Source organism: Sciurus carolinensis, chromosome 13 (genome assembly GCF_902686445.1).
Source record: "Sciurus carolinensis chromosome 13, mSciCar1.2, whole genome shotgun sequence".
Lineage (NCBI taxonomy): Eukaryota > Metazoa > Chordata > Mammalia > Rodentia > Sciuridae > Sciurus > Sciurus carolinensis.
Genome location: NC_062225.1, coordinates 63,174,301 through 63,246,389, shown reverse-complemented (window position 1 = coordinate 63,246,389; position 72,089 = coordinate 63,174,301). Strand labels below are relative to the sequence as shown.

General features: G+C 40.9%; 1 protein-coding gene and 1 non-coding gene across 2 annotated transcripts; both read left to right on the top strand.

Annotated features, from left to right (window-relative positions):
• Positions 1–13,399: 13,399 nt before the first annotated feature.
• Positions 13,400–71,154, top strand: Galm (galactose mutarotase). Its single transcript, XM_047523295.1, has 7 exons — positions 13,400–13,684; positions 21,779–21,933; positions 26,090–26,296; positions 32,290–32,371; positions 67,583–67,724; positions 68,961–69,135; positions 70,153–71,154. The coding sequence occupies exons 1-7, from the start codon at positions 13,495–13,497 to the stop codon at positions 70,228–70,230; spliced, it is 1,029 nt and encodes a 342-aa protein (XP_047379251.1). The 5' UTR covers positions 13,400–13,494; the 3' UTR covers positions 70,231–71,154.
• Positions 27,486–27,558, top strand: Trnav-aac (transfer RNA valine (anticodon AAC)). The gene has a single exon. It is a non-coding gene; the product is annotated as a tRNA-Val (tRNA).
• Positions 71,155–72,089: the final 935 nt, after the last annotated feature.

Sequence of the window (72,089 nt, the reverse complement as noted above, 5' to 3'; positions counted from 1 at the left end):
AGATCACATGGCACATACATGTGCCTGCATACATATATAGTAGTCTTTGAATATATGAAAAACCTTCTTCCATAGCAGTAACTGATTCAGGCATGAATCTTTAATAAATGCTAAAATGATTGCCTGGTTTACGAAGTGACAGAAAGTGATATGACATACTGAACACCTAGGAGCTGTTCTAGAGTCAAAGGAGATCAAAACATCAAGAGAGTAAATCGTGGAGATCCAAGATGGTGGATTAGCGGGAGGCTGAGTTCCTTGTCGCTCCATAACTCGGGTTTCAAGCTGAGGATATCTGTTTCTTGGTGAGGCAGTTTTTGCAGCTTATCAATCCCCTGCTGTTTACCCCATTTGTCTACTGCGATCACCTGCAGTCTGCCAGTATATCGACTACTTTTTGAGTGCAGATTGCTCACTGGTACGCACCATCCACCATTTGCCTGCCACTTGCCTGTCCATCACCTGCCTTTCACCAACCCATCACCCACCGCCTGAGGTTCACCTCCCCGATCGTCCAACAGGAGTCAGCAGACTGACCACAGACTGCCAGCGGAGCACCAGCTGCCTGCTGTTGCCTGAAAGTTCACAGTAACAGTACCTGCAGGTTTGGTTACACGTGGCTGCCACCATTTTGAGAAAACAGCCAGGACTTGTAGGACCCCTGGCCAGACTGACTGAGACCCGTCTCCAGGATCCCCCAGCCTGACCTACCACTCCCTGCCACCAGGACCCCCAGACCGACTGACTGCGCCATACCACCAGTGTTAGGCAGATGTTAGGGGCAGTTTTGGTTCGTTGATAACTCCCAGAAAAACGCTCCGCAGACACAGGTCCCACACGAGGAACTTTATTTTATGCGGACAATTCACATCCGCTCAGGGGAAAGGGAAGAAGGAAAAGAAGAAGATGGCGCATGGTTTCTCCTCAGATATCGGAATTTCGCGGGCTGGGAGGAACCAATCGCGGAGGAGAATTATTACAGACTGACTGATGGACCAATGACATATTAGAACATAATGTGGGAGGCAGGAAGATTACGGCAACGTAAGCCGGAAATTCCTGTAATGGGAGAGGCGGGCATAACGCAGATTGACAGGTGGTTGGGAGGCCAGATTCCTTACAACCAGGACCCCCTGGACCAACTGATTGCACCCTTCCTCCAGGATCCCACAACCAGACCAACAACACCCCACCTCCAGGACCTACCCAACCACACCCCACCTCCAGGACCTCCAGCCGACCAACCCACACCCTGAGCTGCAGCTCCCCATTTGCCAACACATTTGGAAGCCAGAGCAGCCATCTTGGATAATCCTGGAAGCTGTATCTCCTATCTTTAGGTGGGGCAAATCCCATCCTGAGAGCCTGCTGGAGACTGGAAGTTCATTGTCAGATACCTCTCATACGTCAGGCTACTGAAGACTGGGAGGTTTGAATACTATATGACTGTTAGAGTGTAGATTTTCTTTTTTCTCCTTATTGAAAAATTTTAAGTTTTTATTTCTTTACTTTTCTCACTCTCTTTTCCTTTTGTTTACCTGTTCCCTCAGAGTCTCTTTCTCCCTTTTCCCATGCTAACAACTGACTTCTTTTGATTACACTCTCACTCTTTCTATGATCTAGAACTTTTATATATTCTTTTCTTATCCTGTTAACAGCTACAGCCTACACACCTCTGCATCCTCTTTGTCCTCCATCAGAAACTGTAGACCTTATTGCAAATATGTTTGTTATACTGAAGATAATAATTGAACTCATTCTGTTTATTATGACAATATTGTTAACATCCTCATAGGGGTTATTTGGTTTGGGGTTGCATACTGTCTGAACTGGGCGCCACTAATATTGATCTGCCCTTTAAAGAAAAGGTTTTGGAAAACTATAGAGTCACTATAAGACTATAGGAGAGAAACTGCCATACCCCAGATCTGCACTGCTAGAGGGGAAGATACATGAACAACATGAAAAAAAAAAGGGAAGAAAATGATCCTAACAAATCTAGATTCTATACTGATAGAATCCAGTGACAGTATGGTAGAAGAAATGTCAGAAAAGGACCTCAGATTATTCATGATTAAAATGATTCATGAAGCAAATGATTAGATAAGAGAGCAAATGCAGGCAATGAACAATCATACCAATAAGCAGTTGAAAGAGCAACTGCAGGAAGCAATTCAACAAAGAGATAGAGATTCTCAAAAAAAAAAAAAAAAGGAAATCCTTGAAATGAAGGAAACAATAAACCAAATAAAAAACTCAATGGAAAACATCACCAAATCAACAACAGACTAGACCACCTGGAAGACAGAACCTCAGACAATGAAGACAAAATATTTAATCTTGAAAATAAAGTTGCCCAAACAGAGAAGATGGTGAAAATCATAACAGAATCTTCAAGAACTATGGGACATCAGGAAAAGACCAAATTTAAGAATTATCGAGATTGAGGAAGGCACAGAGATATAAATCAAAGAAATGAACAACCTATTCAATGAAATAATATCAGAAAATTTCCCAAACCTGAAGAATAAAATGGAAAATCAAATACAAGAGGCTTACAAAACACCAAATGCACAAAATCGCAACAGATACACACCAAGGCACATTTATAATAAAAAGGCCTAACATACAAAATAAAAATAGGATTTTGAAGGTGAGAGAAAAGCATCAGATTACATATAGGGGAAACCAATATGGATAGCAGCAGATTTCTCAGCCCAGACTCTAAAAGCTAGAAGGGCCTGGAACAACATATTTCAAGCTCTGAAAGAACATGGTTGCCAACCAAGAATCCTACACCCAGCAAAACTAACCTTCAGATTTGAAGATGAAATAAAATCCTTCCATGATAAACAGAAGTTAAGAGAATTTACAAATAGAAATTTGTGCTACACAATATTCTCAACAATATATTCCATGAGGAGGAAATGAAAAACAACAATGTAGGTCAGCAAAGGGAGGAACTACCTTAAAGGAAAATCCATGCAAAGGAGAAACCAAATCAAGTTAAAAAACAAAAATAAGCCCAAATGACTGGGAATGCAAATCATGTCTCAATAATAACCCTGAACATTAGTGGCCTAAACTCCTCAATCAAAAGACATAGACTGGCAGAATGGATTAAAAAGAAAGACACAACAATATGCTGCCTTCAAGAGATTCATCTCATAAAAAAAGACATCCACAGACTAAAGGTGAAAGGATGGGAAAAAACCTACCACTCACACAGACTCAGTAAAGAAGAGGAAGTTTCCATCCTTATTTCAGATAAAGTGGACTTCAAGCCAAAGTTAGTCAGAGGGATAAAGAAGGACATTTCATACTGCTTAAGGGAACCATAAATCAGGAAGACATAGCAATCATAAATATTTATACCCCAAACAATGGTGCATCCATATACATCAAACAAATCCTTCTCAATTCCAGGAATCGAATAGTCCACAACACAATAATTCTGGGTAACTTTAACACACCACTGTCACCACTGGATAGATCTTCCAAACAAAAACTAAACAAAGAAACCATAGAACTCAATAACATAATCAATAACTTCAGACTTAACAGACATATATAGAATATTCCATCCATCAACGAGTGAATTCACTTTCTTCTCAGCAGCACATGGAACCTTCTCGAAAATAGACCATATGTTATGCCACAAAGCAGCCCTTAGGAAATGCAAAAAAATAGAGATACTGCCTTGTGTTCTATCAGATCATAATGGAATGAAATTAGAAATCAATGACAAAATAAAAAACGGAAATTACTCCAACACCTGGAAACTAAATGATATGCTATTGAATGAAGCATGGATAACAGAAAATATTGGGGAGGAGATAAAAAAAATTCTTAGAGGTAAATGAGAACAATGATACAACATATCAAAATCTCTGGGACACTATGAAAGCAGTACTAAGAGGAAAATTCATTGCAAGGAGCATATTCAAGAAAAGAATAGAAAGTCAACAACTAAATGACCTAGCATTACAGCTCAAAGCCCTAGAAAAAGAAGAACAGAATAACACCAAAAGTAGTAGAAGACAGGAAATAATTAAAATCAGGGTTGAACTCAATGAAATTGAAACAAAAGAAATAATTCAAAAAATTGACAAAACAAAAAGTTGGTTCTTTGAAAAAGTAAACAAAATAGACAAACCCTTAACCACACTAACGAAGAGAAGGACAGAGAAAACTCAAATTACTCAAATTTGTGATGAAAAAGGAAATATTACAACAGACACCACTGAAATACATAACATAATGAGAAGCTACTTTGAAGATCTATATTCCAACAAAATAGAAAATACCAAAGACATGGACAAATTTCTAGAGACATATGCTCCTCCCAAACTGAACAGGAGGACATACACAATTTAAAAAGATCAAGCTATGACATAGAAGACATCAAAAACCTACCAACCAAGAAAAGTCCAGGACCAGACGGATTCTGAGTTCTACAAGACCTTCAAAGAAGAACTCATTCCAATACTTCTCAAAGTATTCCAGGAAGTAGAAAAGGAGGGAACCCTACCACACTCATTCTATGAAGCTAATATCACCTCATACCCAAACCAGACAAAGACACATCAAGGAAAGAAAATTTTAGACCAATATCCTTAATGAATATAGATGCAAAGATCCTTAACAAAATACTGGCAAACCGTATCCAAAAACATATCAAGAAGATAGTGCACCACGATCAAGTGGGGTTCATCCCAGGAATGCAAGGTTGGTTCAACATCTGTAAATCAATAAATGTAATTCATCATGTCAATAGACTTAAGGATAAGAATCATATGGTTATTTCAATTGACACAAAAAAAGCGTTCGACAAAATACAACACCCCTTCATGCTCAAAACACTAGAAAAAATAGGGATAGTAGGAACACACCTGAACATTGTAAAGGCTATTTATGCTAAGCCCACAGCCAACATCATTTTTTTTTTTTTCCAACATCATTCTTAATGGAGAAAAACTGAAAGCATTCCCTTTAAAAACAGGAACAAGACAGGGATGCCCTCTTTTACCACTTCTATTCAACATTATCCTTGAAATACTAGCCAGAGCAATTAGACAGACTAAAGAAATTAAAGGGATATGAATGGGAAAAGAGGAAATTAAGCTGTCTCTATTTGCTGATGACATGATTCTATATTTAGAGGATCCAAAAGCCTCCTCCAGAAAACTTCTAGACCTCATCAATGAATTCAGCAAAATAGCAGGCTATATAAAATCAACACGCATAAATCCAAAGCATTTTTATATGCAAGCAACGAAACAGTTGAAAGCGAAATGAGGAAAACAACTCCATTTGCAATAGCCTCAAAAAAAAAAAATACTTGGGAATCAATCTAACCAAAGAGGTGAAAGATCTCTACAATGAAAACTGCAAAACATTGAAGAAAGAAATTGAGAAGGACCTTAGAAGATGGAAAGATCTCCCATGTTCTTGGATAGACAGAATTAATATTATCAAAATGGCCACGCTTCCAAAGGCGCTATACAGATTAAACGCAATTCCAATTAAAATCCATAGAAACAGAAAAAGCAATCATGAAATTCATCTGGAAGAACAAAAGACCCAGAATAGCGAAAGCAATCCTGGGCAGGAAGAGTGATGCAGGAGGTATGGCAATACCTTAAACTCTACTATAGAGCAATAGTAACAAAACGGCATGGTACCGGAACCAAAATATGTAGATCAATGTTACAGGATAGAAGACACGGAGACATAACCACATAAGTACAGTAACCTCATACTAGACAAAGTTGCCAAAAACCTATAATGGAGAAAAGATAGCCTCTTCAACAAATGGTGCTGGGAAAACTGGAAATCCTTATGCAGTAAAATGAAACTAAACTCCCTATCTCTCACCCTGTACAAAACTCAACTCAAAATGGATCAAGGATCTAGGAATTGGACCTGACACCCTTCACCAAATAGAAGAAAAAGTAGACCTGAATCTCCATCACATTGGCTTAGGACCAGACTTCCTTAACAAGACCCCAATAATGCAAGAAATAAAAGCAAGAATCAATAAATGAGATAGATTCAAACTAAAAAGTTTTTTCTCAGCACTGGAAACAATAATGTGAAAAGAGAGCCTATAGAGTGGGAGAAAATCTTTTCCATACACGCTTCAGACAGAGCACTCATCTCCAAAGTTTATCAAGAACTTAAAAATCTTTACACCCAAAATACAAAGAACCCAATCAATAAATGGGCTAAGGAACTGAGCAGACACTTCACAGAAGAAGATATACAGGTAATCAACAAATATATGAAAAAGTGCTCATCATCCCTAGTAATTAGAGAAATGCAAATTAAAACCTAGGATTTCATCTAACTCTAATTAGAATGGCTCTTATCAAGAACACAAGCAATAATAAGTGTTGGTATGGATGTGGGGAAAAAGGCACACTCATACATTGCTGGTGGAGTTGCAAATTGGTACAGCAACTCTAGGAAGCAGTATGGAGATTCCTCAGAAAACTTGGAATGGACCCACCATTTGACCCAGTTATCCCACTCCTCCGTCTATACCCAAAGGACTTAAAATCAGCATACTACAGTGATGCAGCCACATCAATATTCATAGCAGCTCAATTCACAATAGTAGATTGTGGAACCAACCTAGATGCCCTTCAATTAATGAATGGATAAAGAAACTGTGGTATATATACACAATGGAATATTACATAAAGAAGAATAAAATTATGGCATTTGCTGGTAAATGGATGAAGTTGGAAAATATCATGCTAAGTAAAATAGGCCACGCCCAAAAAACCAAAGGCCCAAAGTTTTCTCTGATAAGTGCATGACAATATATAACGAGGGGGGTGATGGGGGTAAGAGAAGAATGAAGAAACTTTGGATGGTGTAGAGGAAAATGGAGTGGGAGGGGGTGGGGATGGAGCAACAGTAGAATGAAAAGACAGTATTACCCTATGTATACGTATGATTATATGAATGGTATGAATCTACATTGTGTACAACCATAGACATGAAAAGTTGTACCCCATTTGTGTACAATGAATCAAAATGCGTCTGTAAAAATAAAAAATATTTTAATTTAAAAAAAAAGAGAGTAAATCGTAATGCACAAACCTGGATTGGATCCTTACCTACATAAAAAAGTCATTACAAAAGGCATTATTGAGGAGATTGACCAAACTTGAATATGTACTACATATTAGATGATTATATTTTTAATATTAGATTTCTAAAATTTGATAATCATACTGTGATTAGGCAAGAGAATACCCTTGTTCTTAGATGATAGATGCTTATATATTTAGGGGTGAAGGGTTATGACACCTACATATCCTTACATAGACATGATAATTTTCTGGGAATGACAAAGAAGCAGCAAGAGGAGGAGAATAGTCATATAATTAGCAAGAGGAAAGAATCCAAATTAATCTTAAATTTTGGTTAATATGTGTACAGAGTATATGTTGCTCATTCTTCCAATTTTTTGTAGGTTTGAAATTCTTCAAAATAAAAAAGTTGAAACAAATTTTAGCTTAAAATGAATGAATTCCAAATTCTTCCTTTGAGCCAGCAATTCTAGTAGGAATTCATTCTACCTTTATTCCTAACCACATAAAAGCATACATACTTGGGCATTCATGATCACATTTCTTATAATCCTGAACTCTGGTAACAACCTGAATGTCTATCAATAAAAAATGAATTGTGCTACATTTACCCAGTGGAATATTCTACAGTTATTATAAGGATCAAGTTAGTCTACAAAAAATGGTACAAAAAAAAATCCAAATTCCAAAGTCAGTTAACAAAAGAGTTAAGTATAATATGATTTTATTTTGTTTTCTTAGCAATCATATGTTATATTCAAATTTGGTTATTTTCCAGATTCTTTTCCTATAACAAGATTAATGCACACACATAATTGAAAAACAAGTAGTATTAAAAGAGTTACAATATACAACAGTAGTCTCTTCTGCCCTTACCCAGCTATTACTTTTGCTCATCTCAGACAGTTATTTTTGATTCTTTCAGCTGCTTATGTTTTCGAAGAGGCTATATGTGACCATGATATTCAAAATATTTGACAACTAGGAAAGTGTGGGCCTCTGTAAATCGTAACCCACTCTGGCTGGCTGGAGAGTACTTCCTGCTGCTGTGTGCCAGCTTACCGCAGTCCTGGAGGGGTGTGTGTATATGTGTATGTGTGTGTACATATGTGTATTTTTATGTGTGTGCTGTGCACATATCCTTGTATAGACATGATAATTTTCTGGGAATATTTGCAAGAATTCATTAATAATGATGGTAGGATAAACTGAGACCCTAAGAAATTCACGTAAGGGATCGTAATGATTGCATTTGGGCTAAGGAGAGGACTGCTGTGTTACTGAGTGGAAAATGCAAAGCAAGGTTCTGAAATGGTTTTTAGAAGAGATATTTATTAAACTGTGCAAATGAGTAGGGAACTTATGAGGTAGTTAGGGAGAGGAACTCTGGGAGAAACAAACATCCTTTCAAACTATTTTCAAGTTCTTGAATGCTGTGTGATTTTACTTCTTCCCTGCCTTCCCACAAACCTTAAGCAAACTCTCACACATTGCAGAGTTGGATCTATTTTCTAGGATCAGATGACTGGATATATGTGACCTCAAGCAGTGGCTTTCAGGGGGGAATCATGTTCCACTCTTTTCGAGCATCCATTCTCTTGTCAGGAGACATATCTTAGTCCATTTTGTGAAGTGATAACAAAACACCATAGACTGAATAGTTTTTCAACAATAGAAATTAATTTCTCATGTGTTGGAGACTGAGGAGTCCAAGATCAAGGGGTTGGCATCTGGTGAGTACCTTTCTGCTGCATCATCCCATGGTGGAAGGTGGAAGGGCTAGAGAAGGCAAGAGAGAGACAGCGATCAAACCCACAGCCTCAGGCCTTTTTATAATCAGCATGAATCCATTTGTGAAGGTTGAGCCCTCGTGACCTAAACACCTCCCGACACAGTCGTACAGGGGATTAAGTTTCCAACACAGCTTGTGGGAGGCACATTCAAACCACAGTACCTATGATAATAAATAAATGAATATGAAGTATGTCCAGAGGTGATGAGTGCCTTGTTTCTAGGACCTGTGGGTGCTAAGGACTAACTCTTCTCCTTGGACTCTTCTTTTCCTAAGTAAGTAAATGTAATAACCTCAAGAGCCCAACATGAATGAATTCAAGAAACCATGCTTGGTTCAGTGGCACTCACCTTAATTCCAGCAACTCTGGAAGCTGAGGCAGAAGGATCACAAGTTTGAGGTCAGCCTGGGCAACTAAGAGTCTGTCTCAAATTATAAAATAAAAATGACTGGGAATGTCACTAAATGGTAAAGCACTCTTGATTTTTCTGTGTGTTTCATTTTTAATTTTTTTCAGTGCTGGGAATTGAACCTAGGGGTGATTTACCACTGAGCTACATCCCCAGCCCTTTTATTTTTTTTTATTTTGAGACACACTCTCCCCAAATTGCAGAACTTGGTCTTGAGTTTGCCATCTTCCTCCTAAGTAGCCATCAGCCTCCTAAGTAGCTGGGATTACAGGCACGTGCCACTGTGCCAGGTGAGAAACCAATTTTTTAAAATTTGTAATTACCTTACAATTAGAAGGTGAACATTTTACATTATTGTAAAGTGCTAGAATAAACAAAGTGCTCTGGAATCCTTGTTCTCAGATGATCACAATATCAGGTAGCAGATAAGGAAATGGTTTAGTGCTCTTATCTCTGCAGTCAAGGTATCTAGGATCAAATCTTGGTTTCCAAACTTACTACTAATCATGTGACCTTGAACAACTTAACCTCTCTAAGTGTCAGTTTCTGTGTCAGATAATAGTGCCTAAGTCAGGGATGCTTACCACAGTGCCCAGTAAAATTTTAGTACTTTAGTTTACTACCATTCAATTAGAAATAATTGGGGGCTAGGGTTGTGGCTCAGTGGCAGAGCGCTTGCCTAGCATGTGCGAGGCACTGGGCTCAATTCTCAGCACCACATATAAATAAATAAATAAATAAATAAATAAATAAATAAAATAAAGGTCCATTGCCAACTAAAACTATTTTTTAAAAAAGAAATAATTGTACACAAATGGTATGCCTTTACGCCATGTACAGAGAAACAACATGTATCCCATTTGTTTACAATAAAAAAAAATAATAATAATTGGATGGATGAATCATGTGGTGGTATTCCCATTTTATAGATGAGGGACCTGAGATTCAGCGTGGTTGAGGTAATTACCAAGCCAGTAAGTGCTGGTGTCTCTTGAACTCAGGTCTTCTGACACCATAGCCAATTCTTCACAACATTATTTGTACATATTAATGTATTGTGTATTCATTCAATAGTTTTGTTTAGTAGTGCCTAGGATCGAACCCAGAGCCTCATGCATGCTAAACAAGTACTGTAACCATTGAGCTACACCCTGTCTTAATAATTATTTATCGAGCATCTAACATGTGACAGTCACTTTACTTGGTGCTAGGGAAATCTAAAATAATCCAAATTTGGCTTGTCATCTTTGAGCAGTCCTGATATTACAAAACCTGAAGCCAGGTCCAGCCCTTTGTTTCATCCAGCATTAGCTAATAATGAATTTTGAAGACTTTACTGAAGAATTTGTGGAGGATAAAGATGAGGATTAGATCACATCGAACTATAAGCTATTTGAATTCTAAAATCATGTTTTGGGCTGGGGATATGACTCAGTAGAGTGCTTGCCTTTCAAGTCCAAGTCCCTGGGTTCAATCCCCAGTACCGCAAAAAATAAATTAATTAATAAAATAAAATCATGTTTTACTTATTAAGGTATAACCAGCACTTAGCATAATGTCCAGCACATACTCACCGAATATTTGACAAATGAACAACATGCCATATAGCCAAACTGAATCCATCTTCCTAAATAACTTCTCACATGCCCCCCCATCATATATTCCCTGGCAGCTGCTCCAAAATTGTTGATGAATTGAATTGAATTCTACCTCCCATGAACTCGATGTAATTCTCCCAGGTATCCCTGTCTTCCTGATACAAGTAGTTTTCATCTAAAACCAAATATAATGGGTTACCAAAAAGTATATGTAAGTTAAAATATTGAGTCAAGAAGCCAAAAGTTGAGTAAACAACAAGAAGACCTTCTCATGGAAAGATAAGAAATGATTTCAGATGATGAACACTAAGTGCCCGTTGAGGAGAACTGACAATAAACACTATGCAGTTCAGAGGAATGAGAAAGAAAACAAGTGCACAGTAACATATCACCCTGACAGAAGACCTATTTCAGGTCTCTTGACAAACTGTAAGTTGGTTTTGTTATTGTATCTTAGAGAGTTTCCTCTATGTAGCTAGCAGCCTGTCAATAGCTTAGGGCTTCAGCAACATCTCTATGAATGCACCGGGCTAAGAGATCCCTGCAGTTTCTGTGTAGAATGAGGAGGTGGGACGGTGGGGAGGGGGGCGAGTCTTGGTTCACTTCAAAGTGAAAGAAAAATGAAATTAAGAAATCCTGGTATGTTTCATTTTCTACCAAGTCAAGCAACAAGACCTCCCCTAGTGATGCTCAGTGCTGGCCACTCAAATGAATTTCTTTCTGCAAAGCATGAGCTTTGCAGAATACTGAGAACAGGAGGCCAAGGGGAAAAAATGCAGTCTTCCTGCTCACAGAAGAGATGGTAAGACATACTTGCTCACACAGCATTACCAAAAGGGCTTGTGTATGAGTCAGGCACAAACGGTAAGTGGGCTGATGAGACTTGCAGGGTTTATGAGCATTTCTGATGAAGCAGCACGCAAGAGTGCCCATCCGTTATTGTGTGAGTGTGGTGCCTGTAATTTGACTTGTTTGGGTCTTTTTGTTATTATAGGTTGTGCTTCACTGAAGCCTGTTGAAGACTCTTTTTTCTTTTCTGTTTTTTTTTTTTTTTTTTTTTTTTTTTCTTTGCTATCAGAATTCTCGTTTCGTGATGAAGAATTGAGGTTTTGTGGCAAGAATGCTAAATACTCCTTCAAACTACACAGGCAGAAAAGGCTGCGAGACAGTTATTATGTTTTATTAGCATCTGATTACAGGAACATGATCCCAGTTCCCCTGATTTCCTGATCACAGATGCATTTCCGTGCTCACCACAGTCTAGTTGGACACTGTCTGAAGCACCCAGGAACCAGGCCAAAAACAGGGCCAAGTACAACGGATGGGTATGCAAATGGATTGAGCAAAGCACATATCCAGGCTCCCAGTATCCCCTTCCTTCCCAGGGCCAACACCCTTCTGGAGTTGCCACATTTAGCAAAGAAATACATGTATTTTATCTCCTATTTAGTCCTTTTAAGGTTTAGTCCTCTGCCATCAGAGCCTAATTTGGGAGAAAATATCTGAGTTAAGTTGTCAGACCTTAAAGCAATATTTCAAGTGTGGACCCAGATAATCTGCATTAGCATAACCTGAGGGTTGAGAAAAATGAGGATTCCTGAATCTTGAAATTGCAGGGGTGGGCCTAGGAATCTGCCTTAAATTCTGAGACCTGCTAAAGCAAGACAAGAATTTAAAGACCTCAGTGTCTTTTCCAGCTGTACATACTTAAGGACTTCATCCTATTTGTAAAGGAGACAACAAAGGTACAGTATTCGACATTTACAGGGACTACAATAAATATTTGTTCCCTTAATTCTTTCCTAAAGGAACTTTGTACTTCAGGAACAAGAAGGGTAAGATATTCATGACTCTGCCTCAGTCCCTTAAAAGAAAAGAAAGTCTGAGGCTATCTCTGATCATCCCCATATAAGGAGGTCCTGACCCCTCTACCCTAACCATGTCTAGGCTGCTACTGCCGGCTGGCAGTCCTGAGGAGGCTCCTGAGCAGTGACTCCATGTCCAGGGTTTCATCCTGTGTGAAATAAAGAATAAATCTTCAATCAGTGTGCTGAGAAGCCTGCAGTGATTTACCCTTTTCTAAACTACCTCTGTACTCTTATGCCCCGGATCATAGAGTTAACCAGCCCCCCCCCCCCCACACTCCAATGATCTGTCTCACTTTCCCTTATTCTGGTCTCTGTATTTTCCAGTACTTTGACAGCCAGCCACCAACATTAAGGACCTGATCATTGCACGCTGAGAAGGTGTGCAGAGGAAGCAAGTGGACCCAAAAGACGCAAGATTTGAGTTTTAAAAGACTACATGCCCCAAAATGCAATTTCACCTCCCAAGGACTACCATTCCCAACATGCAGTGCAGCCAGGGTCAGTAAACGCTCGGTCTGCCTTTCTGTCACCTCAAGCAAAGGAAGGATATGGAAAGGCCCCAGAGGATATTTTTGGCAGGAGTGGTCACTAGCTAAATCCAGGCGAGGAAGGGGAGGAGCCTGAGCCGAGTCCCGCCCCTTCTCCAGTTAACCTGAGTGCTCCTAAGCTTGGCTGCTGGAGTTTTAAGAGCAGGGAGTAGCTGCACGCGCCAAACTTTCCCCCATGGTTTCGGTGACCAGGACAGTGTTTGGCGAGCTGCCCTCGGGGGGAGGGACAGTGGAGAAGTTCCAGCTGCAGTCAGACCTGCTGAAAGTGGACATCATCTCCTGGGGCTGCACCATCACAGCTCTGGAGGTCAAAGACAGGCAGGGGAAAGCCTCCGACGTGGTTCTCGGCTTCGCCGAGTTGGAAGGTGGGTTACACCCTGCCCCGGTTGCTGGGTGGCCAGGCCCACCCTTCACGCACCCCAACCTTTCGGGCCGCCTGCGGGGCGAGGGACTGAGGTCAAAGTCCCTGAGTGAGCTTGGGACCGTCTAACTTGGGAGTGCGTGGATCGGGCTAACGGCTGTGTGGCGTTCCGAAGCATGGAAAAAAGAAAACTCAGAATGATTGCAAGTAGCTAAAGGACTTGGTTTCTTGGCTGCTGGTTATCCATTCAGGCTTTGCCTCAGTTAACGCAAAAAGTCAATTACTAGTAAGACAAAAATTCCAGCAGCCCTGGAGCGAACTTTGAACTGCAGGCAACATGGGGTGTGGCTCCTCCTTCTTCCTTTTATGCTCTTTTCAGAAGAAGGAAAAATCAAAGACTTGTGTCTCCTACTTCCTCTTTTCTTCATCGGATTCTCTTTGAGGACTGATTGTCCCAGAAATGCTCCGTATTCCAAGCTGCGTGTAAGCTCAGCAGAGAGCCTGGCTGTTAGGGTTATAATGCCCCAGCCCCTGCTCCTACCCTCCTCCCTTGCTGCTCAATAAGCAAGTACTGAACGAAAGGGAGAAAACCAACTCTAACTAGATGGACTTTCATCGCTTTGGGGTCCAAGGGTAATTAGAATCATGTGTTGATTCGTGCATTTTGAAACTCCGATAAGTCAAAGAACTCATTCAACCACACAGACAAGCCCCCACCGCATCCCCTTCACAGAACTTGCAGTTTAGCTAAGGAGATGGTTTTTAACCTAAGTAACTTCAGAAATATATAATTACAATTGCAGTTGGATTGCAGCATCAGAAAGTGTACATGGTGCTGTCTCTTGGCACTGCAGTGTAACCAAACAGAAAATGAGGTCTGAAATAAAATTGGGGAAGGAAAAGTGAGAATTAATAAGCTCTGCTGGGTGCTGGGGTGTGGACAAATTCTGCAGGAAAATTTGAGGTTTGAGGTTTCCCTTTGGTGTGTCTTTCTATCTGTTTGGTTATTTAGATGTTTAACTTGGCTCTTGGTTTGGGGTCAACAGGAAAACTCTTAAGAGTTTTGTCTTCCTCTTAGAAAAAAACTTTGCTCTGTTTCCTTAACAAAATTTATTGTAAGATCATTGCTGAAGGTCCTGTTGATTGCCTCTGCTTGTCTTCACCTGTCCTGGAGCCCCGCAACTTGGTTTGGAGAAGCAGGTAGCTTCTGTAGTAGCAACTTAAGTGAGGAAGGTGGATGTGAGAAAAACCAGCTTCAATTTCCATCCTCTGTGTGTCCACGCATCTTCAGAATTAGAAGGCAAGAGGGCAGGCAAGTGACCAAAGAGGATTCTCTGTAATCACTTTGCTGAGTCACTTGCCTCTGCGGGTAGCATAACCCTTTTCTAGAATGCAATAGAATCACAAAAGATTACATCATTTTGTTTAGTTCTTTTGGTCCTGGGCCTTACACATGCTAGACATGCGCTATACCACTGAGCTACATATCTGACCCTTCTTATTTTAATTTTGAGACAGTATCACCTTAAGTTGTCCAGGCCAGCCTCAAACTCTAATCCTCATGCCTCAGCCTCCCAAGTAGCTGGGATCACAGTTTACCCACCACACCCAGCTCAAAAAGTGTACTTGACTCATGCAAAATTGCTCAGGGGAGTCAAAGGAGAATTGGATATATAACCTAGAATTCCAGATCCAGGGATAGAATTGGGGATAAAAAGATGTGGGCACCATCCCTTATCACCATTCACAGAGGTACTATCCACCCCCTACAGACATACCGCACACCTCCCTCATTTCTTGCCATTTTTAGTTCTGAGATAGGAGTCACATGAATCTCAACGCACAAGGCATCTTTGGAATTCATACAGAATGTGAGCCGTGATGACATGTTCCGGATGACACGGCACCCAGGAAGCACCAGTTTCTTGTTAGGTGTGGAAGTGCAGAGACATTCGCATAATCCTGTGTGAGACTGTAAACCTTGTGGGAGTCTCGGTGAAAGAATCATCCCCAAATGTTCTTAAAAGGGAGAAAACACATTAGCTCCCCTTAGACTAGAGTGATCTAGCCAGTATTTTATTGCCCTCCTTAGTACCAACATATGTTGAGAATGTTCAATGGCATTTTCTCAGCAGAAGGCATCACAGCTTCACAGAATTCGAATTAGTGTTTCAAATATTCTTCTTGGTGCTGGTCCAAGATGGACATTTTCATTCTTGTGCTATGATTTTGATAATTTAACTATTTTAAAAGGAAAGAAAGCTATTTTCAAAAGAAGTTGAGGGGGAAACACCCTCAGAATATTTAATAATGCTTTCTGATATGTTCAGCCACCTTCAGGATTATCATAAGTGGACCCCAGTTCCCTTTCGAAGGCCTTGTCTTTCAGTCTCTCCTGGATTCTTTTAATATTGCCAAAGATAAGACTTTACATGTGTCATAACAGGAAGCATATTGCCTCAATCAGAAAAGTATGAAATGGCTCTCTGCTACTATTTTGGTTAATTCTAATCTATTAAAATCCATATGAGGAAACTACTAACCCCAACACAGTGATGCACTCCTGTAATCCCAGTTACTCGGGAGGCTAAGACAGAAGGATCTCAAGTTCAAGGCAGCCTGGGAAACTTAGTGAGACCCTGTCTCAAAATAAAAAGTAAAAAGGGGTTTGGGTGTAGTTTAGTGGTAGAGCACCCCTGGGTTCGATATCCAGTACCACACTAAAAAGGAAGAAAGAAAACTAGCCATGGTGGTTGTCCTTAAGAAAGGACCCTGGATAGTTGGAGTGCAGGGTGTAGGAAAGGACCTTCTATATATTCTTTTTAAATGTCTGATTATGTAAGTATATGTTAACATATAGGTAAATGATTTAAAGTAATAAGATTTGACAGGGCAAGGTATTGTCTTGACATTATCACATTCCAGAAGTGTTTTGTGCTACAAGGGAGAGCTAAGCATGGGTAATTTGATGAGACATGGTCCTTTTGTAACTGCCAGGTTGGATGTGAACACTCTCTGGTTTCCCAGATAGATTATATAAATGCTTGGATGGCAGCCATAACCAGAGGTCAGAATGGCTCAATTTCTCCCTGGAAAATGAGATTTTTTTTCTTTTGAAGGATTCTAAGAGGTAAATTATACGATCTATGTATGGCCTAGGAAAAAAAAATCAGTAATGCTTTTTTTGAGTTTCGCCTGCCATTTCTTATCTTTACAATTCTTTTTTTCTGCGTTCCACCTACAATCATTCGAAACCTGTTATGAGAATATTTGCTTATAAGCCACATGTATGAACAACTTATCCAGATAACACAGGAGATTCCTTTCTTTCCATTCCCCCCCAGTTACTAACAAACACCCATCTGTTCCTGCCACGACAGCCATTATGGCACTTGCCCAGCACATGTGAAGCTGTGGGTTGGATCCCCAGCACCTCAAATAAATAAATAAACAAACAGTGCTTTTAGAAGCCTGGGTTCAGCAGAGGAGGTGGGGCTAAGAGCAATCAGTTTAGAGGCTGCAGTTTAATATTGCAAATGCCTAAGAGTTATCTTTATGGGAGCATTGAGGATTCCTGGTTTAAATACCCACTTTGTCTCTTAAAGCTGTGTGACACCTTGGGCAAGTTTTTTATTAACCTTTTCAGGGTAGTACCTCCCCTGAAACAAATGGGTCATGATGATTCAGTGCACTATGATCTAAGGTATGTGTTTTAACCCATTCATTTTTTATCTCCTTTCCTTCCTTTGCCCCCAAATATCTTCCCTCATCTGACTAGAGCTTTCTACTTCACTTTGTTAAACCTGCAAAAAATGGTGTAGAGCTTCATCTGGGGCAGCCAAAGTCTTTTAAAAATATATAAAATGTCTGGGAAAATTAGAATGTTTGTTGGTTAAAGTTCAGTTATTTTCCTCATCTGGTCAAAGAACATTCAGGGAATAAATGTTTGGGGTTTTAAAAAAAATAATTAAGTATATATACATTAATATATGTATGTATAAAAATTAAATTATATATTACTTAATATATAGACTATATATTATTTATTCTATAATATAATTATATAAATATGATATTATAAATATAGAATGTTTACATTAATAATATATATTACATATGTTATGTTATAATATCTGCATATGTGTATATATAATAAATTTATATGCACATATTCACATGATATATATGTGTGTGTGTATAGATAGATATAGATATAAACTTTTTTTTTTTTTTTTCCTGAAATGGGTTCTTATTATGTTGCCCAGGCTGTCACTGAATTTGCAGTTCTCCTGACTCAGCCTCCTGAGTAGCTGGGATTATAGGTGTGTACCACCATGTGGGCTAAGTTTTGAGGGAGAGTAGTGAGGCATTTTATCTCATATGTTGGAGCATTCTGGTGAAGTTTTGGGCTTTTTGAGACAGGTGTCATAGTTGGGCATCTCGGGACATCAGAGGAGTGGAAAGGGCCATATACCATGGTTAAGAATTTATTGATTTATTCTGGCCAGTGCCTTGCCCAGGAAAAGGGGCAAACTTTTCCAGTCTTCTTTCTCCCAGCTCAGGAGTTGATTTGATTAAATCAACATTCATGACTTGACCTAGGAACTTTTAATTTTTCACATAAAACAGTATCTTCTTCAATGCAAAATACATTTTTAGTCATGCCCTATTCTGCATTTTGGAATTGTCACTTTCCATAAAACTGATTTGATATGAAAGTTTAAATACATTTGAAAATAGTATGAAATCTATTTGTTCAGTTAAGGTTTTATCAGAGACAGCTTGGAAGAGTGGTCTCTCTATCCTCATGGATTAATTCTTAAAAACTACCAATCTAAACCAAGGAACTGGCAGGTACTTTTAATCTCCACAGGCCATTGAACTGTTGCCAGGAGTCATGGCTTCTGAGGGAATTCTTGCCAGCCCGTGTGGCAGGAGCTTTGCTGTCAGATCGTCTCCAAAGCCTAGTACACCTCTAGCAGAGGACGGGGGCTCTGGGTACACTTGTGGGAAAAAATTGAGATGGGACTGAAAAATAGCTACAGATAGTTTTTTTAGACAATCGGCTTTTCTTTACATTTTTAAACTTTATTGGACTCAGAAAGCCCAAAGCCATGTCTCTAGAAGCCACCTCAAAGCAAGGTTTCTCTCTGGCCTTCTCCTTCCCTGCTGTCTATCACCCCTCCTTCTCCCCTGAGGCATGCCATAGAAACTAGAATTGCCCTTCCCCAAGGTAGGCCATAGAAACTAGAACCCCCTTTCCCCAAAGTCATCATAAAACCTAGAAATATTTCTCTAACCCGCCTACACACACTTTTTCTCTAAGAGTTGGCCATAAAAAAAGTTCTCCGACCTTTTGTTCAATTGCAGATTGTAGGACCCCTGTTCAGAAAGGGTCTTGCCTCATAACTGAGAGGAAGGAGCGCCACCCGGACAGGCCACAAGGAATCTGAACTGACAGACCTTGCAGGGTTTTCCCCTCAGTCTATCACTATTTTCAGATTATACCCTTTTTGTCCATTTCTATTTCTAAGTGGCTGTCTATGCTTCATCTCTCCTAAGAATAAAAATGGTTAGTTCACCGTGCATCTCTGAGTCTTCAATCTGAAGGCTCCCGTGTTACATAAAACTATAATCAAATAAATTTGTATGCTTTTCTCTCACCAACCTGTCTTTTGTTATAGGGGTATCAGCAATGACTCCTTATAGTGGGCAGGAAAGGGATTATCCCCTTTTCTGTCTGAAGAGAAGATGAAATGAAACCAAGAAGAGGTTGTTTGGCCCTTTGGGACTCTTTTTGTTTAACCACTGTTAAGGGGTTCTAGAGCTGCAGCTTCAGAAGGAGGAAGGTGGGGAGAGAGGTGGGAACTGATGGGGTGATGGACCCCAGCAGTGGGGATGCCTAGTGCCTGCTGATCCAGTTGGCCCTCCATATCTATGAATTTGCACCTGTGGATTCAACCAACCACAGATCAAAAATATTTGGGAGAAAAATTGTAATAGTCATAAATGTGTTTAGACTTTTTTTTTTTTGTCATTCCCTAGAGTACAAAAACTATTTACATGACATTTACATTGTTTTAGGGATTAGAGATGATTTAAAGTATGTGGGAGGAGCTGGGTGCAGTAGCACACACCTGTAATCCCAGATACTCAGGAGACTGAGGCAGGAGAATTGCAAGTTTATTATAAAAATAAACAGGTTGGGGATGTCACTCAGTGGTAGAGCACCCCTGTGTTCAATCCCCAGTACTGAGGAAAGAAGAAAGAAAGAGGATGTGCACAGGTTTTATGCAAATGCTACCCCATTTTATATGAGGGATTGAGCATTTATAGATTTTGGTATTGTGTTGGGGGGTCCTGAAATGAAGTCCACAAGTATACCAAGGGACCACTGGTAGGTAATGCTTAAGAGTGTGCATTCAGGAGCCAGACTACTTGGATTCAAGTCTTGGTTCCTCTGCTAACTAGTGTTTTGGAGCAAGTTACTAAGCTTTTCTGTCCTCAGTTTCCACATCAGTAAAATGGGGATAATAATAGTATCTACTTAAGAGACATGTTCTGAAGATGAAATGAATTAAATGTAGAGCCCGGAGAAAGTGTCTGGGACTTAGAAAGTACGGGGTGTCAGCTGTTATAATAGTTCATGGGCACGATTCTGAGGCACCATGGATTAGGAAGGAACCAGGACCCGGAAGAGAATGATCTACGTGTGCCCAACCAGTTGCATCATGGGAACTGTGACCTGCAGCCAGCCAAACTGATTCAGGGTCTATCCCTAGAGCCCCTCCAGCTGTGGAAAAACTAGTTCATATGTTTGAATTGCATTCTCTGCTAATCCCAACTAGACATGGAGGATGGAGTACCACGGGAAAGGGGAATGGAGTCCAGAGTGCATCTGAGTGGAAAATAGAATAGAATCTACCTACAGAAACAAACTGTCTCCAAACTTTAATCCCTTCCATTATAAGCCAGCCCAGAAAAACTTAAAGAGAAGGAAAGTACAGGAATATGCTCTTGTTTAAAGTGTAACTACAACCATGGCAAATTGCTTTTTATAACCTCCCCACACACAAAAGAAAAAGCCCCACAACATTTTATTCTCATCACTATCCCCCAAGCAATGGAAAGGAATATGATAGATACAGAGTGGTGACATGGAGAGCCCTTAAGACATTTGATAAATGAAAAGTTGCAGAACAATGCATATAACTCAATTATATCTGTATAGAATATGTGTGTGTTTGTGTTCTTGCAAGTATGCTTATATGTAATTAATTCAATTAGAAAAACATTCCAAACTGTTAACAGTGATTGCCATTAAAGGAAGAGAGAAGTGAATAAAGGCTTTTAAAATGTATTACTGTGTTAAGGTTGCCAGATTTAGCCAATGAAAAATACAAGAAGTCTGGTTTAAATTTCAGGTAAACAACTTTTACTGTCTCATCCATAATAATACTATGAACATATTTAAACACTATTAAATAAATATTTATTTTTTATCTGAAATTCAAATTTAACTGGGCATCCCGTCTTTCCTCTGGCAATATCTATATCCTTGGGTATTACTTAACTCTCATTAAAGATATTTTCATGTACTAATTATATGATTTTACAGAAACATAAAAAGAGAAAGAGGAATTGAATAGTTTTCTCCCAAGACTACACAAAAGTATAATTTTTAGTTAAGAAAATTGACTGATTTAGAAAATAGTAGATTATAAAACAGCATTACACTAAGGCCCCAGTTTATAAAAAGAAAAAAAAAAAGTATATGCACACTACACTGAAAGACAGAAGGATATCAATAAGAATATTAACAGTGGTTCTCTCTAGTGATGAGATTAAGGAGGATTTAAATTTCTTCTTTGTGTGGTATAAAATTCTTTGAAACTGTTTGTAATCAATATGAATTACTTCCCGAACAGAAAAATGTCAGGTATAAAAAAAAAGACCATTTTTCTGTGCTTTCACCAGGAGTTTGATATGGCCAACTTAGAGGTAGTTGTGGCTTCCCCAAGAAGAAAGTGATAGGCCTCAGTGTGCGCCTCCTTTTCTGTTTGAAGTTTTAAAAACACTGTCATCCCTGTCCTTGCAGGGTACCTCCAAAAGCAGCCCTACTTTGGAGCAGTGGTGGGAAGGGTGGCCAACCGAATTGCCAAAGGAGCATTCACCTTGGATGGGAAGGAGTATCATCTGGCCATTAACAATGGGCCCAACAGTCTGCATGGAGGACTCAGAGGATTTGATAAGGTGAGTCCAGGGCATGTAGCAGAGTCCTTTCTTGGTCCACTTCCCAAAGTACCCACAAGCATGTCTTCTGTTGCCAGGCAGAATCCTAGGCCCTGGGACATGTGTGTGGTAAAACAATCCAGGAAAAAGGCTGCTCCCAGGGCTTAGGGGAGCAGATGAATGGCCACATCCAGGACCTGTCCTTCTCTAGTTCTTCTGACTCTCATAAGCAGGGATCCCCAAGTGAAAGGACCACGACCCCTGACTTAGGAAAGATAGGGAACGACTTTCTCATAGTGTTGCAATCAGAGAGTCAGGTTGAAGAAACGTGCGTTAATGATAACCACCTACCCCCTACGCATAGGTCTTCACGTACATTGTCTCTGACTTTTACTGGAGTCCCATATCATCACCCAAATGGGAATCTGAGACTGTGAAAGGCACATGATTCCTAAGCAGGCAGCCAGGGCTGCCTGGCTATACACCCTCGCTGCTGTACTAGAGCTGCTGGTGTCCTCCATGGCACTGCGGGCGCCACCGCCCTGTTCCTCTTAGTTGCACCCTCCCCATGCATTGTGGCACCACACCAGGCCTACCCTTCCACTGAAGTGCTTTGTGCCTCAAAATTATCATAGGTTCTCTCCAGTTCCCCCTTTCTAAATAAAAACTCCATTCCCTACATAAAAACTCCAATCTTTGGAAAACAAGATCAGGAAAGCAAATGAATTAAGCCACTCCCTGCGATCAGAGTTTCTGGCCTCCTACTTCAGAGCCTGTGGGAGTCTGTCTGTTTTAAATTATACCACACAGGTTATTTGCCAGAGTGGAGATAGAGAAAATAGGAAGGGAGATGTGTGGTAACTAAAGGTCATAATTTCTTTTTTTTTCTGCCTCTGACCACCTCCTCTCCTGTTGAAGGAACTTCTTGCTCTCGGTTTTCCCCTCTCCCACCAGCTTCCTCTCTTAGCCAAGAACCAGACTGTCCCATTGGTTCCCCTTTCTTCAGTGATGGACTCCTCACACTAGGGAGAGCAAAAGGCAGAGGGTAGAGATCTTCTAGAACATGCTAAGTCCATGGGCAAACCCTGTCTAGAAGAAGGTGGACCTAGTTCTGAGACAGGGCTCTTCAGAGGAGCCTCAGAACAGCATTTTGCTCTTCTCCTTCTGTTCTACTGTGGTGTTTTCTGCAGTTTTGCTTCATTTGTACTGCCTTTATTAACACAGCAAAATAGTAAGTATACATATCTATCTTACTCCATTTTCTGTTGCTATGACTAAATATAAAGGTAAAGATTTTTTTCCCCTCACAGTCTGGAAACTGGAGAGTCCAAGAGTGTGGTGCTGGCCTCTAGTGAGGGCCTTCTTGCTGCATCTTAACACGAAAGAGGGCCTCTCGTGGCAAGACAGAGCAAGGTTGGGTCTTTCTTCCTCTTCAAACAAAACCAGTGCCATTGCGGATTGCCTCTTTCATGACCTCCTCTAATCCTAACTACCTGCCAAAGCCTGCATCTCCAAATATCATTAGCATGAATTTGGGAATTATGTTTTCAACACATGAACTTTTGGAGGACACATTCAAATATCCCTCGGTGCAGTGGGCCCCTTTTGTGAACCAGGGTGTATTACAGGCTGGGAATTCCTGAGGTTCACAGACTAATGAGGCAGATGGACCCTTACATAAATAACTGTTAACAGGTGAGCTTCAACAGGCACCATAACATAGATGCTAATGGTGTATTACAGGGGCTGAGTATGAACAAAGGAAAAGTATTGAAGAGGGAGAGACTTGAACAGCTTTTGAAGAACAGGTAGCATTTCATTCAGTCTGTGCGTATTCGAGAGAATGTCTATGCTGGGGCCCAGAGATGAATGGGGAAAGCTGAGTATTCTTAAGGAGCCACTGAAAGTTTTTGAGCAATAAGTTTTGATACAGTATCATTAGCAGGATCAGATGGACTTTATTTTAAGTTATATTGGATCTCAACAATTACTGAATGAATAATTTAGGTTGGGGGTATTTTCTGTTTAGATCAGCACAATTTCTTAAAAGATGAAAATTAAATAACCTGACAGGATTTGAAATAGTATAAGAAAGTTCGAAGATTTAAAGTTTCTGGAGACTTAGAAACTATAAGGTCAAGGAAATTCTTCCATGAATAGGAATTACACGTAACTTGATAATATTTGTTTACACAAAAATCTTTCAGTTGTGTCCTTTCCCTAAAGGAGAAAATCTGGGTACCAAGTTAAGAACATTTTATTTCAAATATTTAATTCCTTGAATTTTAAATTTGGGGAATTCTTTTTTCTTTTTTTTTTTTTAATTGCACATATAACAGCTTCCTATTTTAAGTGTCTTAAAAGTTCAATATTTCTGGGAGATAATTAGTATATAAATTAAGTTTTTTACTAAGCTCAGTGAATTTGTGTCAGATGCCAGCTGCTTTCATTGTGGATGAAGGTAGAGACGTCCATCCCTGCTGGGCTCCCTTTCCTGGCAAACAGAACATCTGTGAGAGCCAGACCCAGCCAAGAGTGAGTGGGCAGAGCCTGGGCTGATAGGCCATTCCTTTAATTCAGAAGATTATTATCTTTTAACTGTATTTTCAATGAGAGTTTGACTTTATCTCTTCTGTTGAAAATGGAGATTTGAACAAAACTGTTCACTGAAACTAAGATGTGAAATCATGTAGATAGCCAGACCTGAGTTTGAATCCTAACTCTGTCACTAGTTACATGTATCATTTTAAACAATATTTTTTCTTTTTTTTAAATATTTTTTAGATGTTGATAGACCTTTATTTTATTAATCTATTTATATGCAGTGCTGAGAATTGAACCCAGTGCCTCAGGCATGCTAGGCAAGTGCTCTACCACTGAGCCACAACCCCTTTAAAACTATGCTATATTAACGGGTTCTAGTCTACTCTTCTGGAATGTCTGGGTAGAAGCAGGCAGGTTAACTCCACTGAACTCTATTAGTTTACCTGTAACATAGGGATAATATTAGTTGGAACCATAAGAGATTTCTGGTTTTCAACAGTTTTGACTACAGGGGTGATAATTTTGTTTGATTCAGCCAAATAATTCCTTGCAAGATGATTTATGTAATACATCAGTGACTGGTGAATACTCCACAGATTGAGGGTCTCATGTGTGCAAAAGATTCTTTACTAGTGATCTCAGAGCTCCCTAAAGGACCAGGACTATGGTCAACTCATGTTGATATTGTAAAATAAGGGAACAGGCGTGGGCTAGGTCAAATCCACTGCTACTTACTAGCTGCATGACCTGGGGCCAGCAGTTTACCCTTCCTGAGCTAGTCTCTGGTCACTCAATGAGGATGATGGCACTACTTGAAGTAGACAGATGAGATAATGTCTGTAAAGTTTCTGACTAGGTGCCTTTGTTCATAATGGACACTTGATAAATGCTGGTTTTCCCTTCCCTGCTAGCGTGATCTTGGGGCCTTTCAGGCAAAGAGAAGAGGAATCTCTATGTTAATTCAGGAAGAACGGGAATTCTTCCCTTCATTTTTTTCTTGCCATTCTTAGAATTGTAGTTGCTAGAATAAGGAGAAACCTTCAAGGTAATTTTTCCAACTCCTTTAATTTATAGAAGAGATAGATGCCCAAATTCACACAATGAACTAGGAATAGTTCTGGCTCCAAAACTAGGACTCCTGACTTGTAGGCTGGAACTCTTCCTAATGGAACAAGTGCCCAATTTGTTATAAATTCTGTCCAGGGAATAAGAGAACCTTGGAGTGTTTTTTCATTAATATTTGTATACAGTACACCAGAGAGAGGGGTTGATTTATTAAGGTTATTTTTTAGTACTATTAGAAGGTATTGCTCCATGACACCATAATGGAGCTCCAAGATTAAAATAAATATATATCAAAGAAAAATTCAAAGAAGAGGAAGAGGAAAACATTGTAGATACATACATATAACATTAAGAGGAAAGAGTATAAGGAATGGGAATAGGTAAACAGGAAAAATGCCTCTTTTCTGTACAAAACAGAGATTTAAATTAGTTAAAATACAGGATATTAATCAAAAGTCTTAATGATTGTATAACTCCCTTTCTGGAATCAGTCATCTTTAGACATTGAAATGTGGCATTTAGCTTGGGATTGACGCAAATAAGCAGCTTTGAAAACACTTTTTTCTAGGTCCTCTGGACCCCTCAGGTGCTGACAAATGGCGTCCAGTTCTCCCGTGTCAGTCCAGATGGTGAGGAAGGCTACCCTGGAGAGTTAAAAGTCTGTGTGACGTACACTCTGGATGGTGGAGAGCTCGTGGTCAACTACAGAGCACAGTCCAGTCAGACCACACCGGTCAATCTGACCAACCATTCTTACTTCAACCTGGCAGGCCAGGTAAGTGAACTCACTTCTCTCCTGCTGTAACTAACTTGCTTCGTGGGATAACCAGGGACTGTGACTAGAGAGACCAACTTAGTACGGACTCACTCTGCTGATGGTGTCATCCCGACAGTGATGAAAAGAACCCAGGAGAGCATCTGGCTCATGGTAGGTACTCAATAAATGGAAGTCATAGAGGAAGAGGGAATGAATACATTGTACTGTCAAGAAGGGTATGAGTTCCGGTAGCTATTTCAAGAACTCCCTCTCATCTGACTGCAGCATGTGCTTACATCTGCTTCCCTTATTGTATTCCTACTTCCCCCTCCAATTACTTCCACTTAAGGAAGCAGATGTAATCCTTGGAAATATGTTTAACCCAGTCCCTTTAAATATGTGTGTCTTCCCACTGTGTAGCCCACCAGATCCTTCCAGGGATTCTGGCGACCAGTCATACCCTGCACAGTATAGTAGAAAGAACATTAGACTTGGATTTAGAAGACCCAGAGTTTTTTGTTTTTGTTTTTTTGTTGTTGTTGTTGTTAGAATAATAGGCATGTTCTTAATTTCATAATAATAGCTACCTGTTATTTATCAGCCACTGTTAGAAGCACTTTATGAAGTTGTCAGTACAGACATTGAAATCAACCCAGTGTAGGGATAAACCCAAGTAGAAAGACCCAAAAAATGTCTACCTGTGGGTGGTAGAGAGACACTTAACAGTCCCCTTGAGTGATCCCCTCTGAACTTGCTTATTCCCTTCTAAAGGGAATGTCTCAGCTTCTTGAGAAGGTTATCACAGGAGGCAGAATAGAAGGCTGAGCCCAACTGTAGATTCTACTACTTCCTCCTTTTCTGAGGAAATCATGGTCTACTCTACCTGAATCACTTAGACAAGATTTCCTACAGGATGATATATAGCCAACTAGTATTAGCTGGCATTTTTGCCCTCCCCAACTTTTAGGAGTTTGCTTCTGATTTTTAGGGGGGATAATTTTCTTCAAGAATAGAGTTAATTGGTTCTGATAAAATTTCCCAAATTTTCCCTTTAAAAATAAGAAAGCTGGATCTTTGCTTGTTTGATCTTATCTTCTGAAACATCTATCAACCTTCTTGAGATCTTTAAAACAAACCAAAAGTCAAGAACAAAACAAAAACACCCAGTCGTTAAGAGGATCTACTTTTTAAAATAGGTTCAGAGGGCTGGGGTTGTGGCTCAGTGGTAGAGCACTTGTTTAACACGCATGAGGCCCTGGGTTCGATCCCCAGCACCACATTAAAAAAAAAAAAAAAATACTAAATAACATAGGCTCAGAAAGGGCAGAAATAGAAAAAAATATATATATTGTATTAAGTAGGTAGTAAATTGTGATTTTTCTGTTTTCTGCATTTTGGTATACTTCGAATATACCATTTTATAATCTTGGGAATGATCTAAATGAATTGATTCAGAAATAGAAAGAAAAATTACACACAAAGTATTCCATCTGCCATGTGCTTCCAGTGAAGGAGACAAAATGGGAATGTAAGGTTTACTAAGGTCCTCCGCATTGATCACCCTTCCCATCCTGCAGGGACTTGGAGTGACAGGTATTTCTGAATCTCTTTCCAGAGGAAGAATACTTTCCCAAATCAGAGACCCACCCAGAAGAGTGGTCAGTATAAACCTCCCTTAGACCATCTTAGTAATGCAGCTCGAATCCACAACCACCAGCTTCAGGATTGAGGGCACCAGCTTTCTGGGGCACTTGGATAGGAGTAAGATGGTTCCCAGGCCTGGGGTCAAGAGTCTCTGCATATTCAGAACATTCCTTGCCCTATCCTGGGAAGCATTTTCATCTGTCAAGTCCTCTTCAGGGAAATAATTCAAAACATGATATTTAAAGTAATCAACTAGGGGGCTAGGGATATAACTCAATTGGTAGAGCGCTTGCCTCACATGCACAAGGCCCTGGGTTCTAATCCCCAGCACCACAAAAATAAATAAATAAATAAGTAGAATAATCAACTAAAAATGTGGCTCAGTGGTAAAGCACTTGCCTAGCATACACAAAGCTCAGGGTTCAATCCCTAGCACCACACACAAAAAATAACAAATGAATAAAGTAGCCAGCTTATGTTACATCTGTTCACTTTTTTAAAATTTTCTAAATCTAACCAATGGTATTTTTATTCTATTTTTGGGTCCAAGCATTGGCTTGTCACTTCCAGTTTGCGTGTCAGAGGTCTGAAAGGTAGAGCATGAGAACTGTGTTTGAAACTTAACCTAAAGACCTATGAGAGCAGGCCTAGCAGAATTTGAAATGAAAAGCAATAGCTGTGGTTCTGGTATGACTAGGAGGGGACGTCATCAAGGAACCAGGTTCTTGAATTTTTCCATTCTACTTCCTCTGTGTTTTGGCTTTTGTCTTCAGCTTTGTTCCTGGGTGGTTGCTACAGTTCCAGGAGTCACCTCCTCTACAGTCACCCCCAGAGACAAAAGAGAACCTATACCTTTCTCTTATCTCTAAAATTTCTTTTCTAAGCACAAGTACTACCTTTTCTAGAAGCCCCTGGCAGACTCACATTTCATTGGCCAAAAGTGTGACTCATTCTCTGCCAATGGGAGTCTGAGACTGCCATGCTTGATTTAGACCAACCAAAATCTGGCCCCTGGGGACTAGGAAAGGTCCCTTGCCTGAAATCTATGACTTAACATAGAATAAATCAATGAGTCAGGTTTCTTCCAGGAGAAAGGGAGGGTACAGGTAAAGGGAAGGTCACTATGACTTTTGAGTGGTAGTCAACAGTATGTTACTCCTGCTAGACGCGTTCACAACTGAATTAAGGCAGTAGCTGTGGCAATGAACAGAAAAGATTTTAAAAGAAAGCTCTGTACAAGTCATAATGGACTCTGTAAATAGTTAATGTTACAAACTAGTAGTAATTAAGCCAAGTTAACCAAAACAAACTCAAGGTCTTTGTGAGTCAGCATTTCTTGCCAAGTTTTCATCAGCTTTGAAAGGAAATGGGTCCAACAGTAATATTCCACTAGAGTAGATCATTGCAGTTTTCCACACTAGAAGAGGCATGACCTGAAGCATGCTTCTCTTTAATGAAGGGATGTTAGTGCTGCCTGGTGACTCAGAGACCACTGAGAGAATAGAGAACGTTCTTTTCCTTCTCCTCCCAGCATATTAACATCCCAAACTCATCAATTTATTTGGTGTGTGATTTTCAGGTTAATTCATTTTCTTCCTGCCCATTGCTTTAATGGGTATTCCTTGTGTGTGTGTGTGTGTGTGTGTGTGTGTGTGTGTGTGTGGTGCTGGGGTTTGAGCCCACGGCCTTGGGCTTGCGAGGCAAGTACTCTATCAACCGAGTTATATCTCCAACCCCTACCCATTGCTTTAAAAACAAAACAAAACAAAACAAAACAAACAGAAAAAGAAACTCTTAGGCAGCCTTGTTCATAGGAATAAAACACTGGAAACAACCCACAAGTCTATCTACCCATCAAGAGAATGGATAGACAAATTGTGATATAGTGGTATAGTAGAATATTACTCAACAATAAAAAGGGTCAAATTACTGATCCAATAACATGAATGCTGTCAAGAACATTATAAGGCACAAGAGAATGTCTACTGTATGATTCTATTTATGTGAGGTTCTAGAACAGGTACAACTCATCTATACTCATAGAAATCAGTACAGTATTCTGGTTATAAATAAGCATTTATCATAAGAAAAAAAGAAAAAGAATGGAAGGAGGCAGGCACCTGAGGAAACAGAATGAGGACCTGGATAAATGCTAGGCCAGGAGTCATCTCCTGCAGGCTTCGCTAACTGGGTGGCATAAGAGAGGTCGCGTCTCTCAAGGTTCCTGTATGCAAAGAAAGGATGGACATGTTTTTTGGTCTGGCTGTCCTTTTCTGGGACCCTTCCGTGCTCTCTGTGGGCCAAAGCTGTCAATCTAATACCATATCGTGGTCTTGTACTCAACCTTCCTTGCCCGTGCCTGAACTGAACAAAACTTCCAAGTCAGAGCTGGCCCTGGCTCAGTAGTAGAGTGTTTCTCTGGTATATGCAAATCCCTGATTTCAATCCCCAGCGCTGAAAAACAAAGCTGAACAAAATATCCCTGTTGAGCTGAGCATTGAACAAATAGAGCTGAGGACACAGTTCTAAATTCCCTTTCCTCATCCCCGCTCTCTTTAGTCCCAAAGGCCTCCTCCTTGCCAGCACCACCCTGGATGTAGGAGGATGGCAGTGGGGAGGAGCCACTACCCAGGAGAGACACCCTGATGTCTGAAGCTGCACTGGGCAGGGGTGCACGCCCGCTCCCATTTTGGACCTGCCTTCCCAGGTCAGAACAGGGACCAAACAAGTGGCTAAGTGAGGAAGCATGAGCAGAGGAGAGGCCCCTGTCCTGGTCTTGCCCCATCTCCTCCTACCTCTGCTTAGCCCAAACTCACTGGGAGAGGAAATCAGTTGTGCAGCAGCAGAACCTCCCCACAGTGTCATTAAACCAGTTTTTGCACCATTTCCACATGGAGTCTCATGGTCTCTAAATCTTGTCCTTTCATCTTAAAATGACTCCCCAATTTGATTGTGTGGCCTGAATCTTTCTCACCATAGAATCTGTGTCCAGGCAGCCTGCAGCCCTCTGCCCCTCTGCTTACTCTCTGCCACTCAGCAGAGGCTTCGGTTCAGCTTCACTCAGTTTCTCGGCCTCAACACCGCTGACATTTTGGGCCAGATAATTCTTTGTTGTGGTGGGGAGGGGTTGGGTGGGCTGACTTTTGAGCTTCTCTAAGCAAAAGCCCTCTCTTGGTTCCTCTTTCCCATCTTCTGCTGTGAGGCTTCAAAATATGTTACTATGGATAAGAAAAAATAATCCTTTGCAAAAATAATCCTTTGCAATAAAAACATACATGTATAAATTTATTTCCCAATTTGCAAACAGCCCTTACTACACTGTGCCTCACAAAAATCCTAGAAAAAGTAGGGATATCATAATCCCAATTTTACCGAGAGAGAGAGAGAGAGAGAGAGAGAGAGAGAGAGAGAGAGATAGGTTACATGGCTTCCCTGGGGCTGCTTAGTGAGTGGAAACTAGACCCCAAGCCTCTGACCACTGACCCAAGCTTCCTGTACCAGCCTTTATTTTTTTTTTTTTTTTCCCAGTACTGGGGATCAAACCCAGGGCCTTACACCCTGAGCTACTTTCACAGTCCTTTTTATTTATTATTTACTTTATTATTTTTATTTTTTATTTTTTGGCGGTGCTGGGGATTGAACCCAGGGCCTTGTGCTTTCGAGGTAAGCACTCTACCAACTGAGCTATCTCCCCAGTCCTACTTATTATTTTTTATTTGGAGATAGGTCTTGGAAATTGCTCGGGCTGATCTTAAACTTGTGATCCTCCTGCCTCAGACTCCGCAGGAGCTGGGATTACAGGTGTGCGCCACCTTGCCTGACATGTACCTGCCTTTCTCTCTCTTTCAAAAGGGCAACACGATTTTGATTCTTGGGCTTCTGTCATGTGGCAGGGAGTGGTGCCTCTAGGTGGGAGCTGGGAGAGAGGTGACAGGTGTCCCCTCTAGTGGGCCTAGAGGCAGTGCCTTGACCCCCCAGGACTGTGCATGATGCGTGAGTGACCCTTTCTCCTCTCTTTGCCTGCTATATGAGAGAGTAGCAGAAACTCCTCCACTGAGAAGCTGAGAGCCAAAAAGGCTTCCAAGCCACTGTGGCTTCCTTGACTTCTCAGCTTCACATTCCCCTTGGAAAAGAAAATATATGCTGGGCTTCTTACAAATGTTATCAGTGGTTGTTTGGAGGCCCTGTCTACTCAACAGTAAGATGACCCTGTTTACTCAGCAACATCATTGGTCAATTGGATTTCTAAAATTTTTGTCAATGCCTGAAAACATTTTTGCAAGAAAGGTTACAAAGCAAATATGTAAAATAAGACTAAGTAGTAAATCTTTTTTTTTTTTTTTTTTCCTTTTCCTTTTCCCTCCCAGGGCTCCCCAAATATATATGACCATGAAGTCACCATAGAAGCTGATGCTTTCTTGCCTGTGGATGAAACCCTGATTCCTACAGGTTAGTGAATTTAACCTTTTTATGTAAGGTAGGTCACCAATTGGATTCCAAGCCCAAGAAAGGACATTAGTAGAGAAACTGGTAAAATCCTATTGAAGGCTATAGTTTAGTTAATAGACTCATTCCAATGTTGATTTCTTAGTTTTTGATATTTGTATCATGTTTATGTAAGATGGACTTCCCGCAGTGTACTATTTTTACCACATGTCTGTAAATTAAAATCAGTTCAAAGTTTAAGTTAAAAACAATCTGCATAAGAAAGCACTTCAGGTTTACTGAACTCCTGCCCTACACTAGGCAAGGAATTTAGTTTTAGTTTGGCCTCTTTAAAACAATGGGGTTGTGTTTATGGCTGCTAGTTTAACATTTTTATAAGGAAAAGATAAGCCTGTGAGCCTGTGTACTCAACAGTGACTTGAGTTAACAGCAGGAGTTAGAAACTTCCATAAACATAAAACTAATTGGAATAATAATGAGAAATTGAGATAGATGAGTTAAAATTTTTGGCATCACAGTTTTGAATATTTTCCTGATTCCAAGACAGGATTTAAAGGCTTTTATGTTTGTCTTGGCAATATGTGTCATCTTTTGATATTTAAATGACTCAATAGATGAGCATGAGTGAGCTGGCCCATCTTTTTTTTTTTTAATTGGTGCATTATAATTATACATAATAGTGAGGTTCATTATGCATAATCTGATCAATATGATTCCACAGTGAAGTTGGCTCATTTTGTCCTGGATGCAGAATTAATGCATTAGAACTGTATGTTGTGAATTATAAGGAAAAACAGTACGGCTGCTGTAAGGGACTGATGAGGAAGAAAGTGAACTAAGTAGCTTATAAATGCAGGTTATGACGTAAGTGCGTAGTGACTTGTATATATTTGTAAAATCTTCTTATGCTATATCCTATTGTTTTGATCAAATGAAAAGTACAAAAATGCATAATTCGTGCTATGGAAAGATTATTTGTCATGATTATAAAAGATAATTGTGGGGGCTGCGGTTGTAGCTCAGTGGGGGAGCACTTGCCTAGCATGCATGAGGCCCTGGGTTTGATCCTCAGCACCACATAAAAATAAATAAAATAGGCCCACACAGCCAGCTTCTCCAGGTTCTCGGAACGGAACTGGCCCGCTAGTGAGAGCCTGTCTGAACAGAGCACGCTCCGAGTCCCGGAGCCCCTGCAGTGCAGTGTACTCCTGCAAAGAACCAGCGGAGAGCCTCGATCTGCAGTCAGCCTCAGGGATAAGGGCAGGGCAGCCGGAGACCTCTTCAGGCGGCACTGCCCACTCCGGCTGCGGGCTCTCTTCACGGGGCGATCCAAGATGGCGGCCTAGAGGGAGACTGCACCCCCGGTCGCTCCAGAACCCAGGAGTTAAGAAGGGGAGGCATTGAGAGACTCGGACTGAAGTGGAGCCACGGGTGAGTCTGCCCACTGGGTAAAGCTCGGCCCGGGTGGCAGGCCCAGATAGAGGTGGCTTAGCAGAGCCGGGCAGGGCAGCTTGAGTCTTCCCAAGGTAGTCTTCCACATTCCGGCAGGGGGCTCTTCCCACACGGCCAGCTGCACGGTGCAGGCCCACAGTGAGAGCATTTCCGCACAGAGCCAGTTCCAAAACGTGGAACCAGTAGGGGGCTAGGGGCAGTATTCTTCGAATGAGCTGCTTTATCAGATTCCTCCAAGACATCAGGCTACTGAAGGCTGGGAGGTGATACACTGGAAATCTACTGGGACACTATAAGCCAATAGTGGAAAACTGCAATATCTCAGGGTCCCACTGACAACTGACCATTATGAGAAAACAAGGGAAGAAAATGTCCCAAACAAACCTAGATACTACATCAATAAAACCCAATGACAGCACAGCAGAAGAAATGTCAGAAAGGGAGTTCAGAATGTACGTAATTAAAATGATCAGGGAAGCTAATGAGGAGATGAAAGAGCAAATGCAGGCATTGAAGGAGGAGATGAAAGAGCAAATGCAGGCATTAAATGATCGCACCAATCAACAGTTAAGACCAAATACGGGAAGCAAGAGATCATTTCAATAAAGAGTTAGAGATACTGAAAAAAAACCAAACTGAAATCCTTGAAATGAAGGAAACAATAAACCAAGTTAAAAACTCCATAGAAAGCATAACCAATAGGATAGAACACCTGGAAGACAGAACCTCAGACATTGAAGACAAAATATTTAACCTTGAAAACAAAGTGGAACAAACAGAGAAGATGGTAAGAAATCATGAACAGAATCTCCAAGAACTATGGGATATCATGAAAAGGCCAAATTTGAGAATTATTGGGATTGAGGAAGGCTTAGAGAAACAAACCAAAGGAATGAACAATCTATTCAATGAAATAATAGCAGAAAATTTCCCAAATCTGAAGAACGAAATGGAAAACCAAGTACAAGAGGCTTATAGAACTCCAAACATACAAAATTACAACAGACCCACACCAAGGCACATTATTATGAAAATACCTAACATACAAAATAAAGACAGAATTTTAAAGGCCGCGAGAGAAAAGAATCAAATTACATTCAGAGGGAAACCAATAAGAATATCAGCAGATTTTTCAATCCAGATCCTAAAAGCTAGAAGGGCCTGGAACAACATATACCAAGCCCTGAAAGAAAATGGATGCCAACCAAGAATCTTATACCCAGCAAAACTTACCTTCAAATTTGACGATGAAATAAGATCCTTCCATGATAAACAAAAGCTAAAGGAATTTACAAAAAGAAAGCCAGCATTACAGAACATTCTCAGCAAAATATTCCATGAGGAAGAGATGAAAAACAACGATGCAAATCAGCAACAGGAGGCGCTAGCCTAAAGGAATAGCCAAATAAAGGAGAAACCGAATCATGTCAAAAACAAATATGAGTCAATTGACTGGGAATACAAATCATATCACAATAATAACCCTGAATGTTAATGGCCTGAATTCATCAATCAAAAGACACAGACTGGCAGATTGGATTAAAAAGAAAAATCCAACAATATGCTGCCTGCAAGAGACACATCTCATAGAAAGAGACACCCATAGACTAAAGGTGAAAGGATGGGGAAAAACATACCATGCACACGGACACAGCAAAAAAGCTGGAGTATCCATCCTCATCTCAGATAATGTGGACTTCAAACCAAAACTAGTCAGAAGGGATAAAGAAGGACACTACATGCTGCTTAAGGGAAGCATAAATCAGCAAGACATAACAATCATAAATATCTATGCCCCGAACATTGGCTCATCCACGTACGTCAAACAAATCCTTCTCAATTCCAGAAATCAAATAGACCACAACACAATAATACTAGGCGATTTTAACACACCTCTCTCACCACTGGATAGATCGTCCAAACAAAAATTGAATAAAGAAACTATAGATCTAAACAACACAATCAGCAATTTAGACTTAACGGACATATATAGAATATACCATCCAACAAAGAATGAATACACTTTCTTCTCAGCAGCACATGGATCCTTCTCTAAAATAGACCATATTTTATGCCACAAAGCTACTGTTAGTAAATACAAGAAGATAGAGATACTACCTTGCACTCTATCAGATCATAATGGATTGAAATTAGAAATAAACGACAGAATAAAAAACAGAAACTTCTCCAATACCTGGAGACTAAATAATACACTATTATATGATGAATGGATAACAGAAGACATCAGGAGGGAAATAAAAAAATTCTTAGAAGTAAACGAGAACAAAGACACATCATATCAAAATCTCTGGGACACTATGAAAGCAGTACTTAGAGGAAGATTTATTTCATGGGGTGCATTCAAAAAAAGAAGTAGAAATCAACAAATAAACGAGTTAACACTACAGCTCAAAGCACTAGAAAAAGAAGAGCAGACCAATACCAAAAGTAGTAGAAGACAGGAAATAGTTAAAATCAGAGCCGAAATCAACGAAATCGAAACAAAAGAAACAATCAGAAAAATTAATAAAATAAATAGTTGGTTCTTTGAAAAAATAAATAAAATTGATAAACCCTTAGCCACACTAACAAAGAGAAAGAGGGAGAAAACTCAAATTACTAAAATTCGGAATGAACAAGGAAACATCACAACAGACACGAGTGAAATACAAAACATAATTAGAAGCTATTTCGAAAATCTATACTCCAACAAAACAGAAAACCTTGAAGACATCAACAAATTTCTAGAGACATATGAACTACCTAAACTGAACGAGGAGGACATACACAACTTAAATAAACCAATTTCAAGCAATGAAATAGAAGAGGTCATCAAAAGCCTACCAACAAAGAAAAGTCCAGGACCAGATGGGTTCTCAGCCGAGTTCTATAAAACCTTTAAAGAAGAGCTCATTCCAATACTCCTCAAACTATTCCATGAAATAGAAGAGGAGGGAACCCTACCAAACTCGTTCTATGAAGCCAATATCACCCTGATACCTAAACCAGACAGAGACACATCAAGGAAAGAAAATTTCAGACCAATATCCTTAATGAACATCGATGCAAAAATTCTCAACAAAATTTTAGCAAATCGCATACAAATATATATTAAAAAGATAGTGCACCACGATCAAGTGGGTTTTATCCCAGGGATGCAAGGTTGGTTCAACATTCGGAAATCAATAAATGTCATTCACCATATCAACAGACTTAAAGTTAAGAATCACATGATTATTTCAATAGATGCAGAAAAAGCATTTGATAAAATACAGCATCCCTTCATGCTCAAAACACTAGAAAAAATTGGGGTAATGGGAACATTCCTAAACATTATAAAGGCCATCTACGCTAAGCCCATGGCTAATATCATTCTAAATGGTGAAAAACTGAAAGCGTTCCCCCTAAAAACTGGAACAAGGCAGGGATGCCCTCTTTCACCGCTTCTATTCAACATCGTCCTTGAGACTCTAGCCAGAGTAATTAGACAAACCAAAGAAATTAAAGGCATACGAATAGGAAAAGAAGAACTCAAACTATCCCTGTTCGCTGATGACATGATTATATATTTAGAGGAACCTGGAAATTCCACCAGAAAACTTTTAGAACTCATAAGTGAATTCAGTAAAGTAGCAGGTTACAAGATCAATGCTCATAAATCCAATGCATTTTTATACATAAGTGATGAATCTTCAGAAAGAGAAATTAGGAAAACTACCCCATTCACAATAGCATCGAAAAAAATAAAATACTTGGGAATCAATCTCACAAAAGAGGTGAAAGACCTCTACAATGAGAACTACAGAACACTAAAGAAAGAAATTCAAGAAAACCTTAGAAGATGGAAAGATCTCCCATGTTCCTGGATAGGCAGAATTAATATTGTCAAAATGGCTATACTACCTAAAGTGCTATACAGATTCAATGCAATTCCAATTAAAATCCCAATGATGTACCTTGCAGAAATAGAGCAAGCAATTATGAAATTCATCTGGAAGAATAAAAAACCTAGAATAGCTAAAGCAATCCTCAGTAGCAAGAGCGAAGCAGGGGGTATTGCAATACCAGATCTTCAACTCTACTACAAAGCAATAGTAACAAAAACGGTATGGTATTGGTACCAAAATAGACAGGTAGATCAATGGTACAGAATAGAGGACATGGACACAAACCCAAATAAATACAATTTTCTCATACTAGACAAAGGTTCCAAAAATATGCAATGGAGAAAAGATAGCCTCTTCAACAAATGGTGCTGGGAAAACTGGAAAACCATATGCAATAGAATGAAATTAAACCCCTATCTCTCACCCTACACAAAACTCAACTCAAAATGGATCAAGGATCTCGGAATCAGACCAGAGACCCTGCATCTTATAGAAGAAAAAGTAGGTCCAAATCTTCAACTTGTTGGCTTAGGATCAGACTTCCTTAATAGGACTCCCATAGCACAAGAAATAAAAGCAAGAATCAACAACTGGGATAGATTCAAACTAAAAAGCTTTCTCTCAGCAAAGGAAACTATCAGCAATGTGAAGAGAGAGCCTACAGAGTGGGAGAATATCTTTGCCAACCATACTTCAGATAGAGCGCTAATTTCCAGAATCTATAAAGAACTCAAAAAACTCTACACGAAGAATACAAATAATCCAATCAACAAATGGGCTAAGGAAATGAACAGACACTTCATAGAAGAAGATGTACAAGTAATCAACAGATATATGAAAAAATGTTCAACATCCCTAGTAATAAGGGAAATGCAAATCAAAACAACCCTAAGATTTCATCTCACCCCAATTAGAATGGCGATTATCAAGAACACAAGCAACAATAGGTGTTGGCGAGGATGTGGTGAAAAAGGAACACTCATACATTGCTGGTGGGGTTGCAAATTAGTGCAGCCACTCTGGAAAGCAGTGTGGAGATTCCTCAGAAAGCTTGGAATGGAAACACCATTTGACCCAGCTATCCCACTCCTTGGCCTATACCCAAAGGACTTAAAATCAGCATACTACAGAGATACAGCCACATCAATGTTCATTGCTGCTCAATTCACCATAGCCAGATTGTGGAACCAACCTAGATGTCCTTCAGTTGATGAATGGATAAAGAAACTGTGGCATATTTATACAATGGAATATTACTCCGCAATGAAGAATGATAAAATTATGGCATTTGTAGGCAAATGGTCGAAATTGGAGAATATCATGCTAAGTGAGATAAGCCAATCTCAAAAAACTAAAGGACGAATGATCTCGCTGATAAGCGGATGAGGACATATAATGGGGGGTGGGAGGGGCTAGCATTAGGTTTAGGGTTAGGTTTAGAGTTAGGCTAAGGAGAGCAGTAAGAATGAAGGAAAGAAGGACTGTGTAGAGGGAAAAGAGGGGTGGGAGGGGTGGGAGGGGTGGGAGGGGTGGGGGGGAGGGGAAAAATATAATAAACATCATTACCCTATGTAAACGTAAAAAAAATAAATAAATAAATAAATAAATAAATAAATAAATAAAAATAAAGAGGAAGGATAGTTAATTCTAAAATATCTAAAATACTTGAAATGACCAAAAAAACAAATGTAGCCTAATTATATGTCTTAAAATTAGTTAGTATTAGAATAGTTCATGGTCATGAACCAAACATACTTTTTAAATAAAAACATGCATCACTTAAAATAATAACATGGATGAGAAGGAAAATAATGATGTTTCATCTCCAACACCGTTATAACCCTAATATTCTTAACTAAAAAGCTATAATAATAAGTTATTTTGAAAGATATTTATTACTTTCTACTATGGATAGATAATGAATCAAAATTCAGTCTGTATAAAATGAAAATAAATAAATAAAAAATAGAAAAAATGTAATGTTTAATAGACTGACACTTCAAAGTTTATTAATATATGCATAAAATAGCAAAATATACTTGCAATATGCAAGACAATAGTAAAACTCTTTTTCTGTGTATTGTATCTGAGACACCAAATCCCAGTAGTCATTTCTCCAACACAGCTGTTCAGCATTTTAGGACATAATACTAGTTACCATTCTTTAGTATCCACTATGTTCCAAATATTTTCCTAAATTTTCAGTGCTATTGTTTGGATCTGGAATGACTTCAAAGTCTCATGTGCTTGGAGGTGGGGCATTTGGGAAGTGATTAGGTCATAAGGCTCACTGGTGGATAAATCCACTGATGGCTTTATGGACTACTTGGAGATAGAAAGAAGTAGGTCACTGGTTCATACCCTGGAACGGTTTATATTCTCTTTGTCCCCTTCTTCTTCCTCTCTGTTTACTGGCTGCCATGAGCTGAGAATTTTTCCTTCACCATCCCCTTTTGCTCTGATGTTCTGCTTTGCCACATTCCCAAATCAATGAAGCTGGCCAAATATGAACTAATACCTCTGAAACTGTAAGTTAAAATAACTCTTTCCTCCTCTCAATTTTTCTAGTCAGATATTTTTGTCACTGGAATGAAAGGCTAAGACATTCAGTGTCTACAAACCTAATAAAAAAACGTAGGATGTGTCAGAATGTTTCAGCATTTTTTCTATACAACTACATTGTGTAGCAAGAATTCAAACTTTGACTTGTTGTATATTATTATTTAAACTGCTTTAAAGAGTACTATTCTCTTTGATAGATTATAAACAACTACCACCACAGCAAAACAATGTCATATAATAAAAGTAGAACATATTATGGTTGTCCACATTGAATGGAGTGACAAGTATTTTACTCAATTTTATTTCATCTACTGGATCATAATTATCTTTGGCAAGAAACATATTTTAAAATATGATTTTGCTATTTGTTTTAAATTTAAGAAAGAGCTCAAGAACAGAGGTTGTTTAAATTCACACATTGTATGAAATTTTTTGTAACTGTCATCTAAGAAATGAATTTTTACATCCTGAGCAAAAAATACAGCCATCTTCAGAACAAAATAAATAAATAAATAAATAAATAAATAAATAAAATAAAGGTATTATGTCTAAAAAAAAAAAAAAAAAGATAATTGGGGCAAAGCATGGTAGTTTAACTTGCAATCATCTAATGGATTTTATAAAACCCTGATTTATCCCAGTTCTGTACCATAAATGATTTCAGGATGAAATTCTATACCTTGTACTAATACTTAACAACTGTTAAATTGAGTAGTAGTTAAGAGCTCTGGACTCTGGTAGGCACGAGTCCTGGTTCTGGTCTTGGCTTTGCTGTTAACTAGCTAGGAGAACTTCAGTGTGTGTACAATGCTTTAATATTTGACTCCCATAGACTCCCATTTCCTTTCCACAAATAGGAAAGACATTGAACTCAATCAAATTTTATGAATCATTAAATTTTCTTAAAAAGAACAATTTGGGAGACATATATTTTCATTTTGCCAAGTTAGCTATTCCATAGCCAGGGACGGTGGAGTGCACCTGTAATTCCAGGTACCCAGGAGGCTGAGGAAGGAGGATTGCAAATTGGAGGCCAGCATGGGCAACGTAGTGAGACCCTGTCTCAAAAATTAAAAATTTTAAAAACAGAAGAAAAGAAAGGAAAGCTATTCCTTTATAGGGTTATCAAAACTAACCAGTATGGAGGAAGGAATGATAGTAGAGTGAAACAGACATTATTTACCTCATGTACATATATGACTGCATGACCAATGTGATCCTACAATAAATATGTATAATCAGAAAAATGAGATTATACTCCATTTATGTATGATCTATCAAAATGTATAAATGTATTTTACTGTCATGTCCAACTAATTAGAACAAAAAAATTAAAAAAAAAAAAAAACTAACCAGAATGTATGTTTTAGAGTTGTCCCTTCCATGGGGGGTATTCATTCCAGGACCTCCCATAGATACCCAAATCTGCAAATGCTTAAGTCCCTTATATAAAATGGCATAGTATTTGCATATAACCTACCCATATGCTCCCTTATACTTTTTAAATCATTTCTCAATTGCTTATCATACATAATACAATGTAAATGTTACATAAAGAGTTGTTATACTATTTATATTGTTTAGGGGAAAATGACAAGAAAAAAGTCTGTACGTGTTCAGTACAGACCTATTTTTTCCGAATAATTTAGATCAGCAGTTGGTTGAACCTATGGATGTGGAACCCAAAGATATCCAAGTATATTTCAATTTTAAAAATTTAAAAGTTGTGATAATAATGAGAAACAGAGATAAATAAACTAGATTTATAAAAACAAAAACAATAATAGGCTACCATTCATAATCACCAGCTATTCATAGAAGAAAGGATTTTTTGGAATTTTTTTTTTTTTTTTTGGCAGTGCTGGGGATGGAACCCAGGGCCTTTTGCATGCTAGGCAAGTGCTCTACCACTGACCTACATACCAAAAAAGTGGGAGAATTTTAATAAGGAACAATGCTTTAAATTGAATTCATTTAGCTTTGTAAGGAATCATGATGGCAGGTTATCCAAATGTATCTTGGTTTTCTGTGGACCAGTGAAAATTTTATTACAAATTCATAATTAAAAAACGATAATTGATCTGTAAGGCCACATCTGGTTCTTACATTCTGTGATTCTGCAAGGCTCCTTATATGTCATTTTACTACTGTTTCCACAACCCTTCCAGTCCATTAGAGCTCTATCATGATAACAAATAAGTTGCAGTAACTTCAGAGCTCATGAAAAATGGTACCTGTCCGTATGTTCACCAGTGCTACATGTCACACCTGTTTGCTCCATAACACTCAAATGAAAATGACGTGATTCCTTTGAAATATCCTCCCCAAACAGGCAGTAATTGCTCCTTGGCACTCAGTGATGGAAGAATTCACATTTAACCCACTTTCAGTTGAGAACAAAATCTCGAGAAGCTCTCTTTCTTTAAGAGTCATCTGACTCTTTACATTGACGAAAATCCCTGAGCAAGTGGCTTAATTCTTTTTCTAGGTGGCGGGCAGAGTACTAGGGACTGAACCCAGGGGTACTCTACCACTGAGCTACATGCCAGTCCTTTTTTCTTTGTAGACAAACATGACAGTAGAGTATATTTTGACATATCATACACACATGGAGTATAATTTATTCTAATTAGGGTCCCAGTCCTTTTTATTTTTTACTTTGAGATGAGGACTTGCTAAATTGCTGAGGCTGACTTTGAACCTACAATCCTCCTGCCTTAGCCTCCCGAGTCCCTGGGATTACAGGCTGCACTGTTGTGCCCAGGTGCAAGTGGCTAATTCTAAAATCAGTACAAGAGCCTGTCCATCATTTGGTCATTCAGAAATGTCTTCCCAGGGCTGGAGTGTGGCTCTGTGGTAGAGGCCCTGGGTTTGATCACCAGCCCCACAAAACAAAACAAACAAAAAACAGAAATGCCTTCCCTGTGCTCCTGGAAGAGTTAAATAAAACCTGGAAGGTCAAGTGTGAGTTGTTAAGAAAGGTAGTCTGGATAAAGTTGAGTAAACCTGGGAAGTGCAGGAAACAGCCGGGTTCTCCCAGGGAAGGGCTGTGCTTCTGAAACACCAGGCAGTACCAGACTCAGCGTGGCATAGATTGGAAGGACCACATCAGGTCTGCACCAGGTTCTCTTCAGCTGAAGTCCCTGGGTTGGCCCATGGTGACCCCAGGCTGCCTGGAATTCAAGGCCAACCCACACAGAACAGACTGAAAGGTGGACCCAGGTGCACTCTCTAACCTCCTGGTATTCAGCCAGGAGTGGACTGACCACACAAGGCCACACTCCTGAGATGCACTGGAGGAACCTGTTAGACAGGCCACACTCCATTAAGACTTCTGGGGATCAACTTGCAGTGTTTAGAGATGTAGAGATTGTAGTTTTGTTGGACTGAGATAATGACCTGTGAGATGAAAGTTTATGATACTAATAACTAGTATTTCAAAGAAGACTGTGTAAATAATTCACACTGCAACCCTGTTGGGTGGATTCTGTTAAGTTTTCTTATTTAACAGATGTGTAAACTGTCAAACAAGGAGTTTAAGGCTATGGTTAGGGTATGGTTTGACTGTGTCCCCCAAAGTTTCATGTGCTAAAGGTTTGGTCCCCAGAAGGCAGGGCTTAAGAGATGGGTCCTTGCTCATGGTAATGAGGTCATGAGGGATGAATAGCAGTCTTTCAGAATGTTTGTTCTCCTGAAAGTGAATTGTTATAAAGGGAAGCCACCTCATCCAACTGGCCTCTTCTGCATGCAGCCAGTTTCCTCCCTGCTTCTCTACCATGTTGTGATACAGTCAAGGAGGCCCTCACCAGAGGCCAAACAGATGGGACCACCTGATCTTGGACTTTCAACCTCTAAAACTGTGAGCTAAATAATCCTTTTTTCTTTATAAGTATAAAGCCTCAGAGTATTTTGTTATACCAGTAGGAAAATGAACTAATACAGAGAATTACCCAGTTGGCAAGTGGTGCAAAGCTGGGATTCATACCAAGGCAGTCTGATATTAGAACTCGGACTCTTGGACTGGGGGCATAGCTCAGTGATAGAATACTTGCCTAGCATGCACGAGGCTCTAAATCTGATCCTCGGCATAGCAAAACAAACACCCAAAAACATACTCCATGTTAAATGTCAAGAAGGTTTGGGTCAGGTGTGGTGTGTGCCTATAATTCCAGCTGCTTGGGAGGCTGTAACAGGAAGATTATAAGCTTGAGACCACCCTGGGCAGTTTAATAAAATCCTATCTCAAAATTTAAAAAAATAAATACTGGAAGGGCTAGAGCGGTAGCTCAGAGGTAGACCCCTTACTTAACAAATGCCAGGCCCTGGGTTCAATCCCCAGTACTTAAAAAAAAAGAAAAAAAAAGATTTGGGATGATGAGGAAGGGTAAGAAAGGAAAGAAAGAAAATAAATTAATTTCTTGACTGTACAGATACCCAAGACCACCATACAGTCAAGAATGAGAAATAAGCAAAAAACAAACCAACTTTTAATAGTTGTCAGTTCTCATTTCTTTTACCATCTTTTGTACGAGAAATGTCACAGCTTCTCTTGCTGTTGTTTTCCTCCCTGTTTTTCCTTCTGTTCAACTTATTTCTACTTTGCTGCAAAGAGAACAAAACAAGTTTGTTCACATTATTTTAAAAAGGGAGAAATGGGAAGGGAAGAATTTTCCTGAAGTTAAAAGCATGAATTTAAATGTCTGGCTTTGTCAGTCTGACAAGGAGGGGAATGTAGAAAAACTTCAAGGCAGGCAAATGGAAGCTCAAAATTCTTCTCTGTGCCCCTCACTAACCTCAGAGATCATTGTTCTATTGCCACTGACCCTGTTTGGTAATGTATCCCTGGTCTTATAGGTTCTTGGTTTTCTCATCTGCAAAATCTTACTATGACCATGTTGAAAGTTCACTTTCCTAAGTGTGTGTGTGTGTGTGTGTGTGTGTGTGTGTGTATTGCTCATTACTGTTGAAGATGACAGGAAAATCACTTCTGATAGACAATTCACAAACATAGTAAAAAAAAAAAAAAAGCTTTGCCAGTTACAGGATAGTTTTCGGTAACCTGGAGAATTCACTTACTGTGGGACTTGTTTGCCCAGGAGGGATGCTGGGTACCAAGTTCACTCCAGACCCTCTGGTCTCCGTGGGCTGCTGCTCTGTTGTGGTGAAGCCCTTAGAAGTCAGCAGCAGAAAACTATTAAACTATTAACAACTTTGATCTTCTTGCATATGAGTGACTCTTATCCACAAATCAATTATTTTGCACACTCCTCTAGTCCTCTTCTTTGCACCCCAAATCCTTGCATGGACATTTATCTCTTCTCCTGGGTCATAAAAATTCTCATTAATTTTACTCAGAGCTCCTGGAGAGAAAAGCCTGTCATCATTGTAGCAGAAAAGAGGCCGAGCCCCAAGAACTCCTTAACAGATAACAACCAAATCTGAAAAGGTAGCAAATGCAGAAGCATTTGTAGTGGATTTGGGGGAAGCTGGGGGCAATATTTTAATCATCAGATCATCTACATTCCTTGAATTTAGTGTCAGTTTGTCTCAGAAATATCATCTGACAAATTACAATATCTGCAGACTCATCTGATCAGACTCCTGCTGACTTTCTGCAAGTTCTCTGGGTTCCTCCTAAGATTGTGCTTCACACACAACAATGTGCTCCCACCACATACACACATCCTTCCCCTTTTGTGGCTATTAATTCATACTTATGTTTTAACTCTTTATTTTGGTTGCCCTCCATAAAAGCTGTAACCTGAGCTAGTCTCAAGGGAGATGCTGATGCAGTTCTAAACTCAGGAGGTATTTTTCACCCTGGTTGCAGGCACTTAGTACACGATTTTTCAGGTGATGGGAAAACCCAACATCATGAGAATGTAGTGTCTTGTATTTTACAATTAACTATAATACGGTGTTCAGGGTATTCAGTAAAAGGGGATCTTCTCTCCCGCTGTGTGTTTTTGGGGAGGGGTGAAGTCCTGTTCTTCCTTTTGTTTGTTACCTGCTTACCTGCTTGCTATCACACAGAAAGGAAAGGGACATGGTGGTTTCTTCATTCTCTCCTTGTTCCACTCTCCTACATTAAAAGGCTGTCCTTGGGCTGGGGTTGTGTCTCACTGGTAGAGCGCTTGCAAGTGTGAGACACTGGGTTGGATCCACATAAAAATAAATATATAAATAAAATAAAGGTATGTGTCCATCTACAACTAAAAAAATAATTTTAAAAAAACTGCCCTTTTCCCCAAGCCTAGTAGAAAAGCCTCTGCAAGTGTAGGAGTATCTACACGCTTCAAAGAGGCTCAACCAAGTAATTTAGAGTCACCCCCATCTTCCCTGCCATCTTGTCAGCCCTGGAGGCTTCAATCCCCCATACTGAGGAGGAGAGTAGGGAGAATAAAAATAAGAACAAAAAATATTTTGAATGAAATTCATCATCTACTAAAACTACTTCTCTCTGGATGACATTCCGGACACTTTGGAGTCTGCAGTGATGTTTTGAGCACAAGCATGGTCCTTGCTCACAGGTGGCTCTGATGTGTCCCGGAGGCAGCACAAGCTGAAGGCCTCTGCAAGGTTGTGAGCTCATTTTAACCCTAGACCAGGAGCAAAGCTTGCTGCTATATGGTCAGTTCAGCTCTGCTTCTTCGGAGCCATTGGTTTTAGCTATTTAAAAACAAACCAAAACACAAAAGCATTGCTACTCATAAAGCACTTGCTCCTACACAGGATGAGAGCCAGCTCCCACTGGAGCATCTCGGGTCCACTTCAGTGTGTTTGTTGTGTTTATTGTAATCAGGGCTATCCCTGGAGGTTCCCAGAAGTGGAACTCCTAGAAGCTGTTTACCGGAAGAGACAGATGTATAATGGATGGCCAGGACAGAGAACACTCCAGTGTCCAGTCTCTGAGCCATGGTTCAGGCCTTCAGCTCAGGACCTGATACTCATGACTTGCCCTGTGGCAACAAGCAGAATCCAGTCCCTGGAGTCCTGCTCAGGTACGAAGTCAGCTAACTATGAGTGAACAGGTGAGAAAATCCAATCCAGATTACTCCAGGGATTAATTCGTTCCCAGGTTGTAAATATTACTCTTCACCCTTTCACTTAGAGAATGGTGGGAGCAAGAGGCAATCTGCGCAAACTGCCCAGCAAGACATTGCCATGTATATAACACAGTGCAGTGTTTAAAAAAAAAAAAAAAAAAAAAGGCACTTTTTTGGGGAGGCGAGTACCAGGGATTGACCCAGAGGCATTTAACCACTGAGCCACATCCCCAGTCCTTTATTATTTTTTATTTTGAGACAGGGTCTCGCTAAGTTGCTTAGGTCCTTGCTAAGTTGCTGAGGCTGGCTTTGAACTTGAGATTCTCCTGCCTCAGCCTCCTGAGCCACTGGGATTATAGGCATACACCACTACATCCTGCTTTTTAAAGACTTTTAGGGGCTGGGTTGTAGCTCAGTGGTGGAGCGCTTGCCTAGCACGCGTGAGGCACTGGGTTCATTCCCCAACACCACATAAATAAAACAAAATAAAGGTTTAAAAAAAAAAAAAGACTTTTAAAGCATTTTGCTTTTCATTTTGTCTTGCTGCTCTTTATTTGTAGTCATAGATGAGGAATCAAAAAAGCAAAAATGCCTGTAATCCCAGCAACTCGGGAGGCTGAGGCTGAAGGATTACAAGTTCAAAGCCAGTCTCTGGAATTTAGTGAGACCCTAACCAACTTGGTGAGACCCTGTCTCAAAATAAAAAATAAAAAAGGACTGGGGATGTGCCTCAGTGGTTAAGCACCCCTGGGTTCAATTCCTGGTACCTCCAGCCCCGCACCCCACAAAAAAAGAATGCTTTGATCAGGTCTTTGGTCTTTTACTTTAGTAAAATCTTCTCTTACTCTTTTTCTTTAGAAAAGATATCTTGTATTTTTATAAAAATTTGCCCAATCCACTTTGTCCCCCAGCCCATCTGTGTTCACCTGCTATTCTTGCTACTCTCCGTTTTTCAAAGCTCACTCTAAAATTACATGAAAGCAACCCCATTTTAACAAAATTAGAATTCTGGTAGGAAAGGCTTACCGCAAGTCTGTGGAGAGAGGCCCAGCAAGACTTTTCTATTTTATTTCAGCCTCTCTCAGTTCAGCCTAGAATTTGGTCGATGATATAATTACTTCCCTAGAGCAGGTCTATGTCTCTACCCTGGAGAAATAACAAACTCCAAAGTATTCTCCTGTTTCAAAGATGCTGCAGATGAAGATTGTTTTGATCTTCATGTATTAGCATGTGGGTTCCTAATAGAAAATTCCTTTAAACGTTATATAATCCTAAAATATTGGACACAGTATTCGTTTCAACCATCCATGGAAATGCTTCTCTTTCCTTTTAACCCTCCTCCACATCATTAGTCATCAGGTCCTGCTGATTTTTAACTCCTACGTACTTCTCAAATGTCGCCTCGGTATGTCTTATTGATTATATGATTCCGCCTCCATTGACACCATCTTGGTTTAGGAGTTTTTTCTTGTCTAGATCAGTGCGTGGCTTATATTATGGGCTTCATAAATTTGGATGAATAAATGAATGAATGAATCTAAATGATCACTTTCTAACTGAAAAAAAAATCTCAAGATTTATCTTCCATCTGGTTCCTAAAGATATCTATCTAAAATGCAAATCTTAATTTGATAATCAGCAACTTAGAACCTTTGAGATGATTTTCAGGCCCAACCTCAGCTGCTTCTCCAGGCCATTTTGCACTGTGCCTCACTCACAGCCCACCTATTTCTGTACATCCCTAGACCCTCAGCCTACAGGGGGCATGATTAACCCCTTCTTTGCTACATAAACCCCCACTTGTCCTTCAAGACTCATACCTTCTCCTTGGAAATCTTTCTCCCACTTACTGGAAACAATAGATTCTTTAAGAGTTTAACTTTTTTTTTTTTTTTTATGTAATGCTGAGGATTGAACTCAGGACCTCACCCATGCTAGGCAAATGCTTTAACACTGCTACAAACCCAGCCAGGAAGTAATAGATTCTTGTGTGTGGTTTTTGTTTTGTTTTGTTTGATGGTAATGAGAGTCAAACCCAGGGTCTCGTACATTTGAGACAAGCACTTTACCACTGAGCTACATCCCCAGCCCTTGTGCATGGTTTTATAATGACATAAGCCATTTAGCGCTCATCATCTGCCCAAGCTTCCCTCTCTGCCCCTCCGTAAGTTTTCCTCAGATGATCTATCAGAATTTAGTTGCAGATCCACCATGGGGAGCTCTGGGCTTGGTCTTTTTGGAAGTTGGACAACTAACCTATGCTAAACACAAAAATGAAACCAAGAGCAAGCCAACCTGTATATCTTAGGAACAGCTACTACTTTCTCCCCTGATAACTAGTCTCTCCACTCTTCCCCCTCCTTTATGGTTGTTTTAAATATCACATACTAATGCAATATCATGTGAGAACTGGGATTCAGAAAACCAGGTACAGGTCTTAGTTCTGCTCTCCACCAGCCATGTCCTCCAGGCAGCTGTAAAAACTCTTTGGGCCTCATCAACTGAATCTGTAAAATGTGATTAGATGGGTATTGCATGAGTTGGACTCTAGATCCTGTCCATTTCTAACACTCTGACTCAAAGACCACATGAAACCTGTAACTAGGGCCCTGTGTATGTGGGAAGATGATGAAAGAGCTTTAAGGGTCCCGGGAGGGAGAAGGAGGATAGCTCAGTGGTAGAGCATTTGCCTAGTATGCATGTAGCCCTTGGCTCCTCCCCAGTAGCCCTCCAAGAAAGGAGGTGTCCAGTAGCTCCTGAAGTTCAATGGAAAACCCTGTGTGAGATCTTGGTCTGTATGGGGGTTTGTTTTCTTGTCCTTTTTCCTCTCTCAGGTGATGACAGTCTATGGCTGCCTATATATATACTATGCATTAGCATACTTAAAGCAGTCATCTTTTTTGAGAAGAGCAACAGTGTTTTTCTTTTGGGGAGTTTCTGGGTGGGTTTGTTTGCCAATTCATCACTGAATTTCCTAAAGGGAACTAGAAGGCGAGCTAGAGGAGAAAAATGGTACACCAAGAAAAACATCTTCCCCAAGTTCCACCAACTTGGAGACTAAGAGTAGTTAGATGGCCATCTTTTCTGTTTCTACTTGATTCAGTTCATGAAATGGCCTTCATATGTCCACCAGCCATTGGTTTGGGCATCGATATGTGGAGTATGACTGGGCACAGTTGCACACACCTGTAATCCCAGGTGTTCAGGAGGCTGAGGCAGGAGGATCCTGAGTTCAAAGCCAGCCTCAGCAACTGCAAGACACTAAGCAACTCAGTGAGACCCTGTCTCTAAATAAAATGCAAAATAGGGCTGGGGATGTGGCTCTGTGGCTGAGTGTCCCTGAGTTCAATCCCCGGTACCCATCTCCCCAGAAAAATGTGGAGTGTAGGGCAGGCAGAAACCAGGGCCACTCATCAAGTGGAAAGCCAGAGCACATATTCTGGTTGTCACCCTCAGCTCTACAGTTCTAGGGACAAGCCCTTCCAGCTCCAGCTCCCCTAGTACTTCATTTCCCAGTCTGCATCACCAGGTGATATCGAATACCTACTTGATATCATAGTACCTCCTGTGTGCCAGGTACCATGCCAGCCCTGGGGAACAAGCTGGGTAAGTTCTGCCTGAGTGAAGAACATACAGCCACGTACAAAGAACAGGCCCTGTCCTCAAGCAAGAAAGGCTACAGATGAAGATGTGCTTGATCGACCCAAAGAGGATGAAACTATGACACTGGATCTTATTCAAAGCTGCTTATTCTCTGACAGTTCCCTCCTAGATAGTTTTCAAGGAGGTTCAGTGCAGACACTCCACATCTCTCTCCTGGTAGCCATGATGCTCTCCAAGGAGGTACATGACTGAGTCCTTCTCACCAAATGACCCCAAGAACAGTTTTATGAGCCCCTAGAACAACTCCCAAAGCTACTCATGCCCCCCGTTAGAAAACAGATCACTGCTACAAGATTGGCAAACATGAGCCAGCATGGTGGCAATTTGGCAGGAGGAAAGCTGGGAAATTAGCACTTGGCCAGGCTGCGTATAATTCCTGTGAAAATTGCAGGCTCACATCAAGTACATTTGTCAGAAGGGGAGTTATTTGCTAGTGTTCTGACCACCACCCTTGGAGAGTTGATTTAATACTTACCCCTTCCCTACTCCCAGTCTGGACAAGGGCTAGCTCTGGTTCATTCCTAGTGCATAGCAATCCTTAGAGTCACCTGTTCTGAAGGAGCTGAGTGGTAACTGGGGGATTTGCATGACAGATCTGCCTCAAGGGAGTTCCAGAGCAGACTTTTTCAGTTCACCCACATTTACAGGATACTTACTGATTGCTACATGCTGCCTGAAGCACTGGACTTACCTAGAAAGAGAATGGAACACTGTCTGCTCTGGAGAAGCATTTGTCTCCTTAACATTCACACCTGGCGCCTCACTTGCTCAGCCCTGCAGAGGATAGTCATGATTGGCCTGCATCATGCTAAGGAATGGGAACTTTATCTTTAGATCATGGAGGTCTTTGAAGTGGTTTAAGCCAGGGGACTGGCTGGGCAAGATCGCCTTTTTAGAAATACCATCCCAGCAACTGTTAGGGTGGGGCTTGACTGCAGACTGACGGGAGATTAACTGAGGAGGACCAAAACAAGGGGTTAGGGGGGAAATGTAGTTTCATAAAATTCAGGAGGTAAAAATCAGAAGATTTGAGTGGAATGTTGTAGATGAGGAAGGAGGAAGGCTATCTGATCACTGCTGGGTTTCTATGGCAGCCCCTGGGCAGTGGAGGTGAAGAAATCAAGTGGTGAATGGAGGAGGAGGAAGAGGAGGACAGGGTCAGTGGGTAGGCTGGGGAGAGGTGCTGGGAGAGCTGTGGACTTGGCCTCGGGAACACGTGAGGTTAAGGAAGTCATGAGGCACCCAGGTGGCGACATATAAGTAGCAGTTGGACAGGTGAATATGACATTAGGAGAGAATAGAGAACTGGAGATAGAAATCCAGTGTGTACTTTGTAGATTGAGCCACATGGATTTTGCAAGAACAAAACATAGATTGAGGAAAACAGCAGTCTAAGGACCAAACCCAGGGGAGCCTTAGGAAACCATTTCCAATATTCCAATATTTAAGGTGCAGGAAAGCCCACAGTGAAGGTGCTGCTGAGGGAGATGGTCAGGGACTGCAGGTCATCTAACAAGAGAAAGGGGCCTGGCAGTCTTGCAGTGACCAACAGTGTCAAGACTCCAGAGGACAAGTCAGAGGAAGCCTGGGAAAAGTTTGTGATTATAGTCCGTCACTGCTGACACCATTTAGCAGTGTGGTCAGGGCAGAAGCCAGATGGGGACAGTTTGAGGAATGGCAGAAAGTGAGGAGAGAGAGAGAATACAGGCCAATAAGTGGTTCCCAACTAAGTTGACTTTCTTAAATACAGAGTCCTGGGTCCCACCCCAGAGATTCTGGTTCATGTGCTGGTACCTGGGCCAGGGACCAGAGTTAATGGAAGGGACTGGTGTTGAAACCGCTCTCAGGTACCTGGGACAGGAAGAAAAGAGGGTACTTCCGTGAGTGGGAATGGGGACGCAAGTTAAGAGGCTTTCCCTTAGGGGGAGAGGACAGGCAAAAAGGTTGTAAAGTGGGCCCGGAGAATCCAGTTAAAAACAGAGACCATGGATTTGTGGTGACTTCCCAGTGCTGCTCTGAGTTTTCTCCAGTTTCTCTCAGCAGCATGGAGTCGGAACTGAGAAGGCGGATAGTGGGATGATCCACAGTTGGGGTTGTGTCAGACAGGAAGGGTTAGGGTTAGGGTGTAAGGCCCATCAGTGAGTGCCACTAACCAAGTGGCTCATGTCATAGACAGTGGGCCCTGAGAAGGTGGTGAGGGACGAGAGACAGGAAGGACACCAGGGGCCTGGCAGTCTCCAATGGGCGCAGACCTGGTGGAAATGAAGTAGGAAGGCAGGAGGCCACAGACAGCCGTGGGCAACTGAAGGGTGAACTTGTTAGTGGATGGCAAATTCCTGGATGCCATCTGAAGATCTATGATGGAAAAATACCGTCATGAAAATGCCTTCCGTGGGCCTAAACTTGAGGTGTAAAATGGCCTTTTTGCCTGAAAATGAATAGCCTGTGGTTCAGTTTAGCAGTTTATGCTTTGGATAGCATGTCATATCCAGAAACGATACCCTCCCCCATTGCAAGTTAAAATGAAATCAGAAAACACTCAGTGGAAAGGGGAAAAAAAAAAAAAAAAAAACAGTAGTAGAATAAAGCCACAAAACCCAAAGCAGAGGAAAGGGGAAAAAAACTGCAGACAAGCTTTGAGGTTATGTGAACTATGAAAATTTATAGAAATGTTATCTTTACAAAAAAAAAAAAAAAAATCCCAAGGCGCTTTACTTGCCAACCCCTGGAATGAAGTAAAAATTCACACCCAGAGTGCTACTTTTAATTATCTTTCTCTTTATGTTGTTTCCTAAAATAATAACCGGCATTCTAGAGATGATTTACCAAGATGGCTTAATTAGGTGTCAGATGAGTACCTGTGCCCACGAGCCCCATTACCGCAGGCTTCCTTATGCAAATCTGACTGACTGTTCTGAACCTGACTAGATAAAGAGACAGACATAATTGGAGCAGCTGGGCTGGAAGCACAGCTGGGCTGTCCCCATGGAGACCAGACTCCAGCGCCTGGTGCTTCCTGTTGTCCCAGCGTCCCTGCCCACTCTTCTTTTTCAGAGCTGAGTACAGCAGCCCATCTGAGCCTGGGTCTCCCTTGGATGGTCTCCCCATCGGTGCTCTTCAGTTTTGATGTGCACACCAGTCTCCTGGGGAACTTGTTAAAATGCAGATTCCGCCTCACTGTTCTCCCATGGAGCCCCTGGGTTCTTGTTTCAGACAAGCCCCCAAGTGATGCAAGTACTGATGAACCTCAGTTCCCACCCTGAGTAACTGTTAAATAGGCTCTAAAGAAACAGACAGTGTTACCCTGTATATACACATGATTACATGAATGGTGTGAATCTACACTGTGTACAACCATAGAAATGAAAAGTTATGCCCCATTTGTGTACAATGAATCAAAATGTGTCTGTAAAAATAAAAAATATTTTAATTAAAAAAAAATTAGACATCCCTTTGTGGAAATAAACAAACTCAAACTGTTTAAAAAAAAAAAAAACAAAACTCCAATTAGCCTCTAGGAACCTTCGTTAGCTTTCCCATTTTAGCACCTATTTCTCCCCTTTTGCTCCTTTTCCTGATCACCCTGCCTTCTATCCTGCCCCCTAAACTACCTAATTCTCCTCCTCCCTCCAGTACTTCACACTCCCGACTCTGGGCTCTCTCATCAAAAGCCATTCTCTCAACCATCTACTCAAGAGGTTGAGGTAGGAGAATCACAGGTTCAAGGCCATTGTGGGCAATTTAGCAAGACTATGCCTCAAGATAAAACGTAAAAAGTGGTGGGGTTTAGCTCCATGGCAGCTCAGTAAGTCATTCTGCAATGAGCTGCTCTCCGCCCATGGTCTCCCTAAGTAAGAGAAGCTGAAATTTTTATTTTTAAAAAGAGATAAAGAGAAATAGTAGCCAAAATATTGGAGTTCCCCAAAGGGAACAGCCTGCTTCATTGTGTTTGTCACATGAGCCAACAGACTACATTTCTGGAATGTCATTGTTGGGAGCCACCACCCATCTTTCCAGGATCTGAACCGGAGACCTCTGGGTTCCACAGACACTTGGGTGCCTCTGGAACAGGATGTTCATTGTCCATCATGGGTCAGCATGTCAGAAAAGGCCTTTCTAATGTTAAGATGAAATCCATCTACCTAAAGCTGATCCCCAGTTGGCCTCATTCTGGGAACTAGTTCTTAGATCCCTGCAGAAGAGGCTTGAGACCTTAGAAGGTGGCCGTCATGTCCTCCCTGGGTCTTTCCTTCAGGGAAAGCATCTCAGGTCCATTGCTTCTTATTCTTCTTCTGCCACGGTTTGACCATCCTAGACATCTTCCTCTGATTCTGCTGTGTGTCTTCAGGTCTTTCTACCTGCGATGCCCATACTGCAAAAAGTAACCCAGGACTGTCACCACCTCGTTATAGACAGGTTTTCTGTGATTTCTGTCAATTATACTGCCAAGCTCCATCCTAAAAATCATCTTCACACATGCTGTGGCTCAACTACATCTCTCCCTGGTGGGTAATAATTATAACAATTATATTTAACATTTATGAGAATTAGTATATAACATGATGATTAAGAACTCAGACTCTGGAACAAGACTGACTGGATAGGAAGCACCCTGTGGGCCTTGGCTGTCACTGTCACCACCACGGCCATCATCATTACTGCACTAAGCAGTTTTCCTCCACTGACTCACTTAATCCCCTAATGATTCCTGATGTGGGCAGGGCCAGGTGCAAGGAATGAATGGGATGCAGTGTCTGCTGAATGGACATCCCAGAGAGGATAATGACCAATAATTTTTGCAGATGGTTAGGACCAGGAGGCAACACCTGGTTTTCGAGGCAACCTGCGTCTCACTCCAGCAGTGAAATGCATGACTTCTGTGTCTCGGCTAAGCCACAAGAGGCTGAGTGGCCATGATGGTGCCAGCATTTCTATAAAGGAAGAGTGTAAGCAGCGGTCTCATCAGGAGGCTAGGCCTGGCCTTGGATTTAGATTGCATGGGGCAATTTATCGGGGCAGTTTGCAAAGAGAGGAACACTGATAGAGATTATAGGGACTAAATCCACCCCCCTGCCCCATAAAATGTCATTTCATATGATAGCTGACCAAACAGGCTGGACTGACTTCTCCCCTCTCTCCTTTTCTGACTGTTCTCTGCCCCCAGGTGATTCATGCAATTTAGCCATGTTCAATCACCCATTCTTTTCACAGGGTCAGGATGTCTACCCACCTGCCCCTGTGCTCTTCTTGGCTTCCTGAGAAACATGACTGTGGGAGCCTTGTGAATCTTGGAGAACATGAGACCCTCAGTCATCAGTCTGAGCTCCCTAAACAAACCATTGTCACTAGAGTCTGCCCAAGCTGCTGTGACACAGCAAAGCCAGCATGCAGAGAAATTTTTATGCCCCAATGTTTCTCCTATGAAATCATCAAGCAAATTCTGAAAAAAAAAATCAAAATCTCTCTCTCTCTCTCTCTCTGCCATCAGTCAGAAGAGCTGTCCCTCACACAGCAGTCAGCAACCATCAGCAGAATGAACTCACTAGAGAAACTGGGAGGATTCAGGGGAGGGTGTCTTGATTCTGATAGACCAGCACGTGACCCTTTCTGTGGACCTGTTCTCTGGCAGTGGGACCCCCAGGTGCCATGAAAAGTGGGGGGGTAGGCAAGGGAGGTTCTGCCAGACCATACAGAAGTGAATCCTTGGTATGAACTGGAATGGCTCTTTTATAAGCTGATTTGACACATTATTCTCAGGGAAATACAGTGGTCTGGACAATTCGTTTAAAGTGCTACATGTAAAGATAATTGAACCTACCTCCTTGGTTGTGAGAATGAAAGAGGTAAATACATGTACAGTGTTTTCCTGGTATATATAAAGAGCTTGAGCCAGGCATGGGGGTGCACACCAGTACTCAGGAGACTGAGGCAGGAGGATCATGAGTTCAAAGCCAGCTTCAGCAACCTAGTGAGGCCCTAAGCAACTTAGTGAGACCCTGCCTAAATAAAATATTAAAAAGGGCTACGGATGTGGCTCAGTGGTTAAGTGCCCCTGAATTCAATCCCTGGAACAGAAAAAAAAAAAAAAAGCTTGATATTGTTATTATCACTATCACCATCATCCCATCCCCATTTACTGAGTAGTTAGTAGTTAGTATGTACTAGACCCTAGTCTCAGCCCACATATGCATTAACTCATTAAACTTATCTTTGAAATAGGTGTTAAGCCTATGATTCTGTTGAGGAAACTGAAAACACAAGAGGTTAAATAACCTGCACAAAGTTAATCAGGTAAGTAACTGGTAGAGTCAGTGTATTAATCTGCTTTTCCCCATTGTGACCAAAATATCTGACAAAAACAACTTAGAGGAGAAAAAGTTTATTCTGAGCTCACGGTTCAGAGGTTCAGTCCATGGTCCACTGGCTCCATTACTCTGGGCCCGAAATGAGGCAACACATAGTGGCGAAAGGGCACGGAGCAGGAAAGCTACTCGGCTCAGGGCCAGGAAGGAGAGTGAGAGCAAGGCATCAGGGACAAAATGTAAACCCCAAAGACATGCCCCCAGTGACCTACTTTCTCTAGCTATGCCCCACCTGCCTACAGTTATCACCCAGCACAGTAGCCCTTTCAGATTTTTAGTTCACCAACTGGATTTTCTACTCATTAGGTCACAGCTCTCATAATCTAATCTCATAATCATGAGCTTTCAGGGGGACACCGCATATCCAAACCATAACGGTCAAAATCTGGAATCAAGTTTCCCTACCTCTAGGGTTAGCTCTTATGCCTTCTGCTGCCATCCATGATAACAACTGTAATACTGAGTACTTCCTCCATGCTGGGTAGGGTGCTGAGCACATTCCTTGCCTTATCTGGTTGAGTCTTAATAATCCTATAAGGTAGATTGTCTTGTTTTACAGATGAGGAAAACAAAGTTAAGAAAAGTAAAACAACCTTCACAGACTTTTACAAGGAAAGCCAGGATGTAAATCCAGGCCTTCCTGGCTCTACAATCCGTTCTATGAAGTTTGATTGCCAAACACAGGAGCTGGATGCTCCTGGGGAGCTGATATAGTTAATCTGTGATCATGACCTTGGGTATTACCAAAGGGTATGCAGTTTGCCTAAGCACCTCCATTTTCTGAGCTATCATTAGGGGCAATTTCCACTTTCTCTGATGCTTCATTTTCCTGCAATTTCTGAAAGTTGTTGGCTTACTCAGATTAAAACAAGCTTCTGTGCCTTTCACATGTTTGTCATACATGCTGCAAGAAAATGGAGGAATCCTAAGTATTCCAGGAGGCAGCCCTGATGTACTCCGCAGTCTGTTGCATTGCTCTAGGTATACTCTGCCAGGAGACTCCCAGACTGCATTTCTTAACCAAACAAATGGTTATGTGACTGGAACATTCCACCTGTGCATTTCAACATCAGATCATAAGAGGACAACTTGTGTGATACACAGGGTATAGGCAGACTGTTCTCCAGCCTGCATGTCAGGGAGTCTTAACCAGGAATGCTGACTGGGTTCAAAGTTCTGGGAATATTTGGTCTGTATTATACAAACATGTTTTACTAGAGAAAAAGCCAATAATGTTTGCAATATTCTCAAAGAAGTTCATGACTCAGAAACCAGTTTTGAAACCACTGTTCTAGATTTTAAAAGCATTAAAAGAGGAAGCTTCAAAACACAAAACAAGGGCTGGAGGTGTAGCTCAATGGTAGAATGCTGGTCTAGCATGCACATGGCCCTGGGGTTGATTCCCAGGACCACAAAACCAAACAAAACAAAGAAGATAAAGAAGAAGAAACCTTGAATACTTTTTTATCCCCTTTGTACTAGGGATTGAACCTAGGGCATCATACATGCTAGACACATGCTCTACCATTGAGCTACATCCCCAGCCCTTTTTAAATTTTAAGACAGGGTCTTGCTAACTTGCCTAGGCTGGCCCTGAACTTGCAATCCTTCTGCCTCAACTTCCAGAACAGAATTTAGAACACCACAAATACACTTTTAATGAAAATGACAATGACCCCAGAAGAAGGAATGCACCTTCCTTTTGTATGAATGATTGATGCGATAGTTAATACCTGTTTTCTGTATTAATGGAGTGTGTGTGTAGGTGTGGGAGAGAGGAGTGGGGGAGAAAATAAGAACAAGGTAACTATGTGCCAGGTAACAACATCTTATAAATGGGGGAACTTGGATCTCACAAGAGGCATAGAAACTTACCCAAGATCAGTTACTTTGTCTAAATCCAAAAAATATCTTACATAGATTTATAAAGCAAAATACAGGACAAATCAGAGAAAACAAAAACACTTAATTTTTTTTAAACTTATATTTCTTTTATTAAGGGGAAAAAAATTTGGAGAACATTTCTCCCACCCATCACCCCATAGTTCTCTTGAAAGTCTATACTAAATTTTCTTTTCCTTTATTTTTCTTTTCTCTTTTCTTTTTTTTTTTTTTTTTTTTTTTTTTTTTTTTTGATACCAGTAATTGAACCCAGAGATGCTTGCATCCCCAGCCTTTTTTATTTGTTATTTTGAGACAGGGTCTCACTAAGTTGCTGAAGCTGGTCTCAAACCTCTTACTTCAGCTTCCGGAGTTACTGGGATTACAGGTGTGCACAACCACGCCTGGCTCTCAAAGTAGTTTTTAATTATAAGCTAAACTTACCTGTGCTGAGGAGTCAGGCAGGACTATAGTTTTGTGTATTAAGTTGTGTGAAGATGAGATAAAAAGGGGATCTGCTCAGAAGGAAAGGCCTAAAAATGAATGAATGTGGAGATTCAGGGACTCAGAGTGGCCATTCCCCTCACCAGAGAGTCAAGCACTACAGGGGTACAAGGCAGGGAAAAGAATTATTTCAGATCATGGAAAGTTAAAGGCTTTGAATTAAAATTCACCCTAAGGGACTGTTCTGTCAGACACTTACAGTGTTCACGCCCAGCTGGTACAAAAATTTGTTTCACTATAGTCCCGGTTTGATCAGGAGTTCAGAAGAATCCATTTACTTTTTTACCCTGCTTCTTAAGGCTTTTGCCCCCTACACACACAATTAAGTCAGAGCCAGGAACCTGGAGGATGTGTATTATATAAATGAGTCTTGCCCCAAAGGCAACTTCACAGGTGCAGGAATCCGTTCCTATGTTGTTCTCTCCTGTGCCTTGTCCAGGTAGCTAACCTACTCTTTCAAGTTTGGTTCCTGTCACACCTCTGGAAGACTTTTCCTGCCCCACCTGGAACCTGTGAATGCCTCTCTCACTGCATTTGTCACACTTTCCTATAAATTTTTATTTTAAATCTGGCTGTTTCACCACATTCTAGGCTTCCTAACATAAGTTGAACCCTAGTCATAGAAGATACTAAAAAATTGATGAATTAACAAACTTGTCTTTGTTTTATCCCATCCAAAAGTAAACACAAGGAGTAGTGTTCTTAAAGCACATTCACTTAAAGGCACGTCTGACCGTGTGAAAGAGGAAGGAGGGGAGAGACTTGCTTCCTATCAAGATTTGTTCCTTCAGTGATAAGAGGTGATCTACGAAACTACTCTAACACTTCATTTAGAACAGGGACTGGAATCACGAGAAGACTCCTTCACTCTCTTGTTTGGCAGCTGGTGTTGGATGTTGGTTGAGGGCCTAGTTGGGGCTGTCGGCCAGAACACCCACACAGGTTGTCTGGGCTCCAAGGGCGAATATCTTGAGAGAGAGCTAACACCACTTTGTGTTCTATAATCTGGTTTCAGATTATCACTTGTTTCAGAAATCACTTGTGCCACATTCTGCTGAGGTGATTTCTAAGTCCATCACTTTACAAGAGAGGAAAGACGCTATCTCTCAGTGAAGGCGGGTCAGCAACACATCATAAGGAGTGCATGTGGGATGGGATATAGACTGGTGTGGCCCTCTTCAAAAAATGCAATTTGTCACAAGCTGTCATGGGAAAAGGGCCAAATTCCTCATAATAAAATGTGTGTGTGAATCCCTTATGTGAGATAAGAGATAGGAATCGGGGCAGATGGGTTTCACGAAAGCAGTGAGTTTTTCCTTCACTTTGAGTACAGGTAATTATAACTCAAGAACACAAATAGATTTAACCTCTTAGAAAGTCCTGATCAGGGCTGGGGATATAGCTCACTCGGTAGAGTGCTTGCCTTGCAAGCACAAGGCCCTGGGTTCGATCCCCAGCACGGCAAAAAAAAAAAAAAGAAAGTCCTGATCAGATCCACTTCATCCTGTTGCAAAAAACAAGGCAGCTGTAGTTATCAGAGTGACATTCAAGTGAACTCTCTTCCTCGAGGTGTTCTATGGATGCCCTTGACCATTACTTCCTCTCATTTCTAATTTTAACCATTTCATTATCCATATTGGTGACACCCTGACTTCTCAGCCTTTTAAGATCCTGTCTTCTAACGAGCTTGTCCTCCAGCCTGCTCAGCTACTCCCTCCCTGTCTGTGGTCCTAGGGTCAGACCTTTGATTTGTCACTACCTCTCATTACAGCCTTCCACGGTCACTATTTAGGGTACTTTTCAGCTCCAGTAACTCTTCAGTCCCAGAAGACCCTATAGTCCTTTGGTGCTTCCACCCCTTTCACTCTCCCTCACTGCTTCATGACCTCACTTCCCTTCCCCCACCCAGCCTGGGCAGGAATCCATCACAGAATCACCTCTTTGCACGTGCTCAGCGTTTTTGCCCCCTCCCTCCGGGTGTTCTCCTAACAACCCAACCCCACACCACCCACCACACCTGCCATCCTGGGGCTTCTGTTCTCACCCTACCCATGCAAACAACATCAAAACAACCTCCAGTGGGTCCTCACTCCACCTGCAGTCAGACTCTCCCAAGGAAGCAGAAATGCTGCCTTAAGCCCTCCCCCGCCACCAGGCTATATCCTGACAACTTTGGGTAAGGGCCTACTATCTGCCAGTCTTTACTACTCAGACCTTACCTACCCAGCCAACCTTCAGGAAGTTAAGAAGTCCCCTTGAGAAAATAACGACTCTTTGCCAACATCCTGACTTTCTAGTGGTTTCCAAACTAGAGTCGAATGATGTGACATCCTCTCTGAGGGCACCCTTTCCATTTCCTCCTCCTTTTTCTGTACACTCAGCCTTGCTCGGAGAGCTATTTTGACATCTCTTTCTATTCTTAGCACAAAGCACAAACTCATATATGCAGATTAGCCAAAAATGTAGAAGAACTGCACATCCTTTTTCCAAATTCTTAGAAAAATCAAGAGCGCTTAGGGGCTATGAGGTAGAAAGGACTGTCACAAGGCAGATACTGCAGAGTGAGATGGAAAGTGCCTGATTAGAGCGGCCTGGAGACTTCGATGTACTGGAGATGCATAACCTCTGGCAAGTCCCTTTTGCTGCCTGGATCTCAGCCTCTTCATCTGCAAAGTGAAGAGTCTGGATGAGGTAATTCCTAAGGGCCTTTCTAGATCTTTCATTCTGACTTCGTCACAGGATGTTACACATTCAGAGGTGCCTGTTTTTTCTTCCTCTGAATCATTTGTTTATCAGTCTTTCAATCAAGTAAAGGCTCTGCTTCATGCCCGGAGGGAACAAAGTTAAATAGTCCACAATGCCTGCCCTTTAGGAATTCACATTCCTTATAGACAGAGCTCACTCTAATCCTATAATTGTACCATATTGTGATGAATGTTTGGGGAAAGCCCTTTGTAAGTCTAATGGGAACAATGTACAAAAAAGGATTAGTTCTGACCATGGAGGTGAGAATCCTTCACAGAGGAGATGCCTTTATAGACTACTCCTAAGTGATCAGTTGAACTCTGCCAGAGTGAGGGTAGGGACACAGAAAGGACATTCTAGTTATGATAAAGGGCCCAAAGACATGGTGAATCTGAGGGGAAAACTCAATGTTTCCACATAACCTCACCATTAAGCATGACAAGGAGTGTACTGAAGAAGACAGATGGAAATTGTCTCTTTTTTTCTTCTCATTTAGAAAAAAATTTAAATTGGAATTAGCCTAAGTTTCTAATTTTAAGTCAGGGTCTGCAGTTTTTAAGTCTTGCCCTCTCCAGCCTTTGCTGTGTTCTGTGTTACCTGACATCTGGCTCGTTTATTTATTTATGCTATTTTCCTGAAGGCGTGCAAGTATAATATTTTCTTGTAACATGAAAGGTAGCAAATAATAGTAGCTTTGTTTTAACGGGGAGAAGATGAGGCAAACATTGATTTGTAGATTTAACATGGGCAAAACAGAGCTGAATTATGCCCTGTGTCTTCCTTCATGAAAATTCCTTGACTTTCTTTGTTCCTTATAACCTTCTACTTATAGCCATATCTGAAAGGGAAATATTCATAAGCAATATAACTAAACCAGGGCAACCACACTAGGTCAGCCTCAAGGGTGAGATCTTGAGTCAAGTATGGCTTTAAGGAAGAATCAGATATTATGAACACCATACAACGTTAGGGAAGAAAGCATAATATAAGTTATTACTCAAAATATGGATAGGTAAAGTTAAAATCTCCTAAGCCCATGAGAATAGCTGTTCACTTTTCCCAGTCTAATTGCTTCACTTCGTTGTTGCCTTTTGTCAATCTGGAAGGTGTCTGGTCACACACTTTACAGAACAAAAACACCTATGTGGGTCACTGCCATACAGGATTTGGTCTTTGGCCTTATAGATCCAAAAAGAGATCCAGATCTCCCAGAATTGATCAGGGTTTAGGGAACAGACCACTCAGCTGAGAGTATAGGGCTGGTTCTTTCTCTTGTGTCTCTAGCGCCATCTACTGGGAAGCAAGAGACCTCGGTTGGAATACCTTCAGTTCAAAGTGTCAGAAACCTAACCAGGGTAGCAAAGAGGAGAAAAGAGGAGGAAAGAGAAGCCCAGAGCAGATTCTAACAAAAAATATTAGGTGTATCATACTGAAGCCACTAATATACCGTGTATGGTTGAAAATACCAAAACAAAAAATACAAACCTAAATTATCAGAAATACAGACACAAGTAAACACAGACCGTATAGCAAACTTTTAAAGCAACAACTGGAGGTCATAAACACAGGAAGCATAGTATACAGTAAGACAAAACTAAGAACACTCAGAACATATGTATGCTGTATTAATTCCACTGAATGTCCCTATTAAACAGGATCATGGATTGAATCCCAATAGAATGCTGTGTACAAACCAAGTGAAGACTGAAAATAAAATACAAAAGTATACCAGGCAAATGAAAATAAAAGCAGTATGTATGTATGTATTGCAGTATTGGGGATCAAACCCAGGGCATGGGAAAGGCTGTGGTTTTGATTCCCAGTATCACTAAGAAAAAAAATTGATAAAGCATTAGCTAACCTATTCAATACACAAAACAAGAAATGAATATAGGAAAATCACTACAGATGAAATTAAAAGAATCATAAATTATTACTATGCTCAACTCTTTATGAATAAGTTAGCAGAGAAATATAGATTAAATAGATACTTTCCTAGGAAAAACAAATTTGCTGTTATGGCCCCTGAAAAGACATCTTAAATAGATAAATTATCATAGCAAAAATAGAAAAAAATGTGAGTGCATAGTTACCTAATAAAATACCTAGGAATAACTTTAGAAACAACCTCTAAAATATATTCAATGAAAAGATCACAGTGGAACTGGGTTACCAGGTTGTGTGTGTGTGTGTGTGTGTGCGCGCGCGCGCACGTGCGTGCTTGCACACACACACACACAAGTATGTACACTATTTGCTTGGATATCTTTGTAATATTTCTGGAAGGATACATGAAAAACCAGTTAACAGTGGTTGCTTCTGTGGAAGGAGTGGGATATATGGGGATAAAGATGAGAATTCTTTCAGTATATAATATTTTAATTTGTATCTTTTATATTTGTCACCTGTTAAATTGATTACATATACAAATATTGCTTATTCAAAAGGATCAAGGCAAGGAAATAGATGCTTCTTATGTTTCCCCAAAGAATTCTGTATTCCTTAATTTTTTCCTAAAGCTGACTGTGATAGAAGAGAAAGGATTCTTTTATGTGCTTCCCAAATTCCCTTGGTTGAACAGTGGACACCCAGATGCCAGGATCATATCAGCTGAGCATCAGTGTCTCACTCAGGTACTTGGTACCCTGGGCACTCTGTGAACTCCAGGACTCCAATTCTCACACACCAGGAAGCCTGCCTCTCTGAATTTAACTCAGTCTTCTTTTGCTCAAAGATTGGTGATTCCTCACAGCACAGTCTTTAAAAGCAGAACCAAAAGCTAAGTCTTGTTTTACTGATTTAATCAAGTAAATAGTAAGGTACAAGCTCCTGATCTTTCTAGGCCTTCTAAGATTTTGGCCTCACTTTGCATGCTCAATTTTTCTTCTAAATATAGTAGGCACCAAGTTTCTAAAGTATCCCCATCTGAACACATGAAAGGAAAAAGTAATCCTCAGGCCAAAAAGAGTATGTCAATCACCTAACATCTGTACTTACCTTTAGCATATATAATACAGGTCTGGAACAATGTATTGTCATTGTTTAAGGATCAGAAATGGAGCCCCTTTCTTCTTTCTCTTCAAAAATGGCTGGAGTGCTGGGCGTGGAGGCGCATGCCTGTAATACCAGTGGTGTGGGAGGCTGAGGCAGAAGAATCGCAAGTTCAAAGCCAGCCCTCAGCACTTACTGAGGTCCTGAGCAACTTGGTGAGACCCTGTCTCAAAATAAAATATAAAAAGGGGTGGGGATGTGGCTCAGTGGTCTCAGTGGTTAAGCACCCCTGGGTTCCATCCCTGGTAGTAAAAAAAAAAAGAATGATGCAAGATTCTAGGACCTAACTGTGGGCAGCTTCAAGGTAGGCTATAATTTTAAGGGGCAAGGGTGCTATCATTTTGTCCTGGGGTTTTCCCCCTACACTGTTCAGAGCCTGCCTTGGATTCAGCTATAACTCTGGCACATAAACATATACATATATGTATACCTGGACATCAAAATATGTTTTGCATATTGAGCATCCTACAAAGATTCCCTCTGAAATAAAGAATCCTGCAGGAAGAGAGGGTGGGCGGTTGAAAGTCAATAGTCCAGTTTCATTGCCCTGATGAAATGCCTGTGCTCAGGGCTGTTTGAGACGACTCTCTCTAGCATCTGGGTAGGTACAGAACCAAAAGTTTGGAAGAGAATGAAAGGTGATGAAGTAAAATATATTTTCAGAAGATGTAAAAATTCCATAATGCTATTTTGGCAAACGTGTATAGAAGGCTTTCTGTTGAGAAATTACCTATCCTTTGAATCTCCTATTGAAATGACTCAGATAATCCCATTTTCTCTTTCTTCCCTCAAATCCCTGATTACTTCTGTGTGGTTTTAGTAGAACAGAAGCTGTAACAAACTACTTTTACATATTATCAATTCTAAGATGCTATTGTTCATTAAGTTCCCATTATTTTATGTACCATGAAGAAAGAAAATCTCTGCCTTAAACCATGGCATGACTTTGAAATTTTTAAAATATGAATGTAAGAGTCTTAAATTGAGGAACTATACTGTATCAACATCTAGGTTGTCGATAATGAGCTGAGAACCTGCAGGATCTGATGCTGTTGGGTTCTGGAATGCCATGAAGGGGTGTTCTCGGCATTGGGCATGTGACTACCACCAAAACAGGAGCCCCGTCCAGATCCCTTCTATGCTCTGCCCTTTAAGAGTTGAATATCCCTACACAGTGTGCTCCCTCAGGATTGTCCACCCACTCACATTATTGTGAAGAGGTTCCAGGATGGCCCACCTGCACTGACAGCTTGAGGAACATGGAAGTATTACTTGCCAGGCTGATTGCCCCAGGAATCACTCCTGGGAAAAGCTTTCATCAAAGTACTGAATTTAAATTGGCAGTTGATATTGTTCATACATCCCAGTTTGTCTTAAACTATCCTAGTTAATCCATTTGCTCCAGGGTTATTAACATCTCCTGCTACCGTTCAGAGTGTCTATGAACTAATCAGGGAGGTGATCTGGACAAGGTGATTGCCAGTGTCCCTTTAACCAATAATGGCACCAAATGGTTTGAGAATCACTATTGCAGGACTTTTTTAGTGTCTGGTCTGCCATGCCAAGTGCTATTGCTTGGTTATGAGACTTGGGATGTTTCAGCAGTAAAGAAAGAAAAGGCATCTGGAGATGTCAGTGGTAGAGCACTTGCTAGCCCTGTGTTTGATCTCCAATACCACATGAAAAGGAAAGAAAGGAGAGGGAAAAGGAAGGAAAGAGGAGAAAGAGAAGAAAAAGAGAAAGAGAATCAACAGTGATTGGGTGAAAGGTTAACACAGCCATCACCTTTATCCAACTTAACCTTTAATCAACTTCTTTGATTTCTTGTACATTTCAAACTTGAATGATTCTGAAAGTTATATCTATTGCATTTTACGATTGATAGTGTATTCTAATCAAGGAAATCAAATAATTCACTCCCCTTGGGATCTGGGCTCCCATCTCCTTTACAAATTGAAATGAACCCCGAGAGGGTAGAACCAGTGAATCTTTAGGGTGCTATATATAGAGGTTTGATCTGAGCATTAATCACCTTTGTTTTCTGCCAACTCTTCCTATTAGGAGATGTTGCTCCAGTGCAAGGAACTGCATTCGACCTAAGAAAGCCAGTGGAGCTTGGAAAACACCTGCAGGAGTTCCACATCAATGGTTTTGACCATAATTTCTGTCTGAAGAGATCTAAAGAAAAGCATTTTTGTGCGAGGTAAGGTCCTTTTCACTTCCTGCCTCTGTAGGGGAAGAAGAAACACCAACTCTTTGAGGAGCCTTTTGCCTGACCTACCGACAGCATTTACTACATGACAGAGGACCAAACACTACATCCCACGTCTTTTCAAAACTCCCATGAATTTGGTAGAATTCATCCTCCCCGGCTGCCATCATCCCTATGCCCCCTTACTTAGCATCTGGTCTCTGCCCTCATGCTTCCTGGTTGAAGTCCAGTTGCCTTCGTTGACTTTCCAGGGCCCTTTGTACTTTCTCATCTGTAACTCACGCCCTGCCCACCCCTGTGTATAGTTGGGGGCTCCCCTAATCTTGCAGCTCTCACCTCAGCCTCTGGTGTGATGAGATATCTGTGTGCATGCTGTCTCCTTCTCACTGAATTCCAGTCCCTCAGGCCATTCCACTAGCAAGTAATCAATACGTTTGTAGAATCAATGAATTAAAGAAAGCAGAGAAAATGACTCAAACTCTAATATAGACAGAAAGAATTACACAAACCATGTCCACTTCCAAGCCCCAGGACCAAGGCCCCCTGTGTTCCTCCTGCTCAAACCACCTTCCTCCTGGGTATGTCTTATGATCCTCTCCTCACTGCCCCCACCCGAGGACCCCCTCCTGCCTTCACAGTTTATCAGCAGAAACCCACAGTCCCTAGCAGAACTGTTAACAGAGGAGACCTAAAACCAGCCTGCTCCAGCCTCTGGGAAGGGAACAGTTTAATTCAAAAAAACAGCTCTTCTCTTTCGTAAGACATGGCTGGTTGTCTCCAGGCCAAGCAGAGAGCTCTGACTCCATGAAAAAGACTCTCAGTCCAATATGCTGGGGGATATAGCTCAGTGGTACAGCACTTGTCCAGCACGCATGAGGCCCTGGGTTTGGTCCAATCCAGGGGGCCCTGCTGCTTCTTTCCAACCTGGTTGCTCTCTTCCTACCCTACCTCAACTAGCTGGGGTCAATCTGTTTTGCCATTCCCCAAAGAAGTCAAGATCAGTGTGAGAAGTTGCCATGGAGGATTCCTCAAAACCACCTGCTCATGCCCCACCTAGGAGGCTGCAAGAATTTCCATCAGATTCTTCCTTCCCACCTTTATCTCCTCCATACATCTTCCCCAGCTCTGTGGCTGGGTCTGATTCCTATCTCAAAGATGATTCCATTTCTACCCCTCCCTGCCTGCTTTTCTGCTCTGGACTTACATGTGGCTTGTCTTTATTCCCAGGGTGCATCATGCTGGAAGCGGGAGAGTTCTAGAAGTATATACCACCCAGCCTGGTGTCCAGTTTTACACGGGCAACTTCCTGAATGGCACATTGAAGGGCAAGAGTGGAGTGGTCTATCCTAAACACTCTGGCTTCTGCCTTGAGACCCAGCATTGGCCTGATGCAGTCAACCAGGTAAAGCCCCAGGCTGCCTTGATAAGTGGTGTTGAGTGACTTCAAGGTCACCTAATATGACTGAGTTCACAACACTCAAATCAGACCAAATGATTCAAAAGTCCATGTTTGTTTTCTTTTCCAAAGTCATTCCAAACAGAAAACCCATAGCCAAGTTACTCACGTGGCATTTACGTTTTTAAAAACAAACTTTTTACCTTTGTAATGTTTCTCTTTGTCAATAACCACCCAGGTTCTGCAACCACACTTGTAAGCAGATCTTTCTTTTCATCCTATTTGCTCCCTCATAAGTTTCTTTTCTAACTATCACTTAAAGCAGTTCTCAAAGTGCCAGCCTATAATAAGGAGCTTTCACCTTACATCAGAATAGAAATGGTTTTAGTCAGCTTTTTGCTGCTGTAACTAAAAGGCCCCAACCAGAACAACTGTACAGGAGGAAAGGTTTATTTAGGGGCTCACCGTTTCAGAGGTCTCAAATCCATAGACAACAGGCTCCATTTCTCAGTGCTTGAGGTGGGGGAAGGGTGTGGCAGAGGGAAACAGCTCACATGGTGATCAGAAAGCAGAGTGAAAGGTCTCTACTTGCCAGACAAGTATATACCCCAAAGCCATAACTCCCAATTCCCACCTCCTCCAGCCACACCCTACCACTCAGTTACCACTCAGTTAATCCCTCTCGGGGATTAATTCACTGATTGGGTTGAGACTCTCACAACCCAATCATTTCTCCTCTGAACACAAGTGAGCTTTTGGGGGACACCTCACATCCAAATCATAACATAAACCAACTACTTCCTCCAGCAAGAAAGTCTTGCTTTGACAAGTTATACTTGGCAATGTAGTAGATTTTCATTCTGGTTCAGGTTCTTCATTTCATTGCAAACCAATACTACTGTTTCCACACTGGCACTGACTCACATAGCCCTGGTCTAGAAACCAGCCCTGTAAACACACCCCAAATGGCTAATGGCGCGACCCTGGCTGGCAAGGTGTAACTGTGTTGTCTTCCCTTCACAGCCCCACTTCCCTCCTGTGCTGCTGAGTCCTGGGGAGGAGTACAACCATACCACCTGGTTCAAGTTTTCTGTGGCTTAAGGAAGAGTGAAGATACAACCGAGTCCAGGGCCAGGCCAGGGCCACCTCTACAGCCTGTCTCCTGTCCAGAGGCAAAGCAAAGATTTGGAGGATTTAAAAGTGATCATGTGCAAATCATACAAATGGTAGCTGTCACAATAATTGATCTGAATATTGATTTCCTTTTCCAGTGACTGGCTCTGGGCCATGTCTCATGACAAGATTTATTCTCTGTTCAGTTCAGAGGGCAAGTGAACCCAACCACCAATGTCATCATCTAAGGCCTGACACTAGCCCAGAAGTGGAGCCCAGGGACTCTTGTGCTATTGTAGGTTTTCTCTCTCTACCCTTTCTCTCTGTGATGCTGCTCTCATTGCTTTTCTGTCTCCTCCTCCCGCTTTACTTCAAATCACCTCAATCTTGGGCAGCACTGCAGTTTTCAAGGTCATAAGAGCTAGTTTACCAGGCCAGCACATGGAGCCTCTGTGAGGTAGCAGGTGATTGACAAGTGAGGGAGCTGAAGCACAGAGTTTGAGTGACCCACTGCAAGCTAGTAAAAAGTTTAACAAGGACTTGACTTCAGGTCATGTAAATCCAAGTTCCCTTCTTTACCTATCCCAGTCTGCCAGAGCATTCCAGGGGGCTCACTGAAGGGTAAAAAGGGGTCTGGTCCCTGTTCTGTTAAGAGCCAGCCTTTCTTCTCAGATTCAGTTTATAAGAAATGGTTCAAATACCCATAAAGAATCCATCATTTAGACTCCCTGCCTTTGGTGTTAACATTTACACTGGAAGCAGATATTGTGTTATGTAGATGAGGCTGGAGGTTCCTCTTTTCCTGGTAGTCTAATCATTAATGATGGGTGTGGGCTGATTTTTAAAGAAATATACTTTATTCTCTTATTTACTACAATCAGTTGAAATAAAATGCATCTCCAGAAGACTCCAGTTCCTTTGCTCATCTTTTTTAAGTGCCAGGTATGGACTTTGGGAAATGGACCAAGTATATGGTGTGTTCTAGAGAAAGAACTCTAGTAGGAGCCCCAGCATTTTTCTAGAGAAAAGCTATTTAATTGGAAACCTACTGAGCTTTCCATACCTCCTCTTTCTCTGAAACCAATAATAAACCAAAGGTACAATGTTTAAATTCATTTCAGCATGGATTTTATGAATATCTACTCTGTATAGTCCTCCACTAGGTCTCGTAAAGAATTCAAGATTTAATATATAAGATGTAGAGTGTTCTTTCACAGAGAGCACTGCTTCTCTGGTGGAGAAAGACTAATAAATATGTAATGTAAAACTGCACCATGACAGAATTGGGAGCCCTAAGCACTATCTTTGGTCCTGCTAATTTTACTTGGCCTGTTTTCTCACCTGTGAGGCAAAGGGATTAGCTTTGTCTGGAAAATGAGCATATATCTGTAGGGCAGTACCTAAAGTTGGGCCAGTTGTCAAAGTTTTTTTTCCCACAGGCTCAAGTCCTCCTGACTATGATGAAGGGTATGAAAGGGTAGACAATGAATGCTCCAACTGGCCAGAGCACTGAGCAAACTGTGCTATTCCTGACTGGATTTGAGCAGGTATGGATCACTTTTGAGCTCCTACAACCTCTGGACAATCAAATTCTTACTGTTACCACATTGCCAGGATTCTCCTCTATTATTAATTGTTCATTCTCACTTCATTATAATGGTTGTAGGAGTGTGTTTGAATGGATTATTTCATTTGATCCTTACCTCCCTGTAAGGTAGGTGGTAAAGTCCTTGTGAAGAAGTAATTAGCTGGAGAAAGGCACACTGCTAGAAAGTGGCAGATCTAAAACACATCTCCATATCCTTTGATAAGAAACCCAGTGCAGGGCTGGCACTGTAGCTCAGTGG

Bases quoted from the DNA above. Each gene is read 5' to 3' on its own strand.
- Galm (XM_047523295.1), top strand. From the start codon at position 13,495: ATGGTTTCGGTGACCAGGACAGTGTTTGGCGAGCTGCCCTCGGGGGGA. The intron at 26,297-32,289 runs GTAAGTGAACTC...TTTCCCTCCCAG, and splicing joins ACTTCAACCTGGCAGGCCAG to GGCTCCCCAAATATATATGA. The intron at 32,372-67,582 runs GTTAGTGAATTT...TCTTCCTATTAG, and splicing joins TGAAACCCTGATTCCTACAG to GAGATGTTGCTCCAGTGCAA.